We start from the raw sequence: 72,089 nt of genomic DNA, 5'->3' as shown, positions 1-72,089 counted from the left end.
ACAGCTTCTGGATGGAGGCTTTGCCAGTCTTGCAACTACAGTGCTCAACTGAGTCTCTCTCTTTTTTCCTTTTTCTGACTTAATGTGAAACATTCCTTGTTGAGGAAATAATAGATCCAAGGAATAGCAACCACATTTAAAACACTCTGCAGATGGGAATTGCCTGAAAAGGAAAACCCACAAGAGAATGAAATATTTGATTTGCAGTAAATGGGAGGAAATTATTTATGAAATTGCTAGGAGGCTCAGATCTAATCTGCCACGGGGTGGGTGGAGGAAGCAAAAAGCCACTTATAATAAATATTACAGCCAGCCAATTAACTGGTGGTTCTTGGGCTTAATACAATAAGGTATATTCTTTAAATTGAGTAATTTAAAGTTTATAGCTAGATCATATATCTTCTTCTGTGTTTACAAGGTATCTAATTTAGAATACATTTAAAAATAAAAATAATGGAATTGCGGCAGGGGGATCAAGGCTTTCCCCTCAGGATGTGCACATACTAGCTTGCCAGCTAGCTGCTCATTTCCATGGGTTTTTAACCCAACTTGCACTCAACAGCTCACAACTGATAGCAGTGTTTCAATTAGAAGCATGGCAAATGGATCATTTTAAAATAAGCAACATTTCTGGAACAGGCCCACCATGATCCACTATTTTCTGGGGAGTTCCAGATCCACTGCAAAATGCATTTGTTCATACATTTATATACCACCTTTTCCTCCACAGCACTCAAGTTGTTGCAATGGTTCTCTCCTCCTCATTTTATCATCAAAGCTACCTTTGTGACGTAGATAAGGCTGAGAGATAGCGGCTGGTCCAAGGTCACCCAGTGAGCTTCGTAGCTGAGTGGGGAACCACACCCCAGTCTCTGAAGGTCATAGGGCTTCTTTTTCAGTTGGAACTCACTTCCGGCACCATGCATGCAATGCTACATGGCACAGAGGGAGAGCTGAAGCCAAGAGATGGTGGCTTGTCTAAGGTCACCTACTGAGTCCCTGACAGCATAGCAACAATAGTTAGTTGGGGAGGGGGCTTTCCCGCTGTGTGACTCAGTCTCTTGAGACTCTTTTCTGAGGCAGTAGATTGGGGGGGGGGAGAAATGGTGGGTTGTGAGCAGCAGAAGGGAAAAGATGTGTGAGCAGAACCATTATACTCCTCTCCAAAATGGTTTCACTCTGCCTAAACCTCAGGCAAAGTTCGGAATTCCTGCAGCAATCCATTATGTGCTTGAGTATTACCAATTCCTTTTGTGCATGATCTAGAAGATTTGGAGTAGGGGAGACACTGCTGCCCATCACACTGTGTGGAGAGATAAACCCACCCACTGATTGGCATTAGACTTGCTCTTGTCTGTCACGAGGAAGACTTCAAACAGCTCCCTATCTTCATTGGCTTCAACTCTCCCAGTGCACCATGCAGCATCGCATGCAGCAGCTGTCCAAGTGGACCTGCATTGTGAGAAAGGAGTAGCCTGAGATCCAGTGAAGGGATCTTGTGCCAACTCTGTGGAAGCCCAATTCCCCCTTGATACTGCAGATCCATGCTGCTCAGGATGCCCACCTGGAGAGGTTTTTTTACTGAAGAATTTAGGAGGTGAACAGAAAGATAGGTCATGAAAGTTGCAACCACTGATCCATTGTTTATATTAGTGACCCTAATTCTATCTTCACAGCAAACCTGTGTATAGATAGTGATTGTCCCAGGGTCACCCCAGGAGCTTCATGACTGAGTGAGGATTTGAACCCAGGTCACACCTAACATTTCCCCTCCTGCAACACACTGGCTTCCATAATACTGAGATGGCAATATTGGTATGTCTTCCAAGGCTGTTGAAAGAAACATAGTAAGTTAACCACTGCCTTGTGGGACACCTTCAGGAGAAGAAAAGGCTAAGGAGTAAACCCTACACAAATCGGAAGTTGGGTCCCTAAGACGGTTGGATGGTGTCTTGTACACCTCCTTCTGGCACCTCCTGCAGCCAAGCTGGTGTCAAACTTATTGCTCTGCTTTCCTTTGGACCACATCAGTGAGGCCTAGAAGGGTGTCTGGGCAGCCCAGGATCTCCATGCACACTGTCCAGGTTTGTGCCCCAGGGAGGTTGCTTTGGTGCTGCTAATGCAGCAAAAACAAGACAGGAAACAGCAGTTGCAAGTTACTGGTCTCTGCAAGCACTGTGATTCTCCAATGGTTTGACTTCACCCCTGGAGGCACACTCCATTGTCTCTCAAGACAAACGGATGCCAACAACAACCCATAAAATAAGGAAGTAGAGGAATGGAAACAAAACAAGCACTGAGCATATCATGAAACAGTAGCATCCAGAAACCTAGAATGATTTTTTAAAAATTCTTTTTCTGCACACTGCTACTTCAGAACAAAACTTGAACACCTGCCGGATTCAATCAAACGTTAACATCTAATCAAATTTTGGATGCAGCACCTAAGGCCTACGTGTTTGCCAACTTTCAAAGTAGTTTTCGGGATGTGATTGGGGCAGAGCAGGGGTTGGAGAGAGCTTGAAACTGGCAGAATTTAAGTTAAGACGCAACTGCTAAAGTCCGCTTATTATGCAGAAAGAGAAGCTTTGCCAAAAGAAATTGCTCAAGGCCATATTCAAAGTCTTGCCACAACCCACAACTGGTGCTAAAGGTACAATTGCTGTTTTGGTGCTCCTGACTTTGAGGTTGCTAGAAAAGCATTCAATTAAAAGAACTCATAAAGTGATTTATTAAAAAATTGGGGAGATTAGATTTTTAAATTTAAAACACCCAGTTCACAATGTGTTGATGGTTACAAATTAAGCTCACAATGATTCTGTACAGCAGACACATGATCTGTGAAAGACATCATCAGCATCCGGCCAGATGCAGAGATGGAATCTGCCATAAGCCGCTATTAATATTGCTTGTTGCTCTTATACTAGGTATAAATCCTGGCTTTCATTCATCATGCACTACTCATTAATAAATCACCAGGCAGCAACTAATCTGATCTGTTATTCTTCACTTCTTCTAGCCATCAAGATTCCATGCAGGAGGGTAGCAGGGACTGTGAATAAACTTTCCATTCTGTCTTTCTGCTGCAACAATAAACTTTGCGAGGTCCCAAGTACATCAATCATTTCAGTTTAGGAGAAATGTATTTATTTAAAATAACTTTTCCAATGTTGAAAAAAGTGCTAACTTATAAAGGCACAGAGCACATGAGACATAGATCAATACCCATAAGGGGGACATCAGGATTTGCTTGCCAGGCCTGTACGAATGAAGGCAATAGAATTACTCCTGTGGCTTAAGTAAATGACAATATGAAAACACATACGGTAGGTTGAATCTGCATGTTATGCTTATTGGTTTACCATTTTGCTCCTCCCTCAGTGTGAACAGGAGCAACAAACCACAGTCACTTCCTTAGCACTGTATCCAACCTGGGGAAACATCGCTTGTTGAACCATAGCGATTTGTACAAGGCCGCGACTCAAATGCCCTCTAAATATTGTTGCTTCCTAAAAGCATATTGACACCCTTATACTATTGTTCCTAGCTTTAAACTCCAGGGTAGTTTTCAAATGTCTCCAGGGTACTTTTCAAACTAACTGGATCGTTAAAAGAACATGGTAAAAGGGGGCAGCTCTTTACACAAGGCCATGCATTTTCCAGTGGCAAAGTCTGAAAAGTTTCAGATTTACCAACTGATCCTGCTTCCTGTCTTTGTCTCCCACCTGAAGATACTGAGGTGATTCCTGTGCCCAGAGCACAGTGGAAGAGCAGTGGGTTGTATCTATCTGAGTAGACCCACTGAAATCAATGGACATGAGTAATTTAAATTAATTGTTTTCAATGGGTCTGGCTCTATGACATAGACACAGCTCCATATATTCAGATCTCAGGGAATCTTGGGTAGTGACTGAAAGGTCTAAACTATTTGGTAATAAAAGAGTTTCAGTTAAGCACTAGAGCAGGCATCCCCAAACTGCAGCCCTCCAGATGTTTTAGCCTACAACTCCCATGATCCCTAGCTAACAGGACCAGTGACCAGGGGAGATGGGAATCGTAGTCCAAAACATCTGGAGGGTCGAAGTTTGGGGATGCCTGCACTAGAGGCTATTCACATTGGGCTTTGTGGATTGGGAAAGGCAGGCTCTTGAAGGGACAGGCTCCCAGGAGGACAGACTGGGGCAAGATGCCCTTCAGGGAAAAGACAACACCATCAGGCAATTGCCTAACAAAGCAGCCTTTCTGGTATTCATCAACTGTTGGCTACTACAAAAGAGAGGTATGCTTGGTCAGAGTGAGACAAGCCCAAGTACAGGGCTGCAGCAACTTCTATAATTTGTGGAACCTTTGGCAATCACTTAAGCTTCTGTCATTTCAAAGGATCATCTTCCTGTCATATCCCCAAAGGTGAAACCCACAAATATGCTGGTGCAATTCCATATCTAAGCCATTTAACCTAGCTTTATGCCTTTAGGTGTTATTTAAACATGCCTCTATTTCAAACAAATGCATCAACCTGTTTTTTTAAGGCACTAAAAAAATTCCATTTTATTTTTCACAGCTCTTTGTTATTAGCAATGTGTTTTTTGTTTTGGAAAATCTCCTGATCCGACTGGAAACTCATAATATTTTGCAGGCACTAAGTGCTCTGCACAATATATCTTTCAGCAACGGTGTCTTAAAGAAATGCATGCCTGCACAATAAAATGCTACTGTCCATTCTGAAAATAGATATCCAGGCAGTTGTGTAGGAGGGCTTGTTTGCAGGATGAATCCAAAGGGTACTTCTCAAATGCTTTGTCAACATATTTTGAATTTAGCCAGTCTTCAAATGCCAAAATATGGTTTTGCAGTGGCAAAAAGCTCACGTACCAGGAAGCTCAGAAGTAGGAGAAATGGTCCCTGGCACTTGTCATTGGCTAGGGCATCCCATGTGTTTCAGGCCATGCTCCAGGGCTGTGCAGAGGCACCAGCCATCCATCCATTTCCTGAAAGGGAAAAGCCAATCCTTTTCCCAGGCAGGTGGGTGGGAGCAGGAGTTCCTGCCAGCTGCTTTCTAAGTTGCTGAATTGTTCATATTGGAAACATCTCACAAATCATGGAAAATGTCATTACGATGAAAGAAAATCCAAGACAATGCTAAGCGGCTCTCATTAGCGTAAGGAAATTTGAGGGAACACAACTAGTTCATCATCAGTTTACTCTGCCGCTGCCAAGGGAATATAGCACCTAATATAAATGCTGTGTGGTGACTAACAATTCCAATCTATCCAGCTATAATAAAGAGAACTATAGTCACGCCAGGAACTCTGATGTTGATTTTCCATATTTGTTTCCTTTACTTCAAGTTCAGCTCGCAGTGTGCTGTTAATTGTGTGTATAATTCAGTATCCTATTTCTTCTTCTTCTTCTTTTTTAAATCTTAGGGTGGTTTTGCAGCGGGGGAGGAAATGGGCCTGGAAAAGAGAACTGCTTGCTCTATTGCCCCTTGCAATAGCTTTAATGGGAGGTGAGGAGATGGAGGAGTTCTCTCTCTCTCTCTCTCTCTCTCTCTCTCACACACACACACACACACACACACACCTACCTCTCATACTCCTGGCCACAGAGGCACCAGCTTGCAAAGGCAGTTGGCAGAGGGAGCAATGTCATGTGCATGATGTCACACGTGTGATGTGCAAGAAGCTGGAGTTTCATATGCCCCACCCAATGGAGAAGCTCTCACATGGGTTCAGTCACCACTACCACCGACCATCACTTGCAGCCGGCTGTAGCACGATCCAGGAGAAGCTTTCCAGTTCTGCTGAATTTGTAACCTGAGTCTCAATGAGCCATAAAATAAGGATTGTGGCTGTGGTGTTTACAGATATGTCTAGCCACTGAGATCAGCACCCCTAAGCACAGTGACTGTGGGAGTGATCCCTTGTTTCGAGCGTGGGATGAATCAACTTCTACAGGAAACCACAGACTTTATTTCACAATCTTCCCTTAGGGGCCAAGCTAGATGTGACTTTGAATCCCTCTAAATGACACTGAGGGGAGATTTCATCCCAATCTAAATAGCAGATTCAGACCAGCTATTGTCATTCGAAACACAGCAGGGGTGGAAATGTGCACGGTTAAATGTACTGAGAGGTTTAACTAGTCTTGTCTAATTTGGACTCTGGAATCTTTAATGAAACTGAACAGAACTCACCATCTTTCCACACAAAACCCCACTCCTGGTTATCCCTTCATCTCAACAGTATAATTTAAGGCCGCAGGAAGCAATTTTGTTGCTGCTATTGTAAAACAAATATCCTTCCTGATCCAGTGCCAAACACCTAGAGATCTATCAGCACATCACTCATATCGCCCCACCCCTTGATCATATATAGCATCTTACAATATTGTTTAAAACCAACACAATCTCATGCCAGTTATTTATGTTCCCTTTTTATGTCCTGCCTTTCAACCAACAGTACTGGAAGTGACTTCATACTTATTTTCTCTCTAGGAATTTATTTTGTAAGCCATTTTCCTGTTCCCAATGGGACAAAGAGGAAAATGGGACAAAGAGGCTAGCGACTCTGTGGCGGCTAAACACCAAGTGCTCGTTGCTTCAGCCTTCTTCTTAGCCTTCTCGCATTTTCACACCGCCACCCCCACTTTGCTGTCTGACCTAAAACCTACACGCCACGCCTCCAGTCATTTATACAATGATATGATTGGTCATTTATAGCAACTACATAACAATGACTGTTGCTTGTCTCTGTGTGTGATATATGTGATATATTGTTTCTCAGTACAGTAGTACCTCGGGTTACAAACACTTCAGGTTACAGACTCCGCTAACCCCGAAGTAGTACCTCAGGTTAAGAACTTTACCTCAGGATGAGAACAGAAATTGCATGCCAGTGGCATGGCGGCAGCAAGAGGCCCCATTACCTAAAGTGGTACCTCAGGTTAAGAGCCGTTTCAGGTTAAGAACGGACCTCAGGAGTGAATTAAGTTCGTAACCAGAGGTACCACTGTAATAGCATGTGGGTGGTTTCACCTTTGCCTTTTGCATTGTCTGTTTGAAAGATCTCAGGAGTTGCACCTCTGTCATGCCTCTTTTTCCTACTGCTGACTATTTTACCCTGGGTGGCCTCCAAATACAAATGAATGCTCCCACTGTTACACATTTAACAACAAAGTGTTGAGAAGGCGCCTAATGAGATGCACGCACATGTCAATAGTGCATCTGCTAGAGAGGTTGCTGTGCGGTTTCCTTCGGCCGACCACCCAAACATCAGCCCATGGGTCAAATCAACTCCAAGCCCTCTTTGTAAACTAGGAAAACAATGTTCCACTTTTTCCACACACGGCTGAGAAAACGCACACTTTACAATCGAAGCCCCCTATGTATGGAATTTCCCTTGGAACAGGGCACTGTGCTAGTTTCTTTCCCTGTTTTTAAATTCATTTGCAGAACAGCAGTGAAAAGTTTAAGGGAGGAGATCATTGCAATAAAAAGAGTTTGTTTAATGCTGTTTTAAAGATGGTTGTTTCCAGATCGTTGTTTTTTTTTAACTAAGAAAGCTCATTGTTGGAAATGTTCCCTTTTGATAGCCCTTTCAACTAACCCATTCAGTAGCCTAGAGGTCCTACACATTGCCCCCACCGCACCCCTTGTCCTTACCTCTGGTAACAATATTCTGGTAACTGATGATCCACCATTGGAGTCTGATGTACTGGCTGAAAATGCCATATTATATACATTAGATATATCAGTGGGCACAAAATGTCACTGATAGGGATGGAGGAGAAATTTGCTTCAGTTTGCATTTAAAGGCAAACATACCTAATTCACACCTTTCCAAAACAATATGTGAACTGCAATACAGTCATCCTTCTTCAAAATTTGCACTTCTCTGAACTTCTTTTAATTTTTAACACTTTGAAATATGAATGTTTCCATTCAGGATTTAAACCATGCCAAATATTACGTTGCAGAGATGATAAGGCAGCACCCCAAGCAATCTCAATGACAAGCATCCAAATCAGGTATTAGGAACTTAATGACCAAGCTGGCTGGGGCTGATGGGAGTTGGAGTTCAACAACATCTGAAGAGCCTTTCCAGATCTAGGGTTGCTTTAAACAAGAATGGTGATAATATTTTAAAGAATTTTGCTTTGTTGACATTATTTATATCAGTACAATTTAAAAAAATCCCCAAATTAAATCTGCAATAATAATAATAATAATAATAATAATAATAATAATAATAATAATGTCTGGGTTTCCCCAGCCACTCTGGGTGGCTTCCAACAAAAGATTAAAAATAGTACATTAAAACATCAGTCATTTAAAAATTCCCTGAACAGGGCTGCCTTCAGATGTCTTCTAAATGTCAGATAGTTGTTTATTTCTTTGACATCTGATGGGAAGGCATTTCACAGAGTGAGTGCCACTACTGAGAAGGCCCTCTGCTCTCTGCAATGGAGAGGAATTGTGAAAGAAAATAGGGAGGAGTGGGTCAGCATTCATGGATTTTGCTAAATTTTACAGGGCAGCAGGACCCCTGGGCTAACTGAAAGAGGTACAAAACATCAGACAAGGTTATGAGAGAGTGGCATGGGTGTGTGTGGAGAGAAACATGGATAAAGCGAAGATGTCAGAGGATTATCAAGGCATCTCCTCTCTTGTTAGTTCCCTGCAGGCTTATTACCTGCATTAATAGACAGGTATTAGAATGTGTACAAGAAGCCAGTTCTGCAGAAGGGGAGGTTCAAGCATTGATGCATCTGGAATATGCCTTAAACATGATGTTGAGGTCTGAGCAGCCAGCCTCTCTACCTCTGGGGCAGCTGGTCCTGCTGACCCCTCTTCACCTGGTCCAGAGAGTCAGGCTTGGAGCTACTGCTCAGGGTAAAAGGTACGAATGGTTCTGTCTAGGTGTAGTTAGGAGTCAGTAGCGCAGACTCGCAAATGTCTCTGGATGAATCTAGTCTCTTGTTAGGAAAAAGTGGGTGGGTGGGTGGGTGAGATTGCTTCACTGAAGCCCACTTTTAGCAACAGTTGACATTTAGTGCTCCTCTTGAGAGGATAAAGGTTTCCAGCTATTTTTCTCTCTGATGGACTATAGTCAGAGGTGTCTGTGCCAAGAACAAAGTATTTCACAGGCATGGAGCCTGGGGTAGTGCTGAACTTGGCAAGGAATGATCCTCAATAAATCTCTGGAATCCTCTCATTGAGAGCACAATAGCAGAAGCTGTTTTGATCTGAGTGAATTAGATTTTTTCCCCTGTTGGTCAATGTTTTAAACAAATGGAGCCTCCTCCCGGTTTTCATCAGACGGCTTATAATGAATGTTGGTGGAGAGTCCATCACATAAAGAAAGGCGAAGGCTGAAGAAAGAGGAGAGGAGAGGAGGAGAAGGGCAGAGCTATGGCAAAGGCAGTGCAGGGCACTGGTGTGTTTGTGCCACAACAATCTCACCATGGTATGCTGCTGTGACTCAACCAGATGGAGGTCAAAAGGGGAGTGCAGCCCTGCTCTGTGATACCTTAACATATGATGAGGTGGTTCATTCTTAGGTGCCATCAGTCTTTACCATGTTTCTTTGCTCCCCTCTGCTAAGTAAACAATGTCGCGTGGGAGCACTCCACATGGCCAGATGATTTGCATAATTTGTTTACACTTGTTTTGGGTTTTTTTAAAATAAAAAACATGCAAAATTGCACAATTTGAAATTTTCACAACTGTGAATCTAGGTGGACTATTAGTATCACAGATAGCATTATCTATGTGGTGGTGCTGAAAGGGTGTGACTGCTACTCCACCGTGCAAATGATGTAACCACTCAGGTGAATGTCAGTAGATAGGATGGGTCACATGGGTCATGTCCACCCAATAATCATTTTCCAAAAAGGGAGAGGATCCACTCCCATGCTGCTGCAGATAGGAGTGAATGTGGCCCCTGTATTATCCTACCAAGTAAAGGTAAAGGTAAAGGGACCCCTGACCATTAGGTCCAGTCATGACCAACTCTGGGGAGCCGGCGTACAGCTTCCAGGTCATGTGGCCAGCATGACTAAGCCGCTTCTGGCGAACCAGAGCAGCACACGGAAATGTGCTTCCCGCTTGGAGCAGTACCTATTTATCTACTTGCACTTTGACGTGCTTTCGAACTGCTAGGTTGGCAGGAGTTGGGACCGAGCAACAGGAGCTCACCCCGTCGCAGGGATTCGAACCGCCGACCTTCAGATCAGCAAGCCCTAGGCTCTGTGGTTTAACCCACAGCGCCACCTGTGTCCCTTTATCCTACCAGGTAGTAAGGTGAATATCCTCACAGATCAGGGTACAGATGAGTGGTAAGATGTATAGTAAAAAGGCAACAGTTTTGACCCAGAGGGCTAGAGTGCATGAATTTAATGAGCCATGAATTTGATCATAAAAAATTCTACATGAACAAAAAGTGGAGATACTAACTACTGCTGATACCTCATAGAGTAAGGAAGCTCATAAGCATTGATACAAAATGGAAGTAAAAAACAGAAACAGAATTCGACCAGTGTGCTAAATGTGATGCTGATACAAAACTGCCACACCCCATAATAGATTTTGTTAATATAGGCAATGAGCCACAAACACAATAGTGCCACTCTGAATAGACCTGACAGGTTAGGCTGTAATCCTATACCTTGGAGTAAGTCCTATTGAACTTAGTGGAATTTGCTTCTAAGTAGACATGCATAGGATTGTCTTGTCAGTTTATTGCAGGTGAGTAAAAATGACTTTCAGATTTGTGACTCACTTGCTTAGAACCAAATAGGAGTTGATATTTCACAGTGATCATTTAAAGTTGCCTTCTCCTGAGCTGGCAGTACAATAGATGTTTAAGACTAGTTTTGAAATATGTGAATAATCCTTCCTTTTTCAAAAGTTCCTCTTTCATTTCCTTGTTTGCCTTTAGAACATCTGTGAACTTGGTTTTGCTGGGCTGGGCTTGATTTTTGTTTGTGAAGTCTGGCTGGACCTTGGTCTCCATTCACCCCTAATCCAGAACACAGAACACTGCAGACTTTAAGAATTCTCCTTTTGGAGAGCAGCCGTCTCTGTCAAACTATGCTGTTCTGGCATAGTTCTTCTGCTCTTAAATGTATATTTCTCCTGCGAGAATTTGGTCTGCTTGTTTTTCTTCGGAAGCACTCAGTTCTTATTTGAAGCCACTGAAGCATTTTCTTTCACGCCCATTGTTTATCGGAATCCCTCTAGCACTTAATAGCGCTATGCTTCAGTGCACCATTGCTTTTTGTTCCAAACCACAGTATTGCACATGCTATTCTCCCCATTCCCGGGGATATGAGGAAAAGAAGTAGCTCTAAGAGGTCAGAAGTATTCTCTTGAAGGAAATGCTTCGACTTCTCCTGCATAAACATTAGGTCTGTTTATACACTCGGGCTTCAGATGAGGTCATTTATATTTGAATATCCCCTGTGGAAGAAAAAACAACAGCCTGGCCTACTCTGTGACAATCCCTCCTCTCCTAGTTTATGGCAAGGGGCAGGGGTTTCCCCTCCCATTGAGTAGGGCCACAATTTAAAAGTCACCTTCACCACCCCAGAAATGGAAATTCTTGGAAGGCATCACCACTTGATCCTGTTGTTGATTTAAAAGAGGATCCTTTAAAAGAGGATTGGACAAATTTGTGGAGGATAAAGCTATCAATAACTATGCTCTGCTAAGTATCTGTTTGGCCACTGTGAGAATAGGATGCTGGACTAGATGGGCAATTGCCCTGGTCCAGCAGGCTGTTCTTATGCTTGTATGCTTGGACAAACCTGCATCTTGTATTTAAAAAGAGCATGGGAGTCCCTTGAATGGGATGTGTAATACTAAGTCAAAACTGTGCTGAAGCAAATTGTTTCACTTGGTATGGAAAAGGGCAAGATTCCCAGAGCTTAGCATGAGCAATGGCAAGGTCAATGGGAGGCATTGGTCAATGGAAGGCTTGACTATTTTCCCTTTCGTCTGATTCTTGTGCACACCAGAATGCTTTAAAATGGGGTGGAGGACCTGTGGCTCTTCAGATGTTGCTGGACTTTGACTCCCATCTGCCCCAGGAGCATAGTCAGTGGAGTCGAACAGCATCTCAAAGGCCAAAGGTTCTGTCAATAAATTCTACATAGGAAGGGGCATGTACCACCAAGAAATCCAGCAGCGCCATCATTAAATGTGGAAATCTAGAGATGGTATTACACCATGATGACTGATGAATTAGGCATGGAAGAGAATCAAACTTTTGCTGAAGCATTGACTGACTGGCTGGGTAATCTTGGATAAGCTGGTATTGATTAATAGTGCCCTACTTCCCAGGATTATTGCAAGGATTACTAATTGATAGTGCCCTGTTTTTCAGGGATGTTAAGAGTGTCCTACTTTACAGAGTTCTTGGAAGGACTACAAATGCACAAAAAGTCCTTTGAGCTAAGTGTTATTGGGAGAGGTAGGCATTTACTGGGCTACCTGGCAAATGAGCTCTTAATGGTGCCAGCTGGTAGCATTACCATATCATGTTCATGAATATGGCACCTATGCAATCAACAGAATAGTTTAATAATAATAATAATAATTTATTATTTATACCCCGCCCATCTGGCCGGGTTCCCCCAGCCACTCTTGATGCACTTGATAACAAAACACTGGGAACAAAATATTTGTTCTCCAACTATGTTTCATGTTCACAAAGCTCTTGATAATTGCTTAAAGCCTGGCTTTGCCAACCATGTGCTACTTTATTTTTATTCATTTTTTGGGGGGGAAACTTTCTTAATCACATTTTTGTAGTTGTTTTGAGTTACAAATAAATAATGAGTCCAAATAGTTACAAATAAATAAATAGATAGTGGGAGAAGGGTGTCTTTAAGCTATCACAAGAATATCTCCAAAAAATTAAACAAAGAATATTGTAAAATATTTATGCAACGCTTTCAATTTCTCTCCCCCTGCCCCGCCAATTCTACTGCCAGGCCTCTGTGCCATGCCATATATGAATCTGAATGCTTGAAGGTGCCCACATTTGAAAATGACTGCTTTGTATCAACACTTGCCATATCAAGGAAAGTTGCTTTTTGAACCTTCTCTCTAAGTGAGAAATGAGTGTGATTTTCACATGGAGATACTGTCAAACAAATAAGTTATCATGTGCAAACTGAGCTGGCAGTGTTCTACTTCCTCACTGCCAGGATAGTGTGAGGTAAATCTCTGAGGTAAATGGCTGAAACAAAGGCTTTACACAATGTGTAAAACCTGCAGAAAGACTTTGCAATATTTTGGGGTGGTACTCATGGGATTTCTTAAGCTATCCGAGGTAAAACTGTGTCCCTAAACAAAATATGGTGATGTCACTTGTAATATTACTGACACAGTCAATTTATATATTTAAAAGAAAACCCAAGTTTTATTACAAATGAATTGTTTATTTGAAGGTTTTGATGAGGGATTGCTCTATGACCACATTACAGAGAGGATGTATTGCCAGGCTCAAGAAGAAAAAAAGATATTAAAGTTAGAACCATATGTGTAAACAAAAGCTAATTGACAGCACTGATCAAACCATAGCTTATATCATGCAAATTCCCTAATATCATCAATGAGGCTTAAGAAAAGAAAGAAGCTAAGGCACAGAATTGCGTGGAACATTTTCAAAGCACAGGAGGGAAGAAAATAAAAACCACATGTCCTTGCTGAAGTACACAACTGTCATTGTTCAGAGAGTGCCTAGCAAAGTCTCTTAAGACTACAGGCCACAATTCAGAGAGCTTGTGTTAGAACGTGTGATAGCTTGTCCACACACAGGCAGCTTTTTATAAGTGTACGTTACATCGACACTCTCCCCTTTTTAAAGAAAATCTCCTGAATATCTGACAGGTTTTGTTCTCTATTGGGGTGGATGAATGAGAAAGCTTCCACAGCATGTAGGGAGCTAGTTCTGTAGCACCTGTATTGTGACCTAAATAGCCAGTTTTAATTGAGGGCACAAGCTGTACTTTTACATCCTTTAAAATGTCCACATTCAAATTTATGTCTAAGTCATGCCCAGGCTGTGTGCTCTGAAAAACAGTATTAAGATTTTACGTAATTGCTATGAAGCTTGTTGCCTTCATTTTCAAAATGTAGTTGAAAGCCCAAACCAACCCCATTAACTATGAGAGACCAAATCAAAATATCCTATCTGGAAGCTTGCAAGCCTCAAACCACAAAGTGTGGAAAAGTCACAAAGTTGGATTATTACTCTAAAGCAAGACTCTTTTACTCTGTTTTTTTAAAAAAAAAGAAAGAAAAAGAAAAGCACCAGGGTACAGAGACCACTCATGATCCTTATGTACCTACCCCTATACATATAGAAATGAATAATAAATGCTTCTGTGGCTATCTTCTAAAATATTTCACGACAAAACTCTGTTAAGTAGGAAAATACTAGTGTTAGCACCTTATAGAAAATGGACCATTCATCCCACTGACCCTCAAGAACACAAATTGGACAAATGAACTTCACCAATCTTGGTTTTAGCAGTGACTGTGTGCAAAAGTGCAGGATCAGTCTACGTATCTGCACTCAAAGCCATGTAGACAGACTGTAGAAATTTAAGCCAACCTGAGTCAAATTCAGGCTGCATTTCTGAATAAACTCCCTTTCCTAAAGCCAAAGCCTCAGATATTCAATACAGAATTCTGAGAATAAGCCAGTGTGTGTTCTTGACAGCACATGCAAACCTTAAACATTTTTATTAAATACTAACCAGAGAGGGATAGATTTTAGTGTGTCTTGCAATCATAGTCATTTTTAGCTCTTGCACAACTGGAGGCTGGGCCTAAATAATTTTGGAGTAGACACACATACCTGAGGCTCCCTGAATTCTCAGCTACCAATTGTAACAAAATTAGGCTTATCAAACAACGGTTTAAATATATATGGCTTTTATTTTCTCTCCTTCATTTCAGTTGAAAAAAACCCATAACCTTTGTGTAATACATGGTGGCACGTGTGTATGTGTGGGTGTTGTTGGTTTTTGTAGAAAACAAAGTCCTTCTCTTCAGCAACCCAATGGCAAAAGCTAGCTGAATCCTTGGTTGTGCTTTACATATACAGAATGGCTGTTGCTTTAGTGTTTCATTCTGGCTAACAATCTGGAATACACAGGAGCTGAAAAAGGAGAGAAGCAGACGCTGTCATAAGCACAACTGCATTAATCATCTATGGCTGCATCAAAAAGATAGTCAGAGATCTTCTCAAATTAAAATCAGTAAACCATTTACTACCACTATGTTATTCTGCTCCTCTCTAAAGCTGTTCACAGCTAAATGAAAACTGAATTGCTCGAAAGATGCTTTAGAATGTGCCTACAGTGTTTGTTTTGAACACTGACTGCAATCAGGCACTCATTCCCACATACTTAATTCCACTGGATTTGCTAAGCTTCATTAAACGAGGTTGGATGCCTATGGGAATAAACTAAAGAGCCACAGTGCTCTGGCATGCCACATGACAATTTGCAAGAATGGGGTGATATGATATTATGGTATGCTATCTCCTTGACAATGGTGTATAGTATTCCCTTGACTGGGTATGCACTGAGACCGCTAGCTGTCTACTGACCTATATATTATGTTTACATACACAGCATAATTTGTCGTGAATTTGGTGGCAACATCCTGAGATGACAGAATGAAGAGTACCACTTTAGATTGCAGGTGGGGGAAATTGCATTTATAAAATATGTCCCTCTGTTAAAACAACACCCGGCAAGCCCTCCCTTGTCACAGAGCAGGGAACAGACTGAGCCAGAACCTAGTTCTTATTTAAAAGGAGGTGTATTTTAAAATGTGGGGAAGTGTTCAAAAACATAATCTACCATCTGCAGGCTGAGATGGCATAGACCACTCTGTTGCCTCAGGATTTTAGCACCTCTGTTGCATGTCTAGACCAGGCAGGACAAGAGGAGGGGGACTGTTTGCCCACTATGCAAGGGAAAGGAAACCTGTCCCTCACATTGTCTAAGCAGCCAAGCAATGTTCCCTAGGGCTGGGAAGAAACCCTGACTGAAACCCTAGAGAGTGGCTGCTGTTCTGTGTGGGCAGCACTGACCTAGATGGTAAAAGTTAAAGGACCCCTAGACAGTTAAGTCCAGTCAAAGGCGACTATGGGGTTGTGGTGCTCATTTTGCTTCAGGCCGAGGCAGCCACCGTTTGTCCATAGACTGCTTTCCGGGTCATGTGGCCAGCATGACTAAACTGCTTCTGATGCAACAGGACACTGTGACAGAAAACAGAGCGCACAGAAACGCCATTTACCTTCCTGCCACAGTGGTATGTATCTATTTATCGACTTGCACTGGAGTGCTTTTTGAACTGCTAGGTTGGCAGGAGCTGGGACAGAGCAGCAGGAGCTCACCACCGTCAGGCGGATTCGAACCGCCGACCTTCCAATCAGCAAGTCCAAGAGGCTCAGTGGTTTAGACCACAGCGCCACCTGCACCCCTATTGACCTAGATGGACCAGTGGTCTGTCTCAGTGAAAGGAGCAGTGGGAGATAGGGAAATATGGCTGAGCATATCTCCCTACTTCCAACACATGTTTGTGTTTTGACTGGGGCATTTCACATTCCTTGTTATCTCTAACATCTTTTCATAGCTGATCGTTCAACCCAGCCTTTGCGAATTGCGCTGGAAGAGCCTACAAGAAACAAAGAGAAGGAAAGCTTCACTAAGAAATGAGGGGATGGCATTGCTTCCCAGAAGGGTACAACAGCAGGCAAATTCAGAGGGGGTCCAGAGTATACATGACCCCCACTAAGAGTGTGGCTAAAAATGCTTCTGTTGGCCAGCACCCACACAACACTCATAAGATATCAAGTGAAGATGCCTGGAATGTATGGAAGTCCCTGTGAGTGTATTAAACAGGCCCATGTTCTGAGAGAACACAAATGGTTCTCATGGGTGAGGCATGGGGTGCAACTACAAATCCTGGGAGCTGCCACACCACAGAGGAACCATTTAAGTTACGTGGCACGTAAATTTTGCTTACCTAATCGAACATTCCTGTGAGAAATCTGCAAGGGCGGAAAAAAGAGAGAAAATGTTTACATTTGTACAGATGAAATAAATCAATCATATTTATATAATTTTATAGCAAATTGATGTGCAATTGAAAACCCCAAACATAAACATTCCCTTAGTAAGTATGGGTTTTGCCCGTATTAGAGCAGAAGGCTGTTGTGTTGCGGGGGGTGAGGGCAGGAACCAGTGGGCTAATCCAAAGGGAGCTTGTGTCAGAACAGCATCTGTGTGCCCTGCAGTTCCCCCTGCACCACTTGAAAAGCTGCTGTAGGTCTAACTTCAGCCCTCGGCTGCTACCACTGTAAGCCTCTGTAAAGATGGAAAGAAAACTGGGAGGAGCAGCCTGTGCCTGGAGGAGGCCATTTGCACCACAGCCATTACTTCTGAGGCCATTAAAATATGGCTGAATAAGAGGCCAAATGAGTGATTGCGTGGCATCATTTAGGGAGCTGGTAATAAACATTTCACATCTGATCCATGGATACCAATTCCACTGGTTTTGTATAGTTCACTACATACTTAGGATTGTGATTTTAGGAGGGGGCTGAAGACAGGCAAATTTCACTGTAATCAGTGGGAGATCTTTCCAAGCAAGCACATTTTTGGATAGGCCTCCTGCTGCAAAGCTCTATGTGTGGTGACATAAAGACAGTGGGCAAAGTCCTTAACTCCCTGCCCTCTTCACAGCATGTGAATATAACTGATCTGAAAGATAGCAGCCCAAGACACATCTGTTTACCCTGGCCTTTGCAAGAGATTGATGTGTTCAAGGTCTGTTGTAATTACATTGCCCTCTGCTGTGTTGATTCTGAGAGCCTGAATATGATGATGATGATTACAAAATTAATGGTTAAAGGTTTAGTGGTTTTATTACAGTTTCGACTAGATATTTTACAAACTGCCCCAGGATCTTAATTGAAGAGAGCAGTTTAAAAGTGGAACAAGTAAATAAATTGTAATAATTTAATTTGAATGCAGGCTCCAGTGATATGATCTCTGTTGTCCATGTCCAAATACAGGGAAATTAGAAATGTCTCTATATGCTGCTTGAGCATTATGCTTACCTTGGATAATGCAGAGGCTTGCTTGAAGATTTCCATTGCAGGGTCTGCAGGCTCATCGCTTCTTTCGTTAGGCCTGGAAGCTAAAAGACACAAACAACATTCAAACAACATTCAAACACACTTGTGGATGTTTTCTGCTTCCATTAATTTAGAAGACCAATTTACAACGTTCGGTTGTAATGCTTTTATTTGGGGTTGGTTTTTTGTTTCTTGAGCTACCTTAAGCATCAAATGAAGAGGCAGGACACAAATTTATGGAACGAACTAAATGCAATGGCAACAACTCTATACCAGTGCTTTGAACTCTGCTATCAGTCTGTCCAAGCAACCAAACATTACTGCTCTGTGTGCAAACCCAGAAAATTCCACATACTATCCTAGATACCTCCTTAAGAGAAATGCTTTGTTGCCATATGCAGGAAAGGGAAAATACTACAGCTGGATTGTACATTGTATTTTTAGGAGTTGTCCGCTGCTCCTGTCATTGCCCTCCATCCACCAAAACTGGTAGATTCTTTCGGGAAACACAATTAAGAACATAGGTTGGGTGTGGGGAACCTTTAGGCTTCCAGATTTTGTAAAACTACAACTCCCATCAGCCCCAGCAAGCATGGGAAATGGCTAGGGATGATAGAAGTTGTAGTGTGGTGCTGATAACGCCAAGGTTGCAGGTTTGATTCCCATATGGGACAGCTGCATATTCCTGCATTGCAGGGCGTTGGACTAGATGATGCTCTCTTCCAACTGCAGTCTTCATCACTTCCATATTAAGTAAAGAGGCCTGGAGCTCAGATCAACACCACTGCCATCATTCTCACGGATGAGTAGGCAGGCAAACATCCTGTTTGTTGTCAAATGAGCCAAGGAGCCCTTTCAACTGGCTCACTAGGGGCAACCTGCTTGTAAGCTGACCCCCACCCACCCAAAAATATTGTGTGCCATTTTTATTGTTAAATTGTCAAAGGAAATTATGATTCACAGTCCTGCAAAATCACTTTCCCTTCTTCCCTCCCAATGTTTCCAATCACGTATTTTCCCAACGCTTCATGTGCGCCCTGTTGAAGTGAATGAGGGCTTTAGAGACTGAAAATATAATGTTTCTTGGGAAGATGAGAATTACCCACTTGTTTCCTGCTGCACAGGAAATGTGCATTTCACTGCTGCTCCACAGTAATAATAATGTGACCTTAACTCCTTAGGAAAGAGAAGGAAACCTGAGGGAGGGGGTGGAGATCTCTTTTATTCCTGAAGCTAACCTGACCTACCTGGTAGTTGTAAAATGGTATTCACAGCATAAATCACACCATTAGTGGCCATAATATCAGCTTCGGCCACAGGTTCCTTGTTGACATTTACGATGTGGTTTTTCTTAAGAGAAAAAAAAGAAGCAGAGATAAGTCATCAGAAACATATGCTAGGAGAAATAATTCTAGAGGAGAAAATATGCAGAAGGTTTTTCGTCAATCTTCTCCAAAAGACCCAGCAGCATATTGCACTGAAATCTGCTGCACCCAAGCAGTTGTTTTAGCTGTTTTAACAAACTAAATAATATGCCTTGAGCAAACTTTTGTGTTCAGAGGCCCGGGATTCCAATAAATAAGAATGTGGATGCAGACTATGTTAAACAAATGTAAGATTGCTTTTTGTGGTTCCTCCCTTGCAGGCAGCCACAGGCAGACTCCTATTTTCCTGCAGGCTGTCCCTTGCTCTGCCAGGCCAGCATAAGTCTTGAGGGGCACTAGGCTGTGCTTAATCCCCAAAACACTGCCCTGGATCAAGGAATGCATCTGCTGCATAAAGTATCACAATTACGGTATCAATAGAAGCTCAATGTGAAGCTGTTCATGCCATGATTGCTAACAGCACTGCATGTGTTTTTGACAAGTGAAAAGAAGGTTATTAAAATGAGATAATGTTATTATGTAACAGTACAAGTGTCTAGACAGTGTGTGTATTTTGTTGGTAGTTGCTAACCATGCACAACTGGACCTTCTCTTCCAGCCTCTCTCCCTCTGTGGATAGTGTCATTATGTAGCTTTGTCATAGATGGGACCGGACTTAGTCATGCCCAGGTTTGAAGCCTGAAGGTTCATGTTCTTGTTTAAGAGAGATGATAAGCATCATTGTCTAGTTTCCTCTAAACCTTCCATGACAACCCTGTACCTGTTCAGATTATATGTTAGGACAAACCTTGAACTATCTCCACTGCTCTGGTCACTCCCAGAAGTGAATGAATGGACAGGAGATAGAAGATTTGAAGAGATCACTCAGTTATTGTGAAATAAAGCCCACATTTCCTCCATGGTGCGGAGAGGAGGAAGAAAGAGTATGCAAAATTGAGGCTCACGTCTAACCTTCTTTTCCCCTCCCATAGTAGAATCCTAGGGAGGTACAGTTTTGTGTGAACATGGTTAACTGGTTAATATTAGGAGTATGTCCTTGTATTTATAACTATCCTACATGATTTCTTACAAAAATGCAGGGAAGGAAGCATAAGTACAGAAATGAGACATGCATCAATAAAACCATTGTCTGCTTTTCAGAAATTCAAGGTATTTGTAGATAAACAACTCAGCAATTTCACAACGAAAAGGGGGGGGAATTGAACTTACAGTGCTGACTTCCAGTTTATCACCCTGCAAAGTCTTCATTCTTACAACGGCACCAACTGCTCCACTAACCAATATTTCATCCCCGATGTGGTACTTCAGAATACTGGCAAGTTCTTTAGCATTACCTGGGGGTGAAAGAGACCCAAGATATGTGTTATAGCTCATTTTACTTGTCTTGTGGTATTTAGGAAAGAAAATAAAGTATCACCTAGTAAGGTAAAGAGACAAAGGACAGTATCAGAGGAGTATTCTGCCTTCCACTAACAGTATGCAGCTGTTCCATGAAGTCAGACTGCAACCATATATCTCTAGAGTGCCCATATTCAGATTCTCATGTATGCTGGCAAGCATTCCATCCATCAAAGAAACTCTTAAGTACTGAGCAGCTGAAGTGTTTTGTGCAGCAGGAGGAAGGATGCAGTATAAACAGCTATACAGAGGTGCCTCGACTTACGAATTTAATCCATTCTGAAGGCACCTTCGTAGGTCAAAAAATTTGTAAGCCGAAAAGCGCCATTGGAAACGCGATTTCCCATAGGAATGCATTGGAAACAGAAAAATTCGTAAGTCGAAGCAAACCAATCTAAAAATTCGTAAGTCGAAAAAACCCTATCTAAAACCGCCGCGGTTTCCGTTCGGATGTCGATAAATTTGTAGGCGTGCGGCCATTTGCCCCATTCATAAATCAAAAAAAATGGTTGTCGAGTCGTTCGTAAGTCGAGATACCACTGTACTATATTGCATAGAATGTACTGAAGTTATTTGACTTAGCTCTTCAAATGCATGAATGTGTGATCCGAGTAATCTGCATTTTTTTTGGGGGGGACACACAGGACTTTTTAAAAATACTTCGAACCTCTATCGTTTAACAGCAGCTATGATTCCCGTAGTGCTCTGGGGTTTTTTAAAAATAGTAAAACTGCTCATTTGACATCACATCATTTCCTTGCAATATTTTTCTGCTATGCTGCTGCAGCTGGTGCCTTCATTGCTTATGATGCCTTTGTCTCTATCTGTTTCTTCCATAAGCAGAAGAGGATGCCAACATATACTGGCAATGAATCATAGCAGCTTATAAATCTGATATCTGGCAAGTGTTTCCAAAAGTGGCAGAAGTCGTACTGGAAAAGAAAACCCCGATGCTGTTTTTGGAAACAGGTGAAACTGAACCAAAATGTTTGAAGCTGTTTTGATAAACCCTTACGCATTACTGATCTTTTCCTCTGTGCCTTTACCAACAAAGGGACATTTGTAAAACAGAAAATATCACGATCCCCAAAACACCCATCTAAATTTGCTCTCTATCACAACATTGATAAATCCATTCAAGAAAGGTTCAAGGCCTCACTGTGAAAAACAGATTTCTTGTTTCAGTTGGTCTTCAGTGAACTTGGAATCACAGCTTGGATGAGATAAATATGTACACTTTTGACTCCTACAGTCTCTGGCAAAGTTTTAGGCTAGAAAGTAATAAGCAGTTCCTCATTTAAAAGACAGCACTGGGATTTCAAAGGAAGCATTGCAATTATATTGCTGAAAATTCACTTTCATCTCTCATGCATCTATGGACTGTTTTGGCATTGAATTCAGTACTTTTCTATATGCACTTTGCAAAACATGTGCAAAGGCATAACACTGGAGGTAATGAATTTCAGGATTTTGTGTGTGAATCTTAACTCTGGACAGATCGTCGAAATTTTCTCAGCTCCAGAGTGAAACCGAAATTTCCGAGATGCAGAAATGATATGCAGCCAGACATTATACCATCTATATAATATATACTGCCATCATAGAATCATAGAGTTGGAAGGGACAACAAGAGTCATATACAACCTACTTCTATATTTGCTCCAAACAATTCAGTAGCAGGGGATTGGACAACAGTAGGTTGTATATTGTCCCAAATCCAGCTGCAGCTACGAGTAACACATCCAAGAGATAAAGCTGATCAAACAAGAAATCACAGCTCTTCTTCCCTTTTTCCTCTTACACAAGTCTGCTCTTTGCTATATATTCCCATCAATGGTGATTCATTGCTTTCAGAGGAGTAAGCTAAATATTTTGCTTACAAAGCCTCAGAACATTTTGACTGTTCACATCTGGGATGTTTCAGTTCCACAGCTACTTACGGTAGCTACAAATCAGTTACGAACTATTTGTGCATTAAGCAATCGAGCAAATGTGCAGACTGCTGTTCTGCGAACTTAAAAGGATAACTAGCTCCCATCAGCAGATGTTGCATTATGATGTCACAAATGGGATGGGCATGAACCGAGAAAAGCCATTGCACTAGAACAGCTCATATTCTTTTCTAAGCCACAACTATTTTTTCAGTTCAGGGAAGAGAATGTTTCAATATTTACATGAAAGATAATTGAACAAGTTCACATACCCTTTCCATATAGGGCTTCCAAGCTGAAGCTTTTTTCTTCCACTGGGCCTGGGGCCTATGAAAATATCATCCCTGTCCTTACCAGCCCGCTAACATTCATCAACATTTATTGATGGCCACCTGTGATTTCCATCTTCCCTGCTATGATCCTTGGCAACTCTTTTAGACAGGCACATGACATTTTTCTTACTTGGGTCCTTCAGTAGCCCAGGCATGGTTTCCCTCTCTCTCTTGAGGAACATATTAGAAGTAGTTTTTTAGATGTTGTTTGTTAACCTCTTTTGCGAGCCACTGTTAACAGAGGGTGTAGCATATAAATACCCATGCACCGCAGCCCACACCACTACTACTGCTTGTCCATCTTATCAACCCTGACATCTTGACTGATACTCTTCTTTCTTTGCCTTTTTTTCTACTCCTTCATTACACCTGCCAATATTCCATAAAAGTTCTAGGAAATTTCAAGGACTGAGGCATAAGGGATTTCTGGACTGTCTATGTCTTTTCCCCACAGACAGACAACTGCACACATGGCAGAGAGACTGGCAGAGAGACTATCACTGCCTCTCTCTTACCGACTCGCTCTTTCACACATACATAATCATACACATAGAGGGAAAAGAGACTAGCTCTGTCTCTTTCTCTCACAGACAACTAAACTTGCAATCACACATGCTAGCATATAGAAAAACAGGACATCCCCCCTTCCTCGTAACAGCAGTCTGATGAGTAGGGGAGGGAAATTCAGCACAGTGGGTGGCAACTCTGCAAAAAAAAAATCTTTTCATTGTGATAAATTGTTGGGATCTGGTGCACCCACCTACCCACCCACCCACAAAGTTTGAAGGGCCTGAACTGTCTCACCATGGGTGTAGATCAGGCATCCCCAAACTGTGGCCCTCCAGATGTTTTGGCCTACAACTCCTATGATCCCTAGCTAACAGGACCAGTGGTCGGGGAAGATGGGGATTGTAGTCCAAAACATCTGGAGGGCTGAAGTTTAGGGATGCCTGGTGTAGATAATAAGTCAATGTCACCTCATGGACAAATCATTCCTTGTGACATCAGTGAAAACCAGAGCCACCGCTTTTGCAACCTATTGTCTCCATCCCATGGATGAGCAAACAAAAGAGAAGCTGGAATATGAGCCTGGAATAGCACAGAATGCTGGAAAGCTCACTTATCCAAGGAACTCAGTGTAAGTCATCTCAATATCTCACACATCAGCCAAGCAGATCTATGGACGTTTACCCATAAGTTTGTTCAGCTCCCCTTGCGGCATGGCTCGGAAGGCTTCGTTTGTTGGTGCAAACACTGTGAAGGACCTTGGCCTGTTCAGCGTTTCTGTGAGGCCTGCAGACTGGATGGCAGCCACTAGAGTGCTGTAGGAAATACACAGAGAAAATACGCATTTAACGCTCAGGCATTTTCAAAGAGCAGTTTAAAATGTCACGGCTGAAATAACAAAGAGGTCCAGCACAGAGCTCCATATATGTCCCAACGTGTACATAGAACTCCCGAGCTAGTGGGCTTCTCTGTTCCTTTCGCCAGAAGAGAGAGCTGTGCATAGGGAACCCTGATGTGCCTGCAATATATTATTGGGGAGGAGCAAGGAGCTCTTAAGCAAAGACTTCCCAAAGAGAACTGGCTGGACACTGCTGGAAACAGGATGCTGTAGACCTTTGTGTTGGCAGTTCACATGTCCCATTAGAGCAGCAGTGCAGGGTGAGGCACTCAGGCGCAGGAGCCAAAGATGGCTTTCCAGGCGCCTCTCTTTGGCCCTGCCACAGGCCACACCCTCCTGAGTACTTTTCTCTGGCCGGAATATGTTCTTGAACTCTGATAATGCTTCTTGCTTGCCTGGAAGGAGGACAGAGGAATGTGTGTGGTTTGTTGGAATATAACCTACTGTACCAAGGTGAGCGTCACACCATTGCTCTTCCCACTTTTGCATCTGGCTACTTTGCAAAAAGTTCCCCACTGCAGTATTAGAGCAAAAGCACCCCAGTGGCTCGACTGGGTGCTATTTGCATTCAGGTGACACAGTTCAATCAGCTTAGAAACCTTGACCACCGCTGTCTTTAATCATGAGCTCTTTTATCTGCAAAAGCGAATTAATACTGCCCTACTGCACTTATTATTAAAGAGGAAAAGATAAAGTACAAACACTTAACACGGAAGGAATTATAATGAAGTTAGGATCTACCGGTAATTAAATTGCAGCATTGGTCCGTGTTCAATTACTTGCGGGCAATCCTAACCCTGGCTGCGTAGCACTGGGTCTTAAAGGAGAGGCGGAACCAGGGTTGATGCAGCAAATGGGCTTGAACTGGAGTTCCTGCCACTAAAGCTGCATAGGATCTAGTAAATCCTTGGTCCCCACCAGCTCTGTCATCTGTCAACATCTCCAGGCAGAAGAAGAAGAAGAAGAGTTTGGATTTGATACCCCGCTTTATCACTACCCAAAGGAGTCTCAAAGCGACTCACAATCTCCTTTCCCCTCCTCCCCCACAACAGACACCCTGTGAGGTGGGTGGGGCTGAGAGACTTCAAAGAAGTGTGACTAGCCCAAGGTCACCCAGCAGCTGCATGTGGAGGAGCGGAGACGCAAACCCGGCTTCCCAGATTACGAGTCTACCGCTCTTAACCACTAAACCACACTGGCTCTCCAGGTCCAGGAAAGACTCCTGTCTGAAAAACCAAAGAGCTGCTGCCAGTCAGTGTAGACAATATTGACCTAGATGGACTAATGGTCTGAATCTGTATATGACAGTTTCCTATGTCTGTCTACCATACTATATATTTTTTTTTTAAAGGCTTAAATCAGATAATTGATTTTTAAAAAGGCTGATTAATATTGGTGGGTGGTGTTCATCTGACCGATAGATGATCCTGCATGCTATACATGAATGGTCATGGTTCTCACTAAAGCAAAACCACTTCTCCTGCTTCACTGTTCTCACACTCACGATACGAACTTAAAATGTCACCTGAAACGATCATCCGCTTTGAGCACATCCATAACGGTGCCAAGAGGGGGAGTCAGCACCTTTTCCATACTGAACAAGGTTCCAAATCTTCCTCTTTTGTCGTGGGCAGCAATGCAGGCATTTTCGATGCAGAGAGTCTACAGGATGGATTGGGTTTTAATTAAAAGCATCACAGAAGTTTTAAATGATTTAACTTTCCACACTAGAGACCCTGCACATCTTGGTCTATTGCGTGAGGCCTAGAAGCACTTGAACACCAATTGACTAGTAAATCGGACATTCCCCCAAGGCTAACAGTCTCTTGACTGCATGCTGATCAAATGATTTAAAAGGCAGAACATTCACACAAATCAGCTCAGTGTAACACTACAGTGGAATCAAAATCCAGTGTTGTGTGAAAAGAACTTTCCAATGCAGAAAATGAAGGAACCAGCTTGTTCATCTATACTGAATCACCAGGCCTTGTTCTACTGTGAAACCCACTGAATAATCTTAGGTCAAACACAGGATTGCTGTGAGGACAGAAATGAAATAACCCCATTTAAACTGCTATGTATGAGTACCTGGTGAAAGGATTTTATTTGAACCGATTGTTGTTGTTGTTATTATTGTTACTACTATTATTTCCCTACCCTTCCTCCCAAAGGACCCCAGAGCAACAACCCCACTTTGAGAAGTTAAAACTCAAACTGGGAGGAGTAATTAAATGGCAAACATACATTGCGGTACACAAATACTCTCAGTTGCTTGCCACTCAGAGTTTCTAGTTTCTGTCCATGGAAAAGGTATTTAGAGGAAAGCTGCTCTTTAATAATGTGATCCCGGAGCACGTTCCTGTCTGGTGTAGGAGTCTGATCTGCAAAACAAAATAAAGCCAAGAGTCATAGTTTTATAACAATGCACCTAAAGCATGCTGTTGTTTAGAATTTTGTTGGAAAATGCATGTTTCAAAGTGAGTCCCCTGCGTGACCCTCCCCCACTGCAAAAAGGGCCGGCAATTGCTTTCTTTTAAAATGTAGTCAAGTGTCTGCAAAAACAAAATTTGCATCTGCAACCCATGTGGCTACACAGAAAACGTGCTGAGGGAAAAATTGTGATTCACACCAGTGGGCCATCCTTGTGCATCACTCCAATAGTTCCTTAAACTAAAAAAAATAAAAGTGTTTTTTATAATAGAAGAGAAAATGCTGCTCTAGTCAACACTTTCAATTTTTCAGTGCAGCATGCACAATTTCCTTTGTAGCTCGTGGTTCCACAGTATGAGGACCAAGGATACTCCATTGCCTCTTTCTCCCTCCGTGTTGAGAGCCAAAAATCAATGTTAGTGCCAATGTATTTCAAAACAAAGAAATTGCCATTCAGCTTTTGCAACAAAAGCAACACAGAATTCTGTGGCACTTCAAAGACTTAACAATGTTATTGAAGCGCAAACTTTTGCACCACTTTGTCATAAAGTTCTAGCAAATGTTGATCAAGCTCATTTTTTCAATCGCCTTGGGTGAGAGATAGCCTGAGGTCCACATGACAGCCTCAGAGTTCTTGAGAGGAAAAGCAGGACCTAAAGGTAACATTTAAGTAGAGAGTTCCTGTCAGAGCAACTGGTACCACTGAGTCAATCTGTAGTGAGGAACCCGTGGCCTTCCATACATTGCTGGACTCCCATCAGCCCCAGCGAGCATAACAAATGGTCAGAGATGACAGGAGATGTAGTTCAATGAAACCGGGAGAGCCCTGGTTTCCCCACCTCTGCTGAACACCGCCCATTCATTCCCCAAAGCCAAAACACACCATGAGCTCCTGTGACAAGAACTGGGTGTTGTGTTGACAAGACAAAAGGCAGGATTCCCACCCCACCCCCATATCTATCATTTCAGAGTGGTTTCACACACACTGTAATGTTCATTCAATCAACACCAGGTACCCCTATACTATGCATGAATTAATAGGTGACCCTGTGGAAACAATGTGAATTATTCCACTGATATGTATACATTCAGAAGAATGTGGATTCTTTCAATCAGGCAGAATTGTGAGGTCCCCAGAATCTAGTCAGCGCAAATGAAGATGATCTTTGGGGAAGCAGCATGCCTTTACAGTGCCAATATCACACTGCTACATACTGTAACCCAGACTGGCTGGTCCCATATGTGATGGGCATATTCTGCATGCATTAAAGCTACAGCATTTTACATTCGCTTTTACAGTCATGCATTAGAACCAGAATAACACCAAAAAATAAAGAGATGTGACCTTTACTTGCAACTTTACAAGCTCAATTTGACTTTCAACAATAAAAGGAAGCTTTAGAGACAGCTCCAGGCATGCGGAGTGGATTATACTCTCTCCTCCTCTCCAGTCATCAGTGTCACACACCACCAGCAGTGCCCACCAGAGAATGGATTGTGTCCTGAGTTGATTGATGCTTCTGGTTCTGCTACTAGGCAGATTAGAGTGCAGATAAGTGCCAGAGCTTACCTGTGAAGAAAGAATTGATGGGGGCAAGAACTGTCAGCCGCTCATTTCCAGTGAGATGCGAACTGAGGCCAGCTCGTCTGAAAAGGTCCATAGCCTTTGAAACGTCGGAATCCTGACCCAGCTCCAACAAAGTTTTAGCTGCAATTTAAAAAGAAAAGATGTTAACATAAGTCTCAACATTAATATTTATTACAGAAGGGGTAACTGATGAATGACCAGAGCAGGGATCAGCAAACTTTTTCAGCAGGGGGCCGGTCCACTGTCCCTCAGACCTTGTGGGGGGCCGGACTATATATTTTGAAGAAAAAAATGAACGAATTCCTATGCCCCACAAATAACCCAGAGATGCATTTTAAATAAAAGGACACATTCTACTCATGTAAATTGGGCCAGATCCGGCCCTCGGGCCTTAGTTTGCCTTAGTTTGCCTACCCATGGACCAGAGCTTTAAATTAAATTAAAATATGCAACAAAAATATGTGTATTCTATTACAGATTCATTGTGTGTGTGTCTTTTAAAAATGAGGCTTTATGGTTCATTTTACATCTCCATTTCAACGCTCATGCTGTGCTTCCACTATCAAAAAAACAAACCCAGAAAGATTTGGCATTTCCATTCTTTATTTTGTTGACACTAACAGGCACCCCCAAACTGTGGCCCTCCAGATGTTTTGGCCTACAACTCCCATGATCCCTAGCTAACAGGACCAGTGGTCAGGGATGATGGGAATTGTAATCCAGAACATCTGGAGGGCCGAAGCTTGGGGATGCCTGACATTAAGCTTATTTTTAATATTTTTTCTCTCTGTCGAATACCTTCATGTATAACCTCATTTTAGAAGTGGGAAAGCTACACTGTGGAAGACAAGGGACTCAGATGGAACATCAGCTGAACTGACATGGAATTAGGCCAGTCACAACTGGGTCAGGTAGTTGTAGTGCATTCTCCATATATTCAAATAAAAGAATACAATTGAGGGCAATGAGCAGGGGTGTTGCTTAAAAGGTATAATCAAAAGGTACTTAAAATGGGTATACTTTATATGAAGAGATGCTTCTGGGCAAGTTGGCTGGTGTCTCATCTGCACTTTGCTTTGCAGTGTGCACTGCTATAAGCAATGGAAAAAACCTACAAAAATGAGCAGGATGTCCAACCCCGAACACAAAGGAACTGGAGCTGAGGCCCTGGGGGTCATCCCCAAACAACAGCCCTGGCGGTTAAGCTGCACCGTTCACACTGGCAAGCTCACCAATCTTGTCTGAGACAAAATCATAATGAGAAAAAGGTTTACCAGAGTCTGGGATGAGTAATTCGTTGACAAAGTGTATCACGCCATTGGTCGCAATGACATCCTTGTTAGCAATGATGGGCCTTCCATTAAGAGTCAGTTCGTCGCCATTGCAGCCGACGTCCAGCATGTTACCCTGCAGTGTTTCCATTGATAAACCAGCAATAATGGCTTCTGCACACATAGCCGTTTTCAAGATGTGATTGCTCAGCAGGTCTACGTGGAAACAAAATATACCAAGCAGATTGGAAAAGAGTGAAAATCCCTTTAATTTTTTTTAAAAGGAAAGATATAGTGGCTTGAAAATTGCTACCAGTGTGTCATAGGCTATGGAATGAAAATTAATGTGTCATAGGCTATGGAATGAAAATTAAGCCAAACAACAAGGTAGCACATTTAATCTGCTCATCCCCCCCCCCCCCACAAATGAACAAAATACAGCTTAAAGATTTGTTTACAGCTCAGTGTTTCAATTCAGGGGCAGTGTTTGTAGTCTGCTGTATGTACATATGCACACTAATTGCAAGCGGCTGGAGACAAGGAAAGTAAATAGTACAGCTTTGAAGCCAATTAGCATCATTGCAATGTCCTAATTTAGCCACAGAATCTGGTACACTTGAGATATGTACGAAGTTTCCCTGATGGTTTCCAAAAACATTTCCACTTTGCCAAGAAATGAGTTCAGGAAACTCATCTGCAAAAGCAGACACACACTTTTTAATGGAGGTATGGTTTTGATTTTTAAATTGTGTAACGGTTTTTCAAAATTAGTTCATTGTGACTTTTGCTGCTTTATGCTGAACTTAAAACTGTTTGATTTCATGGTGTGAGATGCCCAGAGGGGAGAGGGATTTAATAAATAAATAAATTTCCAAATTTTTCTTCCCCCCACGTTTGATCAAGACCTGCCAATGTTGAGCATTGTTCTCCATTTCAAGGCTCAAAGACCTGGTTTATTTGTGCTTTAGTTTCCTGCTTAGGAGGCGAGTGGGTAGCCTTGAGTTTGGTTTGGTGTTTTCAAAACCAGCTTGCTATTGCTGCATAGAACCAGGCTAATGCTCATCTAGCACATCGTCCAATGTGCTGACCAACTTGCTATTGCTCATCCAGTTCCCCATGGAAAGTGCTGATGAGCTTGTTATTGCTTATCTAGTTCTCCATTCATCTGAGCTCCCTGTCTGCCTTCTGGCTACTGACTCAGAACAAATGCAGCTTCTTCTTTTTTCCATGGCCTTCTCTCTGCATTCCTGCCTTAAAACCATGGGGTGGAGAATGAGCAGAGAAAGGCCACCACCATAGCAGCGGGTCATGCAAGCAGAGCACTGGGCTATGGGGATTGAAATCGGCCTTCTCTTCTGTCAGCTGTCCTTTAAAACCTTACTGGGAAGGAGAGGGGGAGATGGTGGGGAGGTTGGTGCAGTGCAAGTGCGCCGGCAGAGCCAATCAGGTGCTCCTGCTGGTACACATGCACCAGTTGGACTTCACCACATTGTCCCTCCCCTTCTCCTTCCCAGTAAGCAGCAGCAATGCAGCTGTTGAGAGTTCAGCACAACGCCCATTTGCTACTAACTGTAAGGAGAGAAATCAGAGAGAGAAAAGATTTGAGGTCAGCGGTATGTCACTTTCAACCATTACAAAAATATAAGTTTCTCCCCACCCCTTACCCCTGAAAAAATTAACATTTAACCTTGCCTTTCAAGATATGGCAAAGTTATAAAATCATCAGTGAATTACACAGCAAGAAAAAGTATAGCAAAATTCCAGAAAAATCATCTGACCCAGATTCATTACTAACATTACACCATGTTTACTAGCTGGAGACTTCTGGCAAAACCGTGTACAGACCCCTGGAACGAATTAAGTTTGTATCCAGAGGGTCCACTGTATGCTGCTTAACTGTAGAAAAAAAGTCAAAGTGGTTTACAAATTATATCTATGTACAATGGACATTTCACAGCTGTTTACCTTTCAGAGCTTCTGGGTCTCCTAGGATCCTGGTTAGGGTTTCTGGTGGGATCTTCTTAAAGGCTTCATTGGTTGGAGCCAGCAATGTAAACTGGCCTTCATTTTCCAAAAGATTGTTGAGACCAGCAGCTGCCACAGCAGCCTTTGAATAAATACAAAAGAAATGGAGTTAGGCATGTTAGAAAGGAAAGAATCCAGCAGGGATACAAGTTAATAGATTTTCAAGAAAGTGATCTCGCCCTAAATGGGCATCAAAGGATATATTGGGTTATCTATTTGAAATGTACTTACTCTCCTGTTGTTACTGAGCATATTTTTTTAAAGATGTGGAGTTGCCGATGAGAAAAGCCCCCCCCTAGTCGGACGGAAGGAGTTCTGAATGCGTTCGGAGGATTTATGAGCTGTGACGCACTTTAAATTGGAGCAGCGACCTGAAGCTAAGTTCAGCTATAGGGCAAGGAGATCCATTAATTTACCAAGAGTCTATGGTTTGATGTTTGGGTCTCCTGCCTGGAAAAGCTGTAAATTCTATAATGATCGTAAATCTTCATGGCTATGAGAGAAAAGCGAAAGTGATTTGAGCTTTTTAAGATGGCGCTACTTCGAATTGCTTCAACGCAACAGGAGCTCCATTAAGAAGATTTATGGGGAGGCTGGACTGATTAACTCACACAGGAGAAAGAACATCTGTGAGACTTTGTTTGATATTTATATCAGCAGCTGGGAAACAATCGTGAAAGTGGAAAACATCTATGTGACTGTAAGGGGAAGATCTGGATTATTATGAACTTGAAGGACGATTTGAACTTTAGAAAAAAGACGGCAGTGGACAGTTGCGAGGAATTCCCAATTTCTTGAAGCATGGGAACCCAAATAAAAAATTCTTTAGATGATTTGGCATAACATTCGGTCTGATTGATATATATATGTGTATAATTTGAAATATTGAATGTGATATAATTGGTTTTAATTGGAAAATTAATAAAAATATTTTTTTTTAAAAAAAAAGAAATGTACTTACTCTCAGGGTTTCAAGACTATCTTCAAGCTCAACAACTTGAAGGATGCTGTTTGTTGTTGTGGAAATGACTTTGTCTATCAGGTGGACCACTCCGTTGGTGGCTTGATGGTCAGCCTTCAACAACCGAGCACAGTTCACTGTCACGATCTGGGGAACACAGGGACCATACAAATAAAAACTAAAGCTAGTACAGTATATGATTAACATATTATATTATGCCAGTGGAATAATTGGTCAATAGCTGGTTTAAAGAATTCCACGTATCATTTTCTCTATCATTAAGTCTCTGTGTCCTTAAGAGGAACAGGGGGGATTCTAAAGGTTGTCTATATGGATCTGTGAGAGCCACCTTGAAGGATCCTAGTGATTTGAAAGTCAGTTCCATCCTTTTAATAAGTCAATAAATAAGTTACTCATTTATTCTTATTTTTAGAAGTGTCAACCAGAACATGAGCTCATAATGGTGGCTGGCCCAAAGCCTTCGGTTACATCACTCACCCCTTATACTGGGAAAAGCCAGTTCATATTAATACATCTGGTAGAACAATTAAGTTGACCATCTATAATAGAAGCAAAATAATATCCTGAGCTCTTTAAATAATATTTGGTACATATTAATTGTCCTTGTGGTTTCAGTTTTCCTTGCAGTTTTACCAAATACTCACTCCATTTGGATAATGATGGATCTGTACATCTATATTTTGGTACATTGAAGGGAGAGTTGTTCCATGTTTCAGATCATCCGTAAGAACTCGTTTATTCACCATATGGTAGCGAAGAGCATTTAACAGCTCAATGTTAACATTGCTCACCAAAGAATCCAACATTTCCTGAGAAAAAGCAAATGAGACCAAATACTCAGTTCCACTGAGCTTATTCTCACAAAGCCATAGATCCCAGTGCTTGACTAATAGTACCTGACTATTTCGACCTGCTTCTACATCGCAAGCACGAAGGAAATATGCTTAGACTGCAACTGCCGCCCCTACAGTGAGGGCTAACAACTCTGTCAGTGGAACAACATACAATTGCTGGGAAGATTCCTTGACTGCAGCTTCTTGTGTACAGCTCCCCAGGTGAAAGGGGAATGCATCCTCAAGCTAGCAATTGTGATAATTGCACTACCTAGCTCCCATCCAATGAACTGAGCCCATTGTGAATAAAATTATACAATGTCTTTCCTCAACCTTGGGTCCCCAAATGCTGTTTACAACTCTCAACATCTTTGACCACTGGGGTTCTGCTAGCTAGGGATGATAGGAGCTGCATTCCAGCAACATCTGGGACCCAAGGTTGAGAAAGGTTGTTCTAGATCAGGCATCCCCAAACTTCAGCCCTCCAGATGTTTTGGACTACAATTCCCATCTTCCCTGACCACTGGTCCTGTTAGCTAGGGATCATGGGAGTTGTAGGCCAAAATATCTGAAGGGCCGCAGTTTGGGGATGGCTGTTCTAGATCTTACTTTCAGCTACTGGCAGCCTTTTGTATTTTCTGCTTTAAGAGAAGTCATTTCATCTAATCATCCCTCTTTCATCCCTCTTATGAATGGCTATGGGAGGCACAGGAAAAGAAACAGGGTAAAAGATAAGCAGCAGTGCTCTTGAAAGTTGCAAGGGTTAAAGAACACAGAATGGGAGCTTGAGTAACTAAGCTGCTCCACTGGTGGGGCAGTGTTGTGGGCAGGCCACCTGCCCTCCTGCACACAGTGGGGGCAGGACCAAGCCCCTGGGTCCTTGGGGAGTCTCCAGCCGCATCCCGGCCCTAGCCAATCCCCCCTAGCTAATCCGGCTGGCTGGGGGGGGGCGTGGCTTGGGTAATTTAAGCAGCTGCACGGCCAGGGATCTCCCTGTTTTCGCCTACCTCGTAGCAATTGTCACAACTTTTGTAAGGTTTGGCAGTTAGGCTATGGTAAAACCTGGTTTGGGGGAGGGGAGGGGTGGCCATCACCTGCCCCTCCATTTTTAAGGGTGTTCCGTTAAAGGGATCCGGAGGTGTGGATCTTGTCTGAAGCCCAGGTAGGGGCTAGGGCCATGACATGACTCCGGGGGAGCTCTTAGTTGATGTACATCAACAGGACTCCCCCTATTGGTGGTTGACCCTTACTGGACTACCTGCATGGCGGGTAGGAGTCAGATATAGTCAGTTCAATTCCAATGTCTAAGCCAATACCACTCACATTCTGTAACCAATAAAGTTGTGGCCTTTATTTGCCCATTAACCCAAAATACTGCATTGAGGTGTGATTATTAAACATACGGGAGAGGCCTCGGGGTCTTGACATGCAACTAGGAGCCCCACTGGATTTGGCCAAAGGCCCATGTAGAGCAGCATCCTGTTTTCACAGTGCCCAACCAGATGCCTATGAGAAGCCATCAAGCAGGACCTGAGCTCCGGATAACTAAGTGTGATCCCAATAGTTCCTTTATTTAAATCATTTGCATATTGCCTTTCATTACAAAGAAATATCACAGTGGTTTATGGAACAAGAAAACACCACATTAGAAAAGGTAACGATGAAATAATATATAACAATGTTTAAATGTGAATATATGTATAATGATATATTTTAATCATGGTATCTGAATATTCTTATTCCTTCATTTAAAATAATGATTCCAATCTTCTTACTGTGTCCTACCCACTTTGCGGATAGGCCACCTCTATTTTTCATGATCTCCTCAACACATTCAAAGTTTTGGAAACTGAAGTGACACTTATTCTTACGGCAGGCAAGGACGCCCAGGCTTCATTGGTTGGGGCAAAGATTGTGTAGCTTCCAGGGCCTGTGATTTCAGCACTCAGGTTAGAGCTGGCAGAGTAGAGCTGTGTGGTTGAAGCCCCAACAATTCCAAGTGTTTCATATAGGTTGGAAAGAGGCAAAGCTGTTTAAAAATAATAATACAGATGACATTTCACTTTGACAAGGCAGTAGCATAATCATAACATTTAGTACTTCACCATAAAAATGCATATTACATGGAAATGCTTGTAAGAATCGCCCAATGACCCATTTTTTAAAACTGAAAAAGCTGCTTTGCGAGTGGAGAAATAGCAGGGGGAAAGCAAACTTCACCCTTTCTCCACCCACTATCTTCCTATGCGAAATTGCTCTCCTAAGCAGCCTTTGTTCCCTATGCATTTTCAAGGGCATGTTCACATCTGCCCTAGAAAACGCATGTTTGAAACAATTTGGTGGCAGGGAAGTCACTAGGAGGGACTATTTGCAGCAGGCAGTGAGTGTGGGTAAAGGGTTAAGCACCCTTATCCTCTCCTGCTGTTTCTCAGCTCCAAATGACACCCTCCTTGGCAAAAAAGGAAAAAGGGCTGTCCTGGTACCATTACATGTACTAGAGCAGGCATCCCCAAACTGCGGCCCTCCAGATGTTTTGGCCTACAACTCCCATGATCCCTAGCTAAGAAGACCAGTGGTCAGTGATGATGGGAATTGTAGTCCAAAACATCTGGAGGGCCGAAGCTTGGGGTGCCTGTGTAACTAGAGAGTAATGTCCAGCATGTTCCAGACATGACAGAAGGCATGGGAGCTAAAGGAGGCAACTGAGATAACAATAGATATGTTTGTGCAGATTACAGTGAACTTAGCAACTGCCTTTTGCATCAAACCAAGGCTCCATCTTGTCCAGCATTCTATTCCTAATAAAGGATAAAGCTGGGCTCTCTGTGGGCAGTGACAAGGAAACATATTAGCAGCAATGACAGACTTGCTCACAGCCAGGTTATAAAGAAAAGAAAAGGGAGGTGAAGTTCAAACCTCATACTCCATGCTTCCTGCGGCCACCCTTTAAGATTGCTTAACTTTTAATGCTAATTTACTAGCAATTTGGTGCATGGGACATTTGTTTATTAGCAGCTACTGCTGCAGAGGCAGACAAACTGGACTCTACCCACCCTGAGGGTGCTTTGGGATGGGAAGGAAGATGCAGAGCATGAAAATCCTCACTACTACATATTTTACATGGCTGTTTATTTGTATACATTTAAATTCTTTATATATGGATGTTTTATGATGGCCTATACTTGTATAAAGGTTCGGCAAAGTAAGTAAGATATTGTGTTTAATTTGATATTGCTGCTTAATATGTACCATGATGTATTGCTTCTTATTATGAAATGTATTTATTTGGCTGTTTCAATGTTTTGTATTGTATGGATATTATGTACTGACATATACTGTGCATTATGTTTTATGTTGTAAATGAAGGGAGGTATATAGTTTTTTCAAAATAACTTAATAATGGTCAACCAGCTGCTTCTTGCAAGCCCACAAGCAGGCACAGAATGCAACAATCCACCCCTCTTGCTTTCCCCAAGTAACTCATGTTCAGAGGCATGCTACCCTTGATTTCAGGTAGTCATCATGCCACCCTACATTCCAGATAGCCATCATGAGTAATAGTCACTAATCAATGGGGAATAATGGATTGGGGAACTCTAGGGGGGAGGGAAAGAAAAATGAGCAGAATTGCCAAGACTGCTTGCCTATGGGAGGAATAGGTATCATGCAGACATCAACAGCAACCCCAATGGTGACAGGAATGATGGGGAGAAGGACGGTTTGGGTTGAATATTAGGAACTTGCCTGCACCATGCTCATTTTAAGATGTTGTCAAGAAACAATTTGGGCCCAGAAGAGTAGTAGCTCACCACATATTCATTAATCAGTGAACTACATCTAGAGTGATATCCAATATTAGTTGACCCATTTATACCAACAGTTCTAAGTAACTTAAGTGCATTGATTTCAATGGGTTTCATCTGCATATGACTAACACTGGATTTGCCTTGTTGGTTACTGGCTGCGTTCTGTACTCCCAAAATGTAATGAGTAAAGCAGCCTGGGGATTAAATGAGCTGCTACTACTCCCATCATAATGTCTGGATACTATACTAGGCAAGACACCTCCTCCTCACTGAAAGCTACCTGTGAGGCTCACTGGCTGAATCAATGTATGCACTGATGCTCCCACACCATCCCAAATTTGCACAAGGTATTAGTTTGTACTTCAATTGATTTACCAGCTGGACAGCCTTTTTCCCCTGGAACTTCTTCATATCCTGGACAACATTCGTAGGTAATCATTCTGCAGTGAGAAAGAAATGCCGCATAGTCAAAGCAATGGCTAGCTGTCATGCCAGTTTCAATTGGTTGCATGGCACAGAGCTCCAAAAGACCATACCAGAGCATACCATAGATGGAAGATCACATTCTTTGCATGAATGGTGAGCTGTTTCTCACAAGCATATCAGGTGCTGAATCTGCCAATGAATATTTGCTGAAGCATTTAGGTTTACTGTTTTTCAGCCTTTTGTGCTATGTTTCAATCGCTCTGTTTATTGGTGTTTTGATAGTTTCTTTACTGATTTATGGGTGTGGTTGTTTGTAATTTAAAGTAAATCATAACAAATGATGCTTAAAAATGATGCAGTGTGTGTGTGTGTGTGTGTGTGTGTGTGTGTACAAAATTAGAAGCAGAAGGCTGGGTTTTAATCCTCCCTGGCATGCTAGTTGTTCACATGAAGGCTATTTGGATCATGGGGCGGCAATCAGACACACAACCTTAAGTAGCACAGTTTAATCAGGCAGTATTGTGACTTTTGAGTGGATGGTTTGTTTTTAAATTGTAGCACAGGTACCCCCCCATTCTATGCATTTGACCTCCGTTCACATATAGACTTTATATTGTGGTCCAAACGCTTGCCAGTGATTATAGGGATGGCTCATACAAGTCAAGTTTCCCAGCTGAAGATGTAATAATGCTCACACCTACCTGAACTGGAATGACCTTTCTACTTGCAATTCTCATCATGACAACACTCAAAATGGGACATTGCAATCACAGCAACAGCCTATGAGGGATGCATGTGTTTTCCTTTCATACACCACTTCCTCACCATAAAAACAGGCAAACACAATCCTTCCCCCCCCCCATAAAATTTTATTAAGGCTTTTCATAATACAATACAATTAAAAAAAATCTAAATAAAAACATAAAGAGAAAGAGAAAAGAAAGTACAGAGTCATCGCTTTAAGTTAGATCTTAATCCTCGTCTCACACAGAAAGAGGTGGACCATCCCAGCTCTCATCTGGGAGCTTCCCATTCTTCCCCCAGTTTCGCACCCTGGAAGATCTTCACTTTCCTACCTCTCACACAGGGTCCTTCACCAACCATCCATCACCTTCATGGGTGTATAAACGCAGAAACTGAGACAATCTATTTTCACATACACATAGGCTTCATTGCGGTCCATAGACCCAAAATAAACAGTACAGCGATGCCATACATCAGCAGTTATTAAGCTCTGGGCAGCCTTACTGGCCAACAGAGAAACTTTAGCCTTCCAAGAGAAATTTTGCTATGGCCAGTGTAATAGTATCAGGCTATCTCTGGACTACAACTCCCATCATCCCTGACTATTGATCATGCTGACTGGTGCTGATGGGGATTGTAGTTTAACAAAATATGGAGGGACACAGGTGCCTCACCTCTGCCTTGGAGCTTCCAGCATCCACTTCTTCTTCTTAAATCTTAAAGGTGTTAAGTCGCAGTTCTATACTTGCTTACCTGTGACTACCTGTGAACTCAGTGCTGCTTACTTCTAAGAATCAATGTATGGGGTTGTGGCTTTCAATTACTTTGTTTAGCTGTGGCGTACACAGCCTCATGAAGAACAAGCAGAGTGTTTGGTAACAGTCTTTTGTTTCCACTTTAAAAGGAATGAACTTGCAAGTGCTGTGTTTTGTTAGCAGATTAAGATATTTTGGGAACCACTGGCCTTGTACACCACATTTAATCACTGTTTGGATAACATTGTAATTCCATTATGTTTATTATCTTAACGAAGCAACCTAGTGTTTTCTCTCATGGGCCCACCAGTTCTGGAATATTACTTCTTCTCCTTGAGACATACTTTTTGCTTCCTTGGATCAAATTAGAGCTCTCAGCCTTAAAAATTAGGAATTAATTATTCCCTTGGTGAAGATGGCCTCATTTATCCCCTGTACTTATTTGGATGGGCACAGGGGACACATCAATTATGTTGTGAGCAGAAAGATAAGTAAAGCAGCAAATGCTCTTCTGCGATATAAACCAAGCAGCTAAGCCAATTAGTTGTGTTCAGAGGCTTTAGAGAAAAAACAGAAGCTGGTCAATTGCACACACTAATGAACTGTCTGATAGATTTAATAGCTCTTGGCTTGCTCTTTCTCTGCTCTTGAATGCTATTAAATGAAGTCACCATAGTAGACCACACTTTAATTAAGCTACAATTTATGTACCAACTTTTTTTCACTTTACAAAAAATGCTTCCTACATTAATGCATTTTTTTTAAAAAAAGGCAGCAACAGACCATGCTTTAATATTCATAAGGAAAGCAGGTTCATGATTTCCCCAGGGTTGTATTATTTCTAGCTTTACAACATTTAGAAGAGACAATTTAATTTCAGTGACAAAAATACAAAGAATAATAGTGTGTTGACTGCTGACCTGAGTTGTAAAATTGGTTGAAAGGAAGTATACCCAAGAAGAAACACACACACACACACACACACACACACACACACACACCTCTATATATATTCTGGGGAGGGAGGTCAAGGGTAAAACTATTTCATATGTCATAAAAATGAGCAGGGGAAACACTATTGAATGAAACAAAGTTCTTCGAGGTAATTAAGATTTAGCATGTAGCAAATACCTGTACATGAGTTATACTGTAGAAGCAAATAAATTATGTGTCATAGTTTCCAAGCAAAATTACACCAAAAAATCCAGACTGATTGTCTAGACGTTATATATTCCATGTGGGAAACAGTTAAATTGCTTTCTTTGACTTCTAGAGATCTCAACACCCCACTGGTACAACTTTTCAATCTCATCTACCCTACTTTCTCTTTAGCGAAAAAAAACACACACACATACTTTGTATTCCTTAATTGTTCTTTTTGGACACAAAAGAGCCAATTGTATATTCTCTCAAAGTCTAGACAGCACTTTGGTTCAAAACTGGAATAAACACAAAGAAATGATTAAAGGCAAGTCCACCCAAAGTTTAACCTAAAGAATTCTCGAGAACTGACGTCGTTTCCCAAAGGCTTATTTATAGAGAGATGGGAGGTTAATGAAGTGCGGCTAATAGGCCAGGAACCTAATGTACACAAAACTCAGGAGGGCAGTCTTAATGTGGAGGATCTGCTTGGGAAGACCCTGCAGAGGGTAAGAGAAGCTGTGGAAGTGACCTCAGCTTCAAAGGAATTGGCAAGAGGCCTGAAAGAACTAATAGCAATAATTTATAAGCCACTGGGTTAAACCACAGAGCCTAGGGCTTGCCAATCAGAAGGTCGGCGGTTCGAATCCCCGCAATGGGGTGACCTCCCGTTGCTTGGTCCCTGCTCCTGCCAACCTAGCAGTTCGAAAGCATGTCAAAGTGCAAGTAGATAAATAGGTGGGAAGGTAAACGGTGTTTCTGTGTGCTGCTCTGGTTTGCCAGAAGCGGCTTTGTCATGCTGGCCACATGACCTGGAAGCTGTACACCGGCTCCCTCGGCCAATAATGCGAGATGAGCGCCACAACCCCAAGAGTCGGTCACGACTGGACCTAATGGTCAGGGGTCCCTTTACCTTTACAGTTATGTCACATATCTTTTGAATCTGGTATGTAAAGTTAAGGTGTACATATTTGTTTGAGTAATGCTGTGTCTGTGAATGTGTGCTCCATATCCCGATCCACCTCTGTGCTGGCAAGCAGCTTATCATCATGCTATGAGGGCATGTCCAGATAGTAGCGAGTTTGGGGTGGTCTGGGTACACTGGTGGGAGTGCCTGCAGCACCCCAATCTTGCTGACAACCTGCCCCACCGCTGCCAAGAGTTCTGGTGATGCCTCTCCCCCCAGTTGCTCCTGGTTGACAAGCATTTCATTGTTGATTTAATGCAGGAGACTTCCATTTGGGTTGATCCTGCAGCCTGTCCCACCTCATTCCCTCTCTCTGCAGCTGTTCACACCCCTTCACTTCTTGCTGCTTCCAGCCCATCTCTTAAAGGAGCTTCTCCCCGACCCAATGGTAAAGCCAGTGTGTGCAGCAAAATATACGGTACTTCCAGCCTCCAAACACTTATCTGCAAACAGAGCAGCCTGTGGCCATACAGATGTTGGTTATGTCTGCTGCAGCACATCATCACAGCCGAGCCAAGCACTTAGATCAGCTGTTCAGATATTCCCAGTTCAAGTTGTGGTAAGTGTGGGCTCCAATAAGCCTTTCTTGTAGATTATATTGTGGCTCTCAGCTCAGCCCAACTCTGTGCTGCATTGAGTTCCCTGGGTCATAGCAAGGTTGCTTTTGAGAAACAGCTTGATGGTTTCCAGACCACTAGGGTCAGAATCTTATCTCCTTTGACTCCCTTCCCTCCTTCCTTGGGTTTAGCTCCTGCCTCCTTTCTCAGCCTGATATGCTGGTTACTGAGCACTGACCTTCTGGTTTCTGGGTTACTGCTGGCTCCCAGAAATATGTACCATTAAATAAAACATTAACTAAAACAAAGCAATATTTTTGATCTTCTCTACTCCCTATTTATTTTGAATTGGTCAGCCTGCCTCTCTCAGTCATAGGCTAAGCAACAGTAACACTCCCCCCCCCCCCGCCACCCAATTTGTCATAAAATCAATCACCTTTTGCAGGCTTTGCAGTGTACAACTAACTATAGTTGGGGCACGCCCAACAAAACCAATCAAGATAACAATCATATTCGGCCACTCATCACTCTTCCAAAGCCCATACACATCAGAAGTAAGTTAATCACCTCAAATGAACACTTCAAATAATACAAGAATACAAATTGTCTCCCATGGTTGGACGCACAATTGTTCTGTGTGTACACAAAGCAAAATGCATGTAAGGGTGATAATTACCCATATTACTCCACACTATTTGCCTCTTTTCTTCAGATTCTTACTGTAAAAATATTGTTATGTTTAACCTGGAGGCAAAGGTTAATTCCGTGTCCAGGGCAGCTGTCTTTCAGCTCCATCTAGTACGCAGGCTGAGGCCCTACCTGCTGGCGGACTGCCTCGCCAGAGTGGTGCATGCTCTGGTTATCTCCCACTTGGATTACTGCAATGTACTCCACGTGGGGCTACCTTTGAAGGTGACCCAGAAACTACAGCTAATCCAGACTGCGGCGGCTAGACTGGTAACTGGGAGTGGCCGCCGGGACCACATAACACCGGTCCTGAGTGATCTACACAGGCTCCCAGTACGTTTCCGAGCACAATTCAAAGTGTTGGTATTGACCTTTAAAGCCCTAAACGGCCTCGGTCCTGTTTACCTGAAGGAGCATCTCCACCCCCACCGTTCAACCCGGACACTGAGATCCAGCGCCGAGGGCCTTCTGGGGGTTTCCTCGCTATGAGAAGACAAGTTACAGGGAAACAGGCAGAGGGCCTTCTCGGTAGTGGCACCCGCCCTGTGGAACGCCCTCCCACCAGATGTCAAAGAGAAAAACAACTACCAGACTTTTAGAGGGCATCTGAAGGCAGCCCTGTTCAGGGAAGCTTTTAATGTTTGATGGATTTCTATATTTTAGTATTTTGTTGGAAGCCGCGCAGAGTGGCTGGGGGAACCCGGCCAGATGGGCGGGGTATAAATAAATTATTATTATTATTATTATTATTATTATTATTATTATTATTATTATTATTATTTACCCAATTGTTCTGGGATATTCTAAACAGATTTTGCTCTCTTCTGCTTCCATACAAACTAACAGAGGCTAGAAAAGTTAGGTTTTTCTTTCTTAACGTTACAGAAACATCATTTTTTCAGCAATTAAATTAAATGAAAGCACCAAATTCAGTTCCTAGAGGACCACTGGACCCAGCGTTTAGAATCAACAAGCTGCACAAATCACTAGTATATTCTGTGAACACTGTTGCGTTTATATACTGTGCTTATGATGTCTGATTAGTAATGAGTGATAATTTGAATGTTTGGCTCCACTGAGATATAACTAAGTCAACAACTCCCCTATCAGTACCTGCTTACACCATGAGTGTCTGTCCTATATACTCAAATGGCTCCTAACCCCACATTTCCTGCCTTATTTGGTGGGTGGTTTTAAGGGGAATCTTTTTCCATTAGTAAATCAGATGTTGACTTCAAAATGTGTGGAAAATCCTTGCTTCTACTGGCCATTGCTTCCCCTCCCAGTTATTCTTAGCATCTCAGAGTTAATTTAAAGTGAATTTTTTAAGTAATAAAAATAAGCTTAAATGTATCAGCCCGGTCAAGATCCATGAGTAATAGTTTGTTGTAACAAAATCCATCTATTTTGATTTCAAAAACAGTATCATCGCCACCCACCCCAAGGCTGGAAAAATCCTTTCATGTGGCTGAAAAAGGATATAAATTCAAAAGTAATGTTTCTTTGTTTCTTTGTTTGTTTAAAAAAGGATCTAATATTATAAACTCCAAGGGCTGGTTCCCACACAAACAAGCAACCATTGTGTTCTTCATGCAACCACATACATGATCACATAAAGAAGCTTTGCTGATGACTAAGTGCTTTGCATAGAGACAGCAGCTACAATGTCTGTGGCTGCAGCAACTGCAGGGCTGGTTCATTAGTTGCCTTGCAAGCTCATGGGGCTCCCACTGGGCTGGGATGTGAACAACGAAGCCCAGGGCAGTCTTGAGCAGGTCGGGCGCCCTGGCGCTGAGGAGCGATGATCGCTCCGGAGCCCCCGCTCTCGCAGGGCGCAGCATGGCTTCCGCGTGGCTTCGCCACACAGCACCCCGCCTACTGGCCTGGCGCCCTGGCGCCCTGCGCCACCGGGACTCTAACTAGAGCCGGCCCTGACAGAGCCACATCCTCCACAAGGATGTAAATAATGGCAGCCACTCTCGCACTCCTCCAATGGAGGCATGGCAGTCCACACAAGAACCTGCCTTGTCTGTGAGCACAGTGGTGGCCCCATGAGTTTCAGGAAACAGCAGAAGTATAAAGATGCCTAAAGCAGAAATAAAATTATGCAGATTATTTCTTTACATGTTCAAGAACCAAAGTGCATGACTGTAGAATCAGTGTTGCTTGTCTGAAGTAGCCCTAATGACAGAAGGGACAAACCACCCTCTTCTAGTTTTATGAAATCTCATTTTTAATTATCAAGTAGCAAAACCATTCTTGTTTACATTTTTGTGGGACAGGCTGTCAAATAATTCCAGGTTGGCTATGGAACTGGCAAAACAAAACATAAAGCACATATAAATCTATCAGCGGGGGGCAGGGGGGAATCTTCCTTTTCCCTGCAGTATCCAACTCTGGAAAGTTACATAATTAACCAAACAGAGCTCTGCTTTCACTGTACAGTTAATAAAACACCATGATGTCACATAAGCTGCCTCTGCTCTAAGGCCAATTTATCCACAACTTATCCAAACATAGGCTGACAATTATACAAACCAACTTCTGTATCAGATCTACTTCCAACATAAGAGCACATTCAAAATGCTGAATATCCAAAAGCATGCCCTGTGCCTTATGAAGGCAGCAGGGTGAAGTGTTCACTTCAACTACATATTTCAAAGTAGCTGATTTTAGGGATGCCCAAGGATTTTTTAATTTTATGGCCCACATTTTTAAGCAAGCCCTACTGATTTGCACTTCCCAGTTTAATATATGGATCAAAACACAGTTATACTCTAGCTTTGCAGTTCTTCAAATGTGGGGGGGGGGGTGGAGTACCAAAACACATGCATACATTTTAGAATATTATTCTAAGGGTAGTAGTGGACCTGCTAAGAAAACCGCCTCTGCAGAATGTAACATCCAAGAAGGCTGGTAGGAATGGAGACGGTTATAATGCTTTGGTGACCACCATGAATAACATCAAATGGGGTGGGAGGGTAGGAGAATTCATGCAAGTGAGATGTGGGGTGGGCTTTTAGATGTGCAGAAGAAGAATGAGACCAGTGGTGTTGACCAGAGAAAGAAAGATGATGGTTCAGCATCAAACAGCTTTGCAGGAAACCTGTAGGGACAGTAATTAAACATATTTGGTTGCTCACCTTGATGGACAAGGCGTGAGTCAGGGAGCTTTATATGTAGCAGATATGAAAGCTGGAGGGTAAGCTTTGAGGCTGACAAGCAAGTGGCTGGGGGCCAATGTCCAGCAGGACAGAAAGATAATATGGTACCTCCCTCAATGGCAAGTTCCCCACACTGAATAAATGCAGAAGACATGGGGAAATTTACCAATCAGACAAGGGCATGAGACTGGCTCTTTGTGCCACCCATTCCTCTAGGCCATGAAGTTTCTGTTGTGTGAATGTCTCAGCTGCAACCATCCACAGTTCCAACCAACAGTCCTAGTGCCATATGGTGACACTGCTTGGTGTGGGGTAGTGGTGACAGGAGTGAGAATTGGCTGTGTGCTACCTCACACACAGCATGCCATAATGTGCCACTTGTTTTATTATCTTGCCAGCTCTTCCAGTGACTTAACCAAAGTGGCTTTGTGGCTGAGCAGGGATCTGAACCCACATTCTATACATCTAGCTTAATATTCTCTGGGCTGGCAGATGTTCCCACCCCCACGTATGAAGGACAGAACACCTATCACCAGCAACTCTTCTTCGCAGACATTTTAAATGTCTTCCAAATTGATATTCTGCAATAGGACATCCAGAGGGAAACATAGAGAGGGCAACCCTGTTGAGGCAAATGTTTCTAATTACATTAGCTATGTCTGTGCCAGTGATTCATAACCGCTAGACTCTATTGAGACTCCACAGTAGACAAGTGTTGAAATGAGCTTCTTGTCTGAAAATAGAAAGGGAGGGTGGAATACGGGGGGGGGTTTAAAAAAAGAAACAATAGACAAAACTCTTTAGAGTTGTACCAATTATTCAGTAAGGGCTGTAACTAAGCAGTGGGGCATCTGCTTTGCATACAGAAGGCCCCGGGTTCAGTTTCTGTCAAGCTGGTAGGGCTGGGAATGCCCCCAGTCTAAAACCCTGGCAAGCCTCTGCCAATCAGTGTCGGCAATACTGACCTAGATGGTATATTTGTCTGACATGGCATAGGGCAGCTTCCTATATAATGTTGAACTACGTCTTATTCCAGATATCCTTGACTTGATGGCCCAAATAATTGAGACTGAGATACAGGGGTTTGTTTGCTTTTAAAGTACATCTGAGAACATCAGTAAACTGCAGGTGCACTCTATACCTCTCAACATGGTACTGGCAATGTCCCAAGGGCATCTCTTCCCATATGAGCCCTGATATAGGAGAGGGCCCCAACGCTAGGGAGATCAGCTTGGCAGGGACCTAGGAAGGTGGTCTTTTCTGCCATGGAATTTTGTTGTAGGGGTTGGATTGTTCGTTTTGTTGGGGTTAGGATGGGTTATTCTTTCTGTCCAAGTGCAAAATACGTAAACAGCATGTCAGTACAGGTGAGTGAGTACACGAATGTACAAATCATCACAATCTTCCTTAAAAATACACAGAAACAGAAGCCTAGTCATTTCTCAGTTGCTCCTTCCATATCTTGTAAAGAGAAAACAGTTGCCTTTGTATACGTGTATACTTCTCAGCACATGCATTTTGTGATCATGTTGGGGACGCAGGTGGCGCTGTGGGTTAAACCACAGAGCCTAGGGCTTGCTGATCGGCGGTTCGAATCCCTGCGACGGGGTGAGTTCCTGTTGCTTGGTCCCTGCTCCTGCCAATCTAGCAGTTCAAAAGCACGTCAAAGTGCAAGTACTGCAGATAAATAGGGACCGCTACAGCGGGAAGGTAAATGGCGTTTCCGTGTGCTGCTCTGGTTTGCCAGAAGCAGCTTTGTCATGCTGGCCACATGACCTGGAAGCTGTACGCCAGCTTCCCCGACCAATAATGTGAGATGAGCGCGCAACCCCAGAGTCGGTCACGACTGGACCTAATTGTCAGGGGTCCCTTTACCTTTACTTTATCTATACCAAAGAGCACAGTTAAAGCATGAAAGGCTGCCCTAAGAAATTTACCCAAGCCTGCTGGCACGTTGAGGGTGCTTTAAGACATTCCTGTTCAGGCATGCTCTAATGCGGCCTGAATCCTGTGGGTCTACATGGATATGGATAAATGCAGGAAGCCTCTTTATGTGGGGTGTGCAACCTAATTTGGTCCTGATGTGTGGAACTAGCACGCCTTGTAGCACCCCCTTGCATACACTGTGGAGAATGGAAATGCTCAACTGATTCCCCCAAATTACAGCCAGCTCAATGTCCCCTAAAATAGTTTGCTCATATCGTGGCACTCTCCTCTAAATATACTAATTTGTCAAAGCTTGGACAAGTCCATGCTAGACAGAGAATTACTGCTATGATTCTAGTATCAACGTTTTTGCTGAATGATCATAAAATTCCCTTTTAGCCCAATGGCTCATCACAAATGCGTTTGGCAAATCCGCGCTGAAGGAAAATATGTACATGATGAGAGACACACCCTCCAGCTGCACAGTATGGACAGCCACATTCTTCTCGGATCAAAGAGTAATTGCATTATGGATTTGAATGGAAGCAAAGGGCTCATGTCAGAGCCATCCTTTTTTTCCTCCTCTTCTCCCATCAACAAAGAAGCACAGTATAGAATCTCCAGTATATTCTGCTGGAGAACAATTAAGTTCTCTATTTTTCTCACACACACACACACACACGGTAGCTGATATTAAAGTTCTGTTTACACGATTATTTGCATGCTAATGGGTATATCATATATACCCATTAGATTAGAGCCCCCTCTCCCACCTCGCTCTTCCTGTAAATGGACATGTGATCCCATCCGCAATCTGGCTTAATAGAGGAAGTGAGAAACCACAAACTGATGACTAAAGGACCAGGGATACACCAAAAATGCAAGGCAGACGGACAGTGCAGGGAACTTGGGGAAGGGTAAAGCTTGAGGGAGAAAGGAAAACATACACTCTACACAAAAAAACAGATTTCTTTTGTCGTGTTTCTACCTGTTGCATTCCATAACCCTTTTCTATTAATCATTTCAGGGCTACTTCCTAAGGCTCACTTAGTAAAAGAGTTCATGTTTTGAAGGCCATCTGCAGGAAACAGCACTGGAATCCTATCAAGCATAACATGATGCCTTTTGGATTTCCAACTCAACAGTCAACAAAGGAAAGTTCAGAGAGGAACTTCTTAATCAAGTCCACAAACTCACTCCAATTTCTGATTTGTTTATACATGTGAGAAGCAAAACAGTCCCTGGCAAGATAAGGGATGGCTGACTCACATGTTCATCATTATGGGATCAGTGGTCATGCAAACAGTAATATGGCTGCTATCTTGGGTTGATGGGAGTTCCCAGCTGCATAAGAAATAGTGGCCTATGAAAAGCATTGCCAGGTCATGTCCCTGAGTTCTTGCACGTGTCTCAATACAGTGGAAGATGGAGCCATTGCAGGCTGCTCCATCCAGCATGTTGCCCAACCTCCTTTCCCATCTGCTGTTGCACCAACCTGGAGTCATGATTATTGCAAGACATGGATAATAGGATGGTAGGGAGAACAGGAGGGGGAGCTGTTATGTCTCACCCTAAAATTTTAAAAAGTGCAAACATATTCTAACTTTCCTTTAGTAAACAGTGTACAGTAGTTCTATTGGAGCACCATAAAGATTTGGTTCCTTGTGCTGCTTGACAACCCCGCCAAGAAATCATTTCCTACAGCCTAAATCCAACAAGAAGTTAGGTCTGCTTAAGCAAGCCCATTGAAACTGGAGAGCTTATGCATGCCTAATGCTATGCTAGATTCAGCGCTGTATCTATTACCATACTGCTCGACTCCTCTTCTATTCCTCAGTCCAGCACTACGTTGGTGGCTGGCCTGCTTGAAATTGCTCTACGTTTTTAGTTTTAATGTCATTGGTTGAAAGTACAGCCTTCCTACTTCCGTTCACAGAGAATGTTTTCTTCTTGCTTACTCTAGTTACTGGATTTTACTCTCCGCAGTGGTTGGCCGAATTGCATATTTAATATCCACAAAGGTTGGCTGGATTGCAAGCTAAATATCCACACCAGCAATGAACTTTGGGACTGGCCCAACCACATGACAGAGTGAGGTAAGCACCTCAAGTAGTAGATTTGAGGGTTTCATGGAAGGACATCAAATGGATAGTTTATTTAATTTATTACTATTGTATTTTTGCTGCCAGGGAAGGAGAGGGGTGCTTGTGAGGTTTCCTGTATCAAAATAATTTGATTTCAAAATAATTTTACCAGACTTGGGTATTGTGCACCTTGACTGGTGGAGGGGGCAGCCATATTTTTTGCTCCTTTTTAGGCTGGCCCTGTTTCCAACTATGCAGAAATAGCAAGCACACTGTTGTGGTAACGTTCAAATTGGTCCTAAGTCTGCACTGGGGAGAAAAAATCCTAGTTTAAAAAAAAGTGGGTGGGGTGGAGTGGGGTGAGGGATAGTTCCCCCCCTTTCCCTGATAAATACTCTGTGCCTTTAATGTTAACTAAACCACTTCTGTTTCCCTGGAGAATTGTTGCTGTAATTCCTGCATTTGTCTAAGCATATCTAGAAAATTACACTTACTGTTACTGCTGACAAACGTTAACAGTCATTCAAGTGAATTTAGCCGTCTGGAGTCTTCCGTGAACTTTAAAAAGACTGTTTCATTCCGCCCTCCGCCCACCCTCCCCAAATTCCATTTTTTTTCCTGGAGCTTGTGTGACCCCGTGGAGGTTACACCTTTCCTGGAAGACTAGCAGGCTTCAACTCATGCCTGGCAGCCAGCCAGCACTGCACACATTCATAATTAGGTGCAGACTGCCCCTTCCAAGAGGACGTGTTGAGGCCACTTTCCTAGGGTGCTTTATGCAAGGTCTATTGAATGCTAACATCTGCAGGGACAGGCATCGGACTGATTTGAAAGTCTTCCTCGTGCGAATGAAGGGGCTGCAAACAAAGGCTGGATAGTTTTGCATACGCTTGATCTACACAAACCCATGGGATTATGACAAAACAGACTTGCAATGTCTTTCATACATGACAGTGTGAATCATTTTCTCTACAAGGAAATTATCTCCCCAGAAAGCACCCCTCAGTTTACTATCAAGAAATTCAAAAGAAGAGAAGAGACCACTGTGCTATGCAGTAAAAGGGATAATCCCAGGAAAAGGGATCATGATAAATCTTGTGTCTGATTTTCATGGAGGCACTATGAATTACTAGGAAACTCAAGTTTAGTTAAGAGCAAATAGACTGGGTCACCCAGTAATCTATCCCAGTGTTTCTCAACCAGTGTGCCTCCAGATGTTTTGGGACTACAACTCCCATCATCCCTAGCTAGCAAGACCAGTGGTCAGGAATGATGGGAGTTGTAGTCCCAAAACATCTGGAGGCACACTGGTTGAGAAACACTGATATATCCAGTCCACTAACCTGCCTCTGACAACAACCACATCCATTCCCTATTCTCACTAGCTCTTTCCAGACTCAAGAGGCTCCAGGAATTCAAAATACAACATAAAAATTGGATACCTTGCACATCCAGTAGTGCAGATGCCCACACTCTGAGAAAGGCTTCTCATATGTGGCTGGATGTTTTCCCCATAAAATATTTTTATGTCAACAGAACATTATTGAGACAACATTATCTAAGGACTGTTTATTTTAGGAGATGAATGACCAGGCGTACAAATTGATTTGCAAATTTGGAATTCTGTTTTTCTGCCAGAAGGAGTCACACAGTCACCATCTTTCAGGAAGATGCAGGTCAAAGCAGCAATTTAAAGTTGCAAAGCAATGATTTAGGGGCGTCAGAGGCAGTACCAGTTGCTGGAAACCACAGGAAGATAAGAGTGCTGTTGTGAGCTAAAGTCCTGCTTTTAGATTTCTCAGAGGCATCTGGTTGTCTACTGTGAGAACAAGGTGCTGGACTAGATGGCACACTGGCCTGATCCCGAAGGCTCTTCTTGTGTTCTTATATAAGGGTGGATTAGAAGTGACACCAGATGTAAACAAGTGTTAGGAAACTGACTTACTTGAAGCATGGACACTCTAATCCAATACGGTATACATTGACAGGCATCAATGCCCTAGACAGGGGACTTTCTCAGTCTTAGGGGCAGATAGTTGGAATTTGAACCTGGGACCTCCTGTATGTAAAGCATGTATTTTACTACTGAGCAATGACCCTTCCCCAGGGGAAAGGGAGAATTTAGGATAAGGTGCTGTCATCATAGCTGCCAAGTTATCCCTTTTTTAAAGGGATTTTCCCTTATGCTGAATAGGCTTCCTCGTGAGAAAAGGGAAAACTTGGCAGCTATGGCTGTCATTCGTGCGGTGGGATTGACTTCCTCTGATCTTGGTTTAAGCAGGATAGCAAACCAAAGTCAAAATCTGGCTTGTAGACCTGAGTTGGAAATGACACAGTATGGTTTTCTGCAGATTTCTGAGAAAGGAAATCCCAAAGTGCATCTCAGGGGCTCGATAGACCTCTTGCTTTTACAGCACTCCTGGTACTATGAAAACAGGGCAGCTGTGAAGCTGGCAAACTATGTTTGGCCTGCTGGGTAACAAGAAGCACAGGACATCTGCCACACAGCACCCCAATCCCAACAGAGATCCATCTGCTTCACAGCACTGTATTTTCTTCAAACCACTCAAGTACTTACGTTGATTTGCCGCAGATTTTCCTATGGTACCACATTTTGCAGTTTGGCAAGTATTTCTGGTTTGTTCCCATGAGCTTCAGCACAGCACACACATTGGGACTACAGGTAAAGGAGAGAAATATATATATATTGAGTTCCCTATACATACCCTGGCACTCAAAGACGTTTTGTCAATAATAAGTATTAAAAGGAGGACTGTATTTATAAAGAAGGAATCATTACTCTCACAGTTTCCATGAGATCAGAATATAAGTCATAAATGAAGCTGAAATGTGAAAGACCTTTCTCTTCACTAAGCCAGGTTAGATTTCCCCCACCCCTATTTCACCCTTCCTTTGAATGCATTCAAACTTTGTATATTTCCACTAGGGCAAGTGATCCCCTGAGTGTGTGAGCAAATGTGAGTTATAACTTAGGAAGAAATTTTCATCCAATTTAAATTAACATTATTTCAGTTTTGATGAGGAAAAGGACATGGATGACAGCTGATTGACAGGGGCTTGGAAGAGAGCCTGCCTGCTACCTTCCTGCATCAAAGTTCATCACCCATTGATAGAAGGAAGCTCATGGGGAACAGTTCACACAGAGACAGAGACAAACTGGGGGGTGGGGGTGGAGAAGGCTTCTGTGTGGCTTGACACAAATGCACAAGTGTGAAGGTTCCCAGAGAGATCTTGGCCACTGTAAACTCAAAGGCAAATCTTGGCAACAGCCCATGGTTTGTGAGGAATACAACAAACCATAAACCTTGGCTCAGATAACACACCATGGCTTTACATCACAGCAGCAGGACCAGAGGAGCAAAGCAGTTCTCTATGGGATCCTGCACACTTAACACATTTGCACCCAAGCTATGGTTTTAGTTTAGCATTGCTTGTAAATAAGCTGATGATAACGATGGAAAACACAGAGTAATGTGAAAAGGGCCTTTCCTTCAAGTAACCACAGGGGGCAAGCAATAGAAGGATGGGCTACTTGCATGAGAAGTGTTTTTCTTTCCCTTTCACCCTGTGATAGGAACCTCATAGTGACGTATGTGAGAGAGAAGGAAAGAGCAAAAATGAAGCAATGATGTGGACTGAGCTGACTGCATTGGTCTTTCATATTAAAAAGTCAGCATGCAAGTGACCAGTTCCACCCATCTGTTTGAGATATTCACATACAACACCACAACACGATGGGACAACAACCAAGAGAAATGAATCTTATACTACCAAGTGAGTGTGTGGGTGACTGTGAATGAGGAAAGGTGATGATAAAACAGTGGCTAACACAGGATCTAACCAAGATACATAATCTAGTCCCCGTGTTAACAATGATACAGTGCTGGGATAGGATGTGGGAAGCCCATATTGAAATCTTCACTTAGCTACAAAGCTTACTTGTTGGCTTTGGGCAATCATTATCTCTCAGCCTACCCTACACCACCAAGCTGTTAGAAGGATAGAATGCTCCCCTAAACTCATTGGAAGAAAGGCAGGAAATGACCAATGTCAATTCCAAATACGGTACCTGATCTATGAAATAGAAGCAGCATTTCTGGCTATCAGAACTACTTGATAGCTATATATTTAATTTCATCCAGTTGTCCCCTTGTTTTTAAGTTAATTTGTGGGTGGGTTTTTTTAAAAAAAAATGCTAGTGGGCATCACCATAGCTGCCAAGTTTTCCCTTTTCTCGCAAGGAAGGCTATTCAGCATAAGGGAATTTCCCTTAAAAAAAAGGGAGAACTTGGCAGCTATGGGCATCACCCTTGATGGGTTAATAATGAACCACACTGCTTAGGTGGAAACCGTCAAGATGAATTAGTCTTACTATAGTAAGTGAAGTGTCTCATGTGAGGGTCAGGATAAGTATTATGATCTATCTAAAGGTCCCCAAGAAAGGAATCCCAGAGCACATTCGCAGTTAAGCCTGTGCCTGCCTGTTCCTTCCCAACTTGCACCAGAATTCTCCGAATTGAATGCCCCTAAAAGGACCACACTTGTGACTGTTTACACACCAACGAAAAGAGCATCGAGAGAACTGCATTCTATCAACACTCGGATCCCTCTGACTTAACAGCTCCTATTGTAGTACTGCCTTCCTCAATCTGTCCCTCCAAAAGTCTTGAACTTCAGCCTCCATCAGCCACAGCTAGCATAGCCAACCATCATGGAGGATGGGATCTGCAGTGCAGCAAAATCTATATAAATACTTAAGAGGAAACAAATAGGCCTTTTAGAATTTGCCCCCAAACGACTAAAGTGATTTGTTTCCTTCATACTCAAAGCCTTCCAGAAGCTTTTCCATTCCTGCATATATCAGCTTGGTTTGATTCATATTTGTTTGGTTTCAGTATGCCTGAAGTTCCCCTTAATGCCATCAGCCTCATTAAATTCACTAGTGGCATGAGCCTAAAATGTGCTATTTCAACAGCTGTGCTTAAAGAGCTTATACATGTTCATGCCATTTAGGACAGAAATGCTAACCAGCTCTGCTGGTGATCAGAATGAAGTGACTACCTTAGGTAGTTGATTTTGAGTGTCATTTAATTTATTATTGCTTGCATTTTTACTGCTAGGAAGGGGAAAGAGTCATTAGTGGGGTTTCTGCCTCAGGTGCCAAACTAACATAGCTGGCCTGGGCACTGAGCACCTTAATTGTAAAAAAAAATGGGGGGGGAGAGAAGCAACCACATTTATTGTTCTGCCTTAGTTCACTTTATCTGTAGATCTGGCTTGGCAGGGGTAAGTTTGGAAAGGTGAGCACAAATGAACAATTTCACAAACACTTGGCTAACTGAACCTTTGTCCATTTAAATGTAAGGCAAATGTTGGCAAGAACTGACTTTCAGTAATCTGAACACAATATTGGATGCATTCTTTAAAGAGAGAGACAGTGAGAAGTGCAGCCAGTCCATTAAAGGTGGGTGTTGGGGCTAGCGGCAGTATACTATGCCTCGTGGGTAGCCAACCTAATTCATACAGCACTCTTCTCAAGGCAGGAAGAGTTCTATGAAACTTGAAAACAGACTGTCTGAACCATCCCATGCAGTAAATGAAAAGAAAGAAAGAAAGAAAGAAAGAAAGAAAGAAAGAAAGAAAGAAAGAAAGAAAGAAAGAAAGAAAGAAAGAAAGAAAGAAAGAAAGAAAGAAAGAAAGAAAGAAAGAAAGAAAGAATCTTGCCTCCTTTCCTTTCAGACCTACCTAATGGAGAATAAATAACTGGCAGGAGAAAGAGCCTCACTCTTTTGGGAAACACAGCTCATCTCCACAAGCCATTTGATCCCCATTGACCACAATCCAAGTGGATCCCCCAGCTGTTTAAAACTTGCTTTTTAATCCATGGATTGGGATTTTCTCCTCGTTTTCCATGCCCCTCCGACCATCCCTTAAATGGATTACAGTACAACAGGACAGGCGACGCATTTAGGGACCAAAAGCCATTTCTGTGGGACCCCAAATCTAAACTGCGATCTGAAAAAATAATCTTAACTCGGGAAGCAGCAGAGCGACAGCGAAACACCTTCAGCCCATCATGTGGCCAATGCCTCGCGTTCACCAGACCGTCGCACATCCGTTCTGAGGCGAACGTGTGGAAACCGTCTCCCGCCTTTTGCCCGAGCGAGGCACACGCGCGACGCCAGCGTGCAAGAGGCACCCGGTCCCGCGGGTTGGGTGGATCACCAGATCACTCCGTCCCTCTTCCCCCCCCCCCCGATTTAAGCTCAGAGACCTACCCTTGATGCCTGCCCCGGATCCGGCTGTGATGCAAGATCTGCTGGTAAGGGGTCCGAGTGGCAGCCCAAGAGACGCTGACCCACAGAGCCAGGGCCAAAGGCAGCAGCAGTCCCGAGCGCATCGTGACGGAGGGGAAAGAAGACCCGCGGAGACAAGCGGCGGCGGGACGGCGGAGGGGGTCCGAGCGGCAGCGGAGTGAGCCGCTCCCCCTGACGCGCGGCGGAGTTAAATAAGGGCGTGAGGAGCGAGGGGGCGGAGACAGGCCCCTCCGGCGGGACGGCGCTCGGGGGTGGGGCGGCGGCAGGCCAGGGGGCGGACAGGCCGGGAGGCGGGTGGGGTCACCTGAAGCTGCTCTCGCCACTTTCTCCGCCCGCCGGCCCCTCCAGCCTTCCTGCAAACTCCGGAGCGAGTTTTCCGCTGGCTGGAAGGTCGGCCTGGCGGGGTCTGGTGGAAATCTCCGGTCCTTTGCTACCTCCTTTGCACACTCGCTACCTGCCGCCACCATTTGCTCCACTTCGGGTTAAGAAGGGGACCCTGAACTCTTTTGTCCCTGGTTTGACTGCCCCATGGGAAGTCCTCAACAGGGAGGAGGCGTCGGAACCGCGCCGTCGTTTGTCCCCCTGGGGTGAAAGACAGAGGAGACCCCTCCCATTCAGCCAAGGGCTTCTGGAGGAATAGTAGGGGCAGTCTGAAGAGAGTGTGTGCTTTAAAATGTTTTTGTTTTTGTTTGTTTTTGCTAAAAACAAACAAACCCCGAAGCCTTCCTCTTAGGAATTCAAGGTGCCAAATCCCAAGGGAGTACTGTAGAAGTATTTATGTATGAGACCAAGCATGTTATTGGCCCAGAGATGGAAAGAAGATAAAGTTCCTACCAGAGAAGAATGACAGATCAAGTTGATGGATTATGCCGAAACGGCTAAAAGGACCAGAAGAGTCAGAAATCAGAAAGACAAAAAATTTAATAAGGGAATGGGGAAAATGTGTAACCTATCTTAAAAACCATTGTAAACAGTTAAAATGTGCTCTGCCACTAGCTCACTAGTGTGAGTGAGGAAGGATAATATCAATATATCCTCTCCTACTATCCTCAACATTCCCACAACTCTAAGTTCTCCATCTATGGGAGGTGAGAGTGAGAGAGAGACCTGTTTCATGATGAAGTTTTTGTGGGACCATCAGCACAATAAAAGACTGGGAAACAGTTTGCAAAAGATAGACAATCACATGCACCATTCATAATTTCTGTAGTGCTTACTTTGTGCCTAGCAGTACACCTGCATGTCAACAAGGGTGATCTGGTAGACTACACACACACACACACACACACACACACACAGGACTTACAGTTTTTGACTTCACCTAAGCCTCAGTATTACACTTTAGTCAAGCAGTGTTCCGCTTCCTACTTGCTGAAGCAGCTTGTCTTAGAATCCTAGAATTGTAGAGGGTCCTCTAGTCCAGACCCCTGCAATGCAGGAATCTTTTGCCCAATGTGGGGCTCAAACACATGACCATGAGATTAAGAGTCTCATGCTCTACCAACTGAGCTATGCTCATGAACATTCAACTCTACTGCCTCCACTTATTTTTGGTAGTGAGGAAATCAGCGTAGGTGGCAGTGGGTGTACTAGATCCCAAGCGGAGTGGCCATTCCTGCCTCAAAACAAAGGGAAGGAAAATGAAATATGGGTGAGCAATATTGACAACCTTTTTAAAATTTTCAATTGTGATTGGCAATAGGTCTCTAGGAGTATGATTAACACCAAGTGATTGTTTTCTGCACAATCATTTGGGAATACCTTTTTCGTTGTCCCAACTTCCTGAATATGCTGGAAATATTGACTATTCACACGCAGACATAAAAATGCTTTTTATACACATTTTCAAACCAAGAAGCAGCCAAGAAATGGCAGCTGTTCCAGTACAAGTCAGGAAGCTAATTTCTCCCAAAGGTATCATGGGGCCAAACAGAAGAAGCCTTTAGTGATGACAAAGCTTTAATATTTGGAAAGCATTCCCTCTTTTTTCCTTTCGTAAGCAAAATATGAAGAGCAAATGACTGAACATTTTGCTCAGGCATACTGCTGTTCTTGTTATGTGAACTGCATAGGACAGCCTCACAGTTGGTAGCCAAATAAAAAAATTCCTTCAGGAGCACCTTAAAGACCAACTAAGTTTATATTTTGGTATGAGCTTTCGTGTGCATGCACACTTCTTCAGATACACTAGAAACAGAAGTGTCAGACCCTATATATATACAGAGGGTGGTGGGGGTGGGTGGGAATGGGTGATGGGCTGATGGAAGTGGTAAACCTGTAGATGGCTGTTAATGGCTGCTGATGGCTGCAATTAGTCCTGGGGGGGGAGATGTATCTCATTATGCATGATCAAGCTTTCTTTAGCACCTCAGCCCTTGCTTCCCCCCCCCGGACTAATTGCAGCCATCAGCAGCCATTAACAGCCATCTACAGGTTTACCACTCCCATCAGCCCATCACCCATTCCCACCCACCCACCCCCAGCACCCTCTGTATATATATAAGGGTCTGACACTTCTGTTTCTAGTGTATCTGAAGAAGTGTGAATGCACACGAAAGCTCATACCAAAATATAAACTTAGTTGGTCTTTAAGGTGCTACTGAAGGAATTTTTTTATTTTGCTTCGACTCAGACCAACACGGCTACCTACCTGTAGTTGGTAGCCATTTAGGGAGAATAACTAGGACCTTTTTCATGGGTTTCTGCAAGTGGGGAGAGCAGAGTTGACTTTGAAACCCACAAGTAGAAAACATAAATGGATATAAAGAGTTTCCCGGAATAATGAAGTATGTGCAATAATAACCACAGTGATTTCCACAAAGTATTTTTATCTTCTATTTTTATTCTCCACAAAGTGTGCTTATTTTTGTTTCAGTTTTCACTTCTGGTGAGAATGTTTTCTCCCTGTGATTTCTGGCCACCAGATGAGGTACACCTGCATGGTCCTTAGGGCTTACCCAGGTTTTGTAACATAACACCTTGTCCTTTTCAGAATCATGGAGCTTTCTTAGACATTTTTGGTCTCTGGGCTACCGCATCCAAGTGTTTTCCTTCATAGACACCAGATAATTCTGATGTGGTTTCTCTTGACCATGAGCTTGTTGAAGATTCATTCCCCATGTCTGCAGTCATAGGATTGTTGTCTATCACATGACGGTGTATGTTTTGATTCCACAGAGTGGGAGGTGATGGAGACAGGGTTTTGTGTTACTGTGTTCCGTGAAGTGGGACTATTGTCCTTTGTTCTTTCTCATTGCTGTCTGATGCTAAAGAGAGAGGGAGCCATGTTGCAGTGCTCCGAGTGTGTTTATATGTAAATAAACGTAGATTATCCAAATGATGTGCTACTGAGTTCTGTTAGGCAAAGTGCGAATCCGTAAGTGTGCTGATGTTTCTTGGCATCAGTCGCTGTGATGTTTGGGCTGGAGAAAGCTTTTGAAGCTCCTGAATGATCGACCAGGAGGGAGGGAACATTCCAGTCCGGCATGTGCCTCTGCCAGGGTTCTACTCAAAAGTAGGAGATCCAACAGAGCTACATAGATAACTTGGATTCCAATCTGCAGAATCAGATTTCATGTGTGATGCCTTTGGTGTAACAACAATCCACCACCAGCAAGTGTAAGAAAGCAACAAGCGATTATCCCATCAAGTAAAAATTCCATGTAAATAGCACCTTACAGCTCCTAAACCTGTTCTGGGGTTTCCCCTCAACCTTCTGGAGCAGATTTAGGCAGCAATGTAGGGGTATGTGGGGAGAGGAGGAAAGGGGGGGGAGGTCCTGTTGAGTGAGTGAACCTTATGCCATGCATGCAACAACTTAGCTAAATCCCACCCAACATAAATTAGTGATCATACTAAAACTTTTCATTTATTTTTCCACGACAGGGACTCAAGATGTTTCACAGAAAAAATAAGAACAGCTAAAAACATAGGTAGGAGTCATTAAAAACAGTTAAACATTAATAGATTTAAAACTCTCTTTCTCTCTCCCTCTAAGATCTATTAAAAACATACAGGTAATTACTGTACAATAAAAACACCATGACACCAGCCCTTGCATTAAAAGCAGTCAGTCCCCAAGCAGGTCTTCCACCTGCTGGCAAAAGGACAACAAGGAGGGAGACGGTCTAAATTCTCCAGTCAGGGAGTTCCAAAGGCAGGTGCTTGCTAGCTTCTTGTCTGACATCAAAGATCTCAAGGGACCTTCAAAACAGATTTATTTCATCAGGAAGCCTGATAACACAGGTTCCTCATAGCAAGTAGGCTTTTAAGTGTGTTCAACATCAAGCCCTTGGAAGTTAAGCCACCAGAAAAGGCTCTTTCATGTTTGGTGGCAATTGGACACAGATCAATAGGGCTTGCTTCCTAGCAAGTGGACAAAGGAGTGTAGACACAATCTCTACAGCTGCAATTCAAAAAATGTCATAATTCTGACGGGGAAGAAGAGCGTACTTCTGGAAGTCTGTGTGTTGTTGGGTGGGTGGGGGGTTGTGACAACTAATCACGCACTAAATCCAAGGAGAAAACAGTCCACTGAATTGGCTTTCCCATTGAAACTGTTTCCCTTGAAGTTGTACCCCTTTTCAGTATTTTTGTTGTTGTTGTATGTAATAAGCATGGAAATAATCATAGAAAAAAATAAAACAATTAAAAAAGAAAAGAAAACTTCAGTTGAGTGAGCGCCTGCATTAAAAATGTTTGAAGTAGCTCCATCTGCATGTTCACATCTCCTTAGCCTGCATCACTGACGAGATGTGTGTTGTGCTGCTAGATGTAGTCAGGTAGTTCTTCTTTACCACTTACAATGCCATAAAGAACACACTTTGGTAAGACTGTTCTGCCAGGCTTATATGAGCTGGAAAGATGCAGCTAGACTTTTCAAGCTGAACTTTTTATTGTGAAAAGAAAGAAAGAGCAGCTGTTGCTAGTTTAAGATGACTCATGGGTAGGTTTCCTTAGCATGTCAGCTTCAACATGGGTGGTCGCAGCTCCCAAAAAGATGTGTGTGTGTGTGTGTGTGTGTGTGTGTGTGTGTGTGTGTGTATACTATCTGACAAAACAATAACTGGTCTGCAAAGATCTGGCAGAAGCTGAAGAAGGTTGACTGGTCTGTTGTGATGAGACAGGTATGGTTTTGGTTGCTTGTTACCAGTCAGTGCTAAAGGACGTTCAGTAAATTGTGAGAGAGAGCACACACTTTCTCCTGGCTTCTCCTCTCCTTCCCCGCTCCCTTTACCTCAAAAGGGCACATTGAAAAGAAGCACAAATCGACCAGCACAAGATTTAGCAGGACAAAAGGAGAGCCACATGGGCACTTGTATGATCCAGGCAATGATTCTGGGGAATATACAACTGTGGCACACCAAGGTGCAGAATAGACTCTGGAGAAGATGCTCAGGGATTACCATACCTAACTATGCCTCATTGCAACATATGCTTCAACAGAGTTGTCTGCTCTATCCATTTGAAAAAATACTCCTAGGTAGTTCAAGAAACCATTGGATTCCATTTGTCTCGATGGTGGGCCTTCCAGATTGGTCCACTACCCCTGCAAGAAGGGGATCAGTGTCATAAATTCATTGTGATATCCATCACACCTATTTCCAGACAACCCTTCTTTGACCTAGAGCAAAAACCAGCCCTGACAGCCCCATGGTCATCATGGAGGTCCGGAAGTCCTGAGGTAGAATACTAAAGGCAGCCTCAACAAGACTTCCCCTTCCTTTGCTCTCCCTGCGTGCTCCACAATCTGATCTGGGAGGACCCCCAGCCCAGCACTGCAGGGGAGAGGAGAAGAGGCGGGAAGGTCCATTGTGTAAATGAATGTCTCTAGCAACTGCATTGGATGCAACCTATTGCCTCTCAGCTTCAGTCTCCTACCTGAAATATGGCATATCTTACAGCAAAGTGGCCCTGTGGCCCCATCAGTCCCAACCAGTATGGCCAGCAGCCAGAGGTGATGGGAGCTGGAACCCAACAACATCTGGAGAGCCATGAGCTCCTCAACCTTTGCCTGAGAGGGTTGTTGTGAGGGTTACTGAGGGACTGTAGTGCTCTGAGCACTGTAACTTACTATATGAATGCTCATTCTTGGGCCCCGTCCTTAGTCTTTGTATGGGCGTGGACCTGTCACCTCTGAGTTCTGCAAGGCAGTGAGCTTACTATGAGCACTGTAAAAATGTTTAATTCAGAGTACTGGTGGTTTTCTTCTACCCCCCCCTTCTTTAATATACCTTTCTAAATTTTAAGGGGGATAGGGGAAGACAACATGGATACCCTCAGCTGACGCCAGAGGATAATAATCCCCAGCACTAGCTATGGAACATTCTAGGTCAGCCCTGGAAAGAAGCCATATCTGGAGCTGATCAGGCAAAGTTTGAAACAGATAACATGTTTCAGCTTTGCTTCCACTGATGTCAATGTTTTATGGGTGCCTAATGTGAGTGCTGTAATCGGCCACGGTGTTTGGCTGTTAGCCATTTTGCAATACGTATAGCAAAAAAAAAAAAAAAAGCTGCTTCCCGGTGTTGCACTATTTTGCCTGTCACTTTTTAGAGGGTTTGCTTTCAAATCTGAATTCAATTTTTTTCACTAGCATGGCTGGCTGGCGTGGGGGAAGTACAGTGGAACCTCGGTTTATGAACACCTCGGTTTACGAATTTTCAGTTTACGAACACCGCGGACCCATCTGGAACGGATTAATTCACTTTCCATTACTTTCAATGGGAAAGTTCACTTCAGTTTATGAATGCTTCAGTTTAAGTACTCTGCGGACCGTCTGGAACAGATTAATCCACTTTCTATTACTTTCAATGGGAAAGTTCGCTTCAGTTTATGAACGCTTCAGTTTATGAACAGACTTCCGGAACCATTTGTGTTCATAAACTGAGGTACCACTGTAAAATACATTCGTCACAGCTTGGACAAGAGGTATTATGTGGAGGCAATGTTACATTGCAGCAGAGATGCACTACAGAGCTGTCCACATATTCAAGCATTCTGGAGTCTCTACAGAGACTATCATCCCAGACCCCGGCTACAGTTTCTCTTACCTCAGGCCGGAACTGGAAGTTGCAGAAAAGTAGGGCTGCAGCTGTAAATGCCTGCTCCCCCATAAGATTTAGAGGTGCTCGATGCATTTTAAACTATTATTTATTCATCAATGTGCATGCAGTGGTGCGGTGAGGTCAATCGAGATTCTGGACTTAATAATGGTCTTAATGGTCACACCCTACCTACACCATACATTGAAAGCACATTTAAAGGACATAGCTTCCCCCAAAGAAGCTACAATTACCAACCCCTTAACCAACTACAGTTCCCATGATACTTCATTTAATCCAGTAAGCCAGCCCTGTTGCATTCCCTCTTCCCAACCCCTGTTCATTCAGCTGAGCAGGCCCTGGACTTCTGTCTTAAAGTACTGCTTTGCTGTCAACTGTTTTAGATGTTTGCTCCCACCGTCTGGTGGTGAAAGGCATAGGGGTCCTCCAGACAACCTGTTTGTTCAGCGTGCGCCCCCATTTGCTTGCACAACACTCATGCAGTGGTCCAGTATTTATCAAGCTTTCCTTCTGATTGGATTCTGGGGCAGTTATAGGACCACCAGAATTCCTCCTGCATCTGTCCTACTTTGCTTGCAGGGTACCTGCAACATATTCTCATTGGTCATTTATCCATCCTAGACTTTTCAGTGCATCCCCCCCCATCACTTTCTAAACCCACAGAAAGACTTTGTTTTTAAGTGGATATGTTACACTAGGGCAACAGAACATCTTGATCACTTTAATGTTCTGGTATGGACTTGAATTCCTCCTGCAAAATAATGACAGTTAGGAGGAGGCACTTGTTTTGTCACTTGAGCCATGCCTGGATCCAGATTGCAAGGCCCCTGGGCAAAGCGCTTTATGGTTTTAGCTCCTCTCTATCAGGGGGTCCCAGCAGGATTTCCTGGTGGCAGTAGCAATTATCCGAGCAGCACTGGATGTTTGGATCTGGCTACCATTTTCATATCCCACAATGCTTCAGAGTGGTGCTGTATCAGGAGCACTGTGTAAAATAAAAAATGGCAGCTAGACCTAGCTGTCTATCCAGCGCTACTTAAAATGCTATGTCACATCATCATTATTATTATTATTATTATTATTATTATTATTATTATTTTTAAGGGGCTGAGGACAGGCATTAGGATTGACCCTGCCAATGATTCATGGATGCCAGGGGGTGACACCTGCCCTGTTCTTAGCAATGTATGTGTGTCATTTAACAGTGCCATTTAGATTTTTGAGGCCCACCCATACTGTCTCAAGCGCCATGCCCCTGGGACCTATATGTTAGGAAAGAATTGCACTAATTTCCAAGCAACCTTCCTTCATGGTGTGTTTATAGTGCAAGTCTGGATCCTTTTTAACCTCAGTGTGTTTGAGCTTTGGGGTGCCAAGTGTCTATTTATTTATTTATTTATTTATTTATTTATTTATTTATTTGGACACTGAGATGTTTAATGCAGAGCTCTTTCATTTGCTCCATTACATCATCATGTTAGACTTTCTAAGGCTGGTCCAGGCTCCAAGAGTGGAAAAATGGCAGCCAGCCATCTCCTTCTCTTCACCCTTGGGTCTTACATTAAGAACAACTTCAGCTAGCCACAGGAACCCTCTGTGTGTGTGTGTGTGTGTGTGTGTGTGTGTGTGTGTGTGTGTGTGTGTGTGTGTGTACAGTCCACACATGCAGTCTATGTCCTATCTTTGAATTTGGAAAACATATGGTTTAATTTAACAAGACTGATTTTGTAGATTATGGTTAAGCAGATAATTGGGAAAAGATGCTGCTCATAAGGAAGAGAAATCACAGAGAAGCCTTCGTAAAAGTTCCTTATAAAAGAACTGGGAAGACAAAGAATATTAGAACTATTCTTTCAGTGCCCTCTTAATCAGCTGTGTTTTCATAAAATGTGCTACATTTTTCGTAACCAATCTATAATTTAATGGTTTAATGCAGGCTTCCTCAACCTCAGCCCTCCAGATGTTTTGGCCTACAACTCACTCCCATGATCCCTAGCTAGCAGAACCAGTGGTCAGGGATGATGGGAATTGTAGTCTCAAAACATCTGGAGGGCCAAGATTGAGGAAGCCTGGTTTAATGGTTAACCAGGTAGTAATACTGAGTCTCTCTTTCTTTAAGTAATGGTGCTTTCATGGGCTGGCCTAAAGCCATACCCTCCAACTCCCAGATTGAAAAATCCGGGATCAGCGGCGGCGTGGCACTGGAAGTCGCTTCTACACATGTCCAGACATGCGTAGAAGCGACTTCCGGTGCCAGGCTGCCAGTGTCTGCATGTCTGGGCACCAGAAATCATTCCTGTGCATGTTCAGACATGTGCAGACAGCCGGGAGCTGGGACATGGCCACCGGCAGGAGCTTTACGGGATATTTACGGGATATAATCAATTCAGGATAACAGCGGGAAACGGTAACAAAATACGGGGGTTTCCCGCGAGAAATGGGAGACTTGGCAGCTATGCCTAAGGCATTTTGAAGCCTGAAGCAAAGAGCATGATGGTGCCCCATTGCCTGACTGGACAGTCTTATTTTCACCCTAGTGATGCTAACCCTTTGCTACACCTGAACAAAGGCTACTGAAGAGAATGGCTGGGGAGCTAAAGAAGAATGGCTAAGGGTTGCCACCATTGCCTTCCAGCATCTGCTGCTGGGGACACCTGGGTCTTACTTAGAGTAATAGAACCCATTCCAAATTATTAGGGCATTGTCTCTTACTTTAAGACAAGGGTCCGTTGATTTTGATTAAACAAATGGGCCCAGCCATTGGACACATAACATCCCCCCACCCACACCAGCCACGTAATGGGCTCATATAAATATGATGTTCCTAGTGGTGAAATGGTCTCATTAAACTATAAAACAAATTTCCACCCAAGTCAACATAAGACAGATGGTGGTAGGAGCACTGACTTTCAGACTGTGTGTAGCTGGAGCAAGACAATGTTAGGTCAGTTTTAGATCCTTTGCTACCTCCGTTACAACCAGCACAATTGCTCACTTGAGTATTAGAACTAGTTTGTTCATCAGGAAGTTATCTAAGTGCTTTTGTCCTTGACACCCACCTGCCATGGTCAGAAAGCATTTCAGTCCCACAGTATAATTTAGAAAATATTCCCCATACTTCACCTATTATGTTTGACAGTACATACCCTCCCTTCCCACCCACTGCTGGCAATCTGGTGACTCCATAAAGCAATGTATTATACCGTATTTTTCACTCCATAGGACGCACTTGACCATAGGACGCACCTTGTTTTTAGAGGAGCAAAACCTCTAAAAGAGCAGGCATTGGGAGAGGCGCACCGCCCCAATGCCTGCTCTTGCCAGCGGAGTAGGCAGTGACTTCACTCCATAGGACACACAGGGATTTTCCCTTCCTGTCTGGGAGGGGGAAGGTGCGTCCTATGGAGCGAAAAATACGGTACAAACTGAGAATAAGAAGCTACATTTCCATGTAGAACTTGCAGACCTTAGTGCAGTTTCCCCCCCACACCCTAAAAAAGTCTATAACCCAAGTCTTAGAAAGTGTCGGTATAGCAGACTGCTGCAGTCTTTTTCTTATACCAAGGGAAAATAAATTTCTACGGTTACATAGAGTCATCAACTCTTATATACGATACATGAATAGCATGATGTAACCGACAGAGAATTCTAGTAGGATTCATCTATATTTCACTGCATGATCAAGACAGACAGATTTGGTGTTTATTACTTTTACTCATCTGAACCTGCAAAATCGCTTTCTGAATGGTACGTTGGCAAACTGAACCATCACTTCTGCAGTTCATTATACCTCTGAGATGTGCTAATTAAGGTTCTTTTGTGTCCGTTAAATTGTAAAATAAACAGAACACGCAAATTAGATTCTGCTTTTCTTGCCTGACAATGCCACAAGAGACTGTGGCGTTTGAAGTCATATGGTTTGAATTCTTCAAACTATATGAAGAGCTGACGTCATTCTTTGCCATATCCTCTTTTGCTAGGACTTTCTTAGATACAGTAGAAGAGGTAAAAAATCAGAACCATTTTTGACGTGTTTTGATCTTTTCAGTGGTTTTGCCTATGTTGAAAGGATCTCACAAACAGGTCAGCATAGTTCCAAATGACTACTCAACAGCATGTAATGGTTTGCGGCGCACAATGTGCTACATTCCTCAAGAGGTGTTGTATCTCAATCTAGACACGTTTAATCAATTAGAAAACTGATTGGATGCATGGAAATACATTGAAAGGGCCCGTGTGTGTTGGCTGGAACAAGACATAAAAATGGCCTTGAGAGAATCATCAGTCATTAGATACTGAATAAGACAGATGGTCAGTTACTGGAATATTTGGGCCATTTGTAGAGATTGGACAGCCCTCAGCCACATTTGATCCAAAACTCATTGTATTACATGTTGACCTCAAGCTGAAACTGGTGTTTATATTATCCACATTCCTGATAAGCACATATGTAAAAAATAAAGAAGCCATTGGCCTGCTATCAATTTCAACGCAATGTTTCCAGATTGATGTTTCATAGAATCATAGAATTGTAGAGTTGGAAGGGACTCCAAGGGTCATCTTGTCCAACCCCTTGCAATGTAGGACTCTCAACTAGATCATACATGACAGATGGCCATTCAACCTCTCCTTAAAAACCTCCAAAGAAGGAGAGCCCACTACTTCTCATGGGAGTCTGCTTCACTGTCAAACAGCTCTTATTTCTCTTATTCTCTTATTGAGAAATTTCGTTGTTCCCGCAAGTGGACAATGACAGTAAAGATCTATTCTATTGTCAGAAAGTTCTTCCTGATATTTAGTCGGAATATCCTTTCTTGTATCTTGAATCCATTGGTTCCGGTCCTAGCCTCCGGAGCAGAAGATAACAAGTTTTCTCCACCTTCCATGTGACAACCCTTTAGATATTTGAAGATGGTTATCATAGCTCCTCTCAGTCTCCTCTTTACCAGTTCCCAATTCCCTTCAGGTGTAGAGTGTAGTGCTGGCATGTGGGAATTGCATGCATTTCTGGCTTGCAGCACACTGACTTAGGCAGCTCCTACCATCCAAAACAAACATAAGCAGTCTGGAGATCTGCTCTTTTGTGGTTAAATGGGCATCAGGTTTACAAAGACTGCTGTCAGCTATACGTAGCCCAGAGAAGCAGCCAGGTGTTTCCCTTCTATGATTTATGTCTGAATATGTTTAAATAAAGAGGTGCTAGTTGACGGTATTCAAAATGTTGGCTAGGCAATCAAATGCCTTGTATGCAGTAGATTGCTGTCATCTAGACCAAGGCTCATCAGCATCTGGTGAACCTGAAGATGAGGGTGGAGTTCCTACCTGTTCTCCCTCCCTTATCCTTGTTAGCTGAAAGGCATTTGAAAATCCTTCCTGGTGTTTGGCCACAGCATAGAGGCCATTTGTGTGCATGTTTGTGCATCTATGAAATCACAGTTGCTTTGCCACGGCCACCTTTCTTTTGCTTTTCCTCCATGTAAATCAATGGTTGCAACCTCCAGGTGCATATCCTAGAACGTCATGAGTCTTAAGCATGCATAACTTGCTGCAACCTCTGGACAGCACAAGTAGGACACCACCAAAATGAATGGCTCTGGCACTGCTTATGTGCAGATTTAAATCCCATTGGTTTTCTTGAGGATTTAAGCAACCCTAACTTTTATTTTTCATTTCTTTCAGGCATTAGGAAGCTGGCCCTCATGCCAATATCAGCACAGCAAATAGCTCATCTATAAGGGATTTTGTTTTTTTCATTATGTTTTTGCCTTCCAAGTTTTCCTCGTTTTTCCAAATGTAGCAAAAGCTAGGCCAGTTCCTCTTTTTATGAGCTCTTCACATTCCATTCCCTGGGACAAGTCATTTGAGAGACATTTCCCCACCTATTCCAGTTCCGTAATCTGTTTCCTTTTCATATGGTTTCTTGATTAACTATTACACTGCATTCTTTTAGTACTCATATACGTTGAGGGTTCAAATACGTAACATTTATTTCCTAACTTCCGTGTTGTTGGAATCTCTTCCTTGCATTTGAATTCGGTTTCCAGAATGTTAGCTGGTGAATCCAAAAGGGGTAAAAATGAATTAAATTAGCATTGCCTCGGTGGCCTAGGACTTAATGAGATTTTTCTCAGAAATGATTTCCAGATGTTAAGTGCAAGGAGGTTGCCACACACTGACATGAGCTCATGACAAGTGGCTCCCTCTTTGGTAATGACAGCTACCGTTCCCCGGGAGGGTAGCACATGATTTCCTTCTACGTTTTCACTAAAAACGCCAAAGTGATTTTGCAGCAGTGTTTCTTTTTTCCTGTTGCAAGCAAATCAATCAAACTCTTAGCGAAATGGGTCCTACATGAATACTTTACTAAAGTTATGCTGCAGTGCTCATCAGTATACCTGAAGGAGCGTCTCAACCTCCATCGTTCTGCCTGGACACTGAGGTCCAGCGCTGAGGCCCTTCTGGTGGTTCCCTCACTGCGAGAAGCCAAGTTACAGGGAACCAGGCAGAGGGCCTTCTCGGTAGTGGTGCCCGCCCTGTGGAACACCCTCCCACCAGATGTCAAAGAGAACAACAATTACCAGACCTTTAGAAGGCATCTGAAGGCAGCCCTGTTTAGGGAAGCTTTTAATGTTTGATAGATTGTTGTATTTTACTGTTTTGTTGGAAGCCACCCAGAGTGACTGGGGAAACCAAGCCAGATGGGCAGGGTATAAATAAATTATTATTATTATTATTATTATTATTATTATTATTATTATTATTATATCTTGAAAGTGAAGATCCTTCAGATAACCCCGGTCCATAACCCCGGTCGGGGGCCAGCAACACGCATGAGCCCCTGGGAACCCGAGGAGAGAGCCTATTGCACCCGACTCCCTGTCTCTCCCTGTAGGGTTTCCCCTTGTTGACAAGGCGAGTTTATTTCTGTCCTTAGGTGACAGTTGGAGAACCAATGCCTACGCAACCACTCACTTATTTTATATTTGTATTTCAATAAAAGTTGTGGCCAAATTCATGCCAAAAACCATTAAACAAAAATTCTGTCTATGGTGTGAGTTATTTGAGGGGTGGTTTTGGGGACCTCCACATGCAACTGTGGTTTTCTTATGGTATGTTTAGAAAACCATGGTTTGGCATTTTGTGTTAACCAGGCCTAGAAAGCAGAGCATTCTTGGTGCTAGATTCCCTTCTATGAAAGTGCCACCCTACACGGAAAAGCAAAGCTCAAAGTCCAAAAGGAAAATGGCCTGACCCACTTTGGTTCTGGATTTTGATTCTGAGTTTTAGTCCCGGAGCAAACCTTTAATATCTGATCAGACCCAGATCCTGGCAACCCCTCCCCCAATATTTCTGTTGAGATTTGTGAAGGGACAAAAGAAAAATCTATCCAGTTCCCTCTGCTAACCACCACCTATATTTTATATGAGCAAATAATATCCAATACAATAACTCATATTCTATTGGCAATAATATTCACTCGAAATGCCAAAGCTTTTTCCTTCTATGTAATTTGAAAAATATTATTTGACTTTCTTATGCCTAATAAGATGTACCGTGTTTCCCCTTTTTTAATACGTAGTCAGAAAGTAAGCCATGGCAGGGTTTTTAACCATTTGAGAGCTATAAGACATACCCCGAAAATAAGCCATACTTCCGCACCAGCTAGCAGGACCCAGCATGCCGGCCGCGACAGGAGGAGGAAGCCTGCCGGGTCGGGTCAGTGCCCGGAAGCGGCGGTGGCTGCTTTAGTGCCAATAAAGCGTGCAGCAGTGCCGCACGGAGCACCAGCCAGCAGGACCCAGCTCCTGCAATGCCGGCCGCGGCAGGAGGAGGAAGCCTGCGGGGTCGGGTGGGTGCCCAGAAGCGGTGGCGGCTGCAGCACTGACAAAGCGTGAAGCAGCGCCGCACGAAGCACCAAGGGCACGAGCGGCAGGAGGAAAGAGAGAGAGGCTCGTTACTTGCGGCACTTTAAGAGAAGCAGCCAGAACCGATCTCCATATTCCGAGCCTCCCTTTTGCGCGTGCGGGCATGTTAAAGCCCCGATCACTTCACTCCCCACTTCTTCCTCGCCATCCCTCCCTTTCACGCATTGCCTTGACCCCGCAGCCCCCCTCCCTGGCCATCTTCCCCTAAGTGCAGCGCTGCTTCGTGAGCGCTGCAGCCGCACGCTCTCTGTGTGTGCTGCAGCCGCACGCTCTCTGTGTGTGCGCGTGTCTCTTTCTTTCTCTCCCTGTGCGTCCGTCTCTGTGTGTGTGTGTGTGTGTGCGCGCGCGCGCGTCTCTCTCTCTCCCCCCCCCGTGCGTCTCTCTGTGTGTGTGTTTGTGCGCGTCTCTTTCTTTCTCTCCCCGTGCATCCGTCTCTCTCTGTGTGTGTGTTTGTGCGCGTCTCTTTCTTTCTCTCCCCGTGCATCCGTCTCTCTCTGTGTGTGTGTTTGTGCGCGTCTCTTTCTTTCTCTCCCCGTGCATCCGTCTCTCTCTGTGTGTGTGTTTGTGCGCGTCTCTTTCTTTCTCTCCCCCGTGCGTCCGTCTCTCTCTGTGTGTGTGTTTGTGCGCGTCTCTTTCTTTCTCTCCCCGTGCATCCGTCTCTCTCTGTGTGTGTGTTTGTGCGCGTCTCTTTCTTTCTCTCCCCGTGCATCCGTCTCTCTCTGTGTGTGTGTTTGTGCGCGTCTCTTTCTTTCTCTCCCC

The 72,089-nt window shown here is 43.2% G+C and overlaps 1 protein-coding gene across 1 annotated transcript; it reads right to left on the bottom strand.

The window, feature by feature from the left end:
* Positions 1-13,425: 13,425 nt before the first annotated feature.
* Positions 13,426-56,489, bottom strand: TGFBI (transforming growth factor beta induced). Its single transcript, XM_088661932.1, has 17 exons — positions 56,303-56,489; positions 52,582-52,680; positions 37,929-37,993; positions 35,619-35,776; positions 33,559-33,723; positions 32,894-33,040; positions 31,873-32,014; positions 29,911-30,123; positions 28,619-28,756; positions 26,863-26,999; positions 26,144-26,280; positions 24,405-24,535; positions 20,762-20,886; positions 19,415-19,517; positions 18,150-18,229; positions 17,054-17,078; positions 13,426-15,173 (listed from the first exon to the last, which is right to left on the bottom strand). Exons 1-17 carry the CDS (start codon positions 56,422-56,424, stop codon positions 15,133-15,135), a joined length of 2,028 nt encoding a protein of 675 aa, XP_088518058.1. The 5' UTR covers positions 56,425-56,489; the 3' UTR covers positions 13,426-15,132.
* Between the last annotated feature and the right edge of the window lie 15,600 nt (positions 56,490-72,089).

Source organism: Zootoca vivipara, chromosome 2 (genome assembly GCF_965207765.1).
Source record: "Zootoca vivipara chromosome 2, rZooViv2.hap1.1, whole genome shotgun sequence".
In the NCBI taxonomy this organism is placed as follows: Eukaryota; Metazoa; Chordata; class Lepidosauria; order Squamata; family Lacertidae; genus Zootoca; species Zootoca vivipara.
Note: the sequence above shows the minus strand (reverse complement) of the source record. Positions and strands in the feature narration are given on the sequence as shown.

What these genes read in the sequence shown, in the direction of transcription:
- TGFBI (XM_088661932.1), bottom strand. Translation starts at nt 56,424, where the DNA reads ATGCGCTCGGGACTGCTGCTGCCTTTGGCCCTGGCTCTGTGGGTCAGC. An exon ending in GGAGCTGAACAAACTTATGG is followed by an intron (nt 20,887 to 24,404) that starts GTAAACGTCCAT and finishes TTTCACCCCCAG; the next exon opens with GTAATGCTAAAGAACTTGCC. An exon ending in TCACAGGAATGTTCGATTAG is followed by an intron (nt 15,174 to 17,053) that starts GTAAGCAAAATT and finishes CTCCTTTTTCAG; the next exon opens with CTCCTGTGTATTCCAGATTG.